Genomic DNA, 72,089 nt, shown 5'->3' on the forward strand with positions numbered 1-72,089 from the left:
TCCCCAGATCTGTCTTGACACTCTGCATTTTCTCAAAGTATCCCACCAAAGTAAATGCTCCTGGTGTCTGTAGATCTCCATCTAAAAATTATTATTAATAAAAAGAATATGAACCATTTATATGAACTTCCCTGGTGGTACAGTGGTTAAGAATCCGCCTGCCAATTCAGGAGACATGGGTTCAGTCTCTCGTCCAGGAAGATCGCATAAGCCCAGGCACCGCAACTACTGAGTCTATGAGCCCCAGAGCCCAAGCTCTTCAACAAGAGTAGCCCCCACGCACCGCAAGTAGAGAAAACCCGCGTGCAGCAAGGAAGACCCAGCGCACCCAAAAATAAATAAATCAATAAATAATCTTTAAAAACATTTATAATGTAGATAGAGGTCAAGATTTTGCCAAAACCCCCAAATTCTTAGAGAACTGAAAGCACAGCCTCCCTCTCTTTTGTGTCTCCCAAAACATTCAGGACAGAGTAGACTATAGGCCCTTTAATAAAAGCTTCCAGAATTCAAAGCTGAATGAGAGAATGCAGTGTTTGCCTACACAGATTGGGTCAATGTTAAAACCAAATTGAAAGAAAAGCAATAACAATGCTCTTGTACAGACTGAATGACTTTTGCTCTCAAATATGTTTCATGTAATGTATATAATGTATGCTTGTCTATTCTAGAGGCTGTAATACATGTGAGGGTTAATATAAATATATATAATTATATATAAATATATATAGTTTATTTTATGATCAATCTGGGAAGACCCTTACGTACAATTATTCCAGCATGGTTCAGAAAAGCAAGTTCAAAGTAATTGAGAAAATTATTAGCAATGCTTGTCTTGATTTAAATCTCTTGGATAAAATTGTGTTCAGAATATACGCCACACAATTTCATAACCCAATGAACATATATGTTAAAAGTTGTACAACCTTTGAAAAATCACTCAAGGTCACAGTGGGGACCCTTGGTTTTACTTTGTGGTGGAGGTTAACTGTTTGAACTTGGACATGCCCTCCAATGTGTTTTCTTGTCAAATACCCTCTGGTTGTTATATTTCTTGATGTTTGCCCCTTTTTTCACAAGAGGAATGCAGACTGGTGAACTCTTTGGCCTTCTGAGTAATAGATCTGGCTCACTTTCTACAAAACTAGTTACTGAATCAAAGGCTGATGTTATCTTCCCTAGCATTTTTTCTATAATGACATACAGGCGCTCCTCATTTTATCGTACTTTGCTTTACTGCACCTCAAAGATACTGCATGTTTGCAAACTGAACGTTTGTGCAACTCCACATTGAGCAGATCCAGGGGCACTGTTTGTCCACTTTTCACTTTGTGTCTCTGTCACGTTTCTCTAGTTCTCACAATATTTCAAACTTTTTCATTATTATCGTATCTGTTGTATTAATCTGTGATCAGTGATCATTGATGTGACTACTAAACTCACTAAGGGCTTAGATGATGGTTAGCACGTTTTTTAGCAATAAAGTATTTTTTAATTAAAGTGTGTACGCTGTGGTTTTAGACACAATGCTACTGCACATCTAAGAGACCATAGCATAGTGTACATAACTTTTAGATGTGCTGGGAAATTACGAAAGTCTTGTGACCTGCCTTATTGAACTATTCCACTGATGGCAGGGTCTGGAACCCAGTCCACAGTATCTCTGAGGTCTCCCTGTATAAAACGCCCTCTGACATTTGGACAGATTATTTTATCTTTAAGATATTTCGTTTGGCAGACATCAGTGACCCCTTCAGTATCCTACCCTCAAGCTCTTCCTCTTCCCAACTCAATTTGCTAATATATCTCTTAAAGCTGCTTTAAACACGAAGACAAATTAAATCTGCCCATTGTAAAGAAATTGCACCAATATATGAGATATGAAAACATACGATGAAATCACTCTATGCCATTTTTAACTGCATCTCTTTACCTGCAGATCTCACAAGCTATTTGTCAGAGGAAAAAGAGAATGAGTGAAAGAAAGAACAAACGTGACAAAGAACAAATGAATAAAAGGAACAACACAGCTATGTTCACTACATTTGTTTCTTAAAGATTATAACTAGTAATACTCTGTATCACCCACTGTATTAGTATGCAGAACTTAATAAGAGAAAAATTCCACGGGAGTAAAATTATCATCAGTGGGAATTATTTTGGTCCTCAAATTCTGAGATAGAAGTGTTTTCCATTTAGGGATTGAAGGCAAAATTGATTTCCCTAGAGGACTACTTTGGGGCATCACTACCATTAGAGTGTGATCCTCTCTCAGCAGGAGAAGAGATAGGCTGCAAGAGCATCTCCCAGTCAAAGAGTCACAGTCCAACACACAGTCTCTATAATCACCCACCTACATGAGCCCCAGAAACAGCCTCCCTGGCCCTACATTAATAGTAATAATGCTGATATAATGAAATTAAGTATGCCCTAATAAATACAATTTTTAAACATTGGTCTTAATATCTCAGGCTTAACACTTTGCATGACAATAGGCTTTAAAATAGAATTTAAAAAAAAAAAGGGAGGCTCATCCTAGTAATATTCCTTAAAGTAGTAACTTATCATCTAGTTTCCATTTGGCCATTGGATTTCTCAACAACTCCTAGCAAGGAAAAAAAAAAAGGAAAAGTGTACAAAATATAAAAATATAATATCAAGAGAAAAGTGTGGTCACAATCAAACATTAAGAGCAGTGAAGAGGCAAGTAAGTGAATCATCGTGTCCATGAGTAATGCTGTGTCCATCTTCATACCTCTTGATGGATTTCCAGCACAGCAGAAGACTTCCTGACTGTGGTTACAGTGTGCAGCCTGGACACAGGAGAAGAAAAATGCAATTTAATATATAACACACACACATATTTGTATATATACACACAGTTATATGCACATAAATATGATGATGATGTCAAACTTGAGTACCATGAAGATTACTTGTACAAAACTTGAATTTCAAAGAGATGGGAAATAGTAATCAATTTAGAATATTCAAAGTCAAGAAATTCCTTGAGCAGAGCTTTCCAAAAGCAAGCCACTTGCTTAGAGCACATTTCCTGTGCCCTAGTGAGTTTCCCGTCCTCTAGGACAAAATTCACTGCACACAACCTACCACTCAGTTGGGCCCAGGGACTCACCCAGCTAAGGTGGTCAGGGGAGGCTTGATTACAAGCAGTGCCAGAGTTTGGGGCTTTGTTCTTTATCTTTACTAAGATATTAGGGATGTAGAATGCCTGGGTCCTTCACTATGCACCCCCAGAGTCTTCTGAACATGCCTATTCCATCTACAATTGGCCTTGCATCTGAAGTTTGGGTCACCTGTTACTGGTGATGAGTGGACTCACTGGGCCTTATGTGAGGCGGAAGGCCTATGACTTCCTGAGCTGCAGTGGCAATGTCTTCCTTCCCCAGACTCTGGCTTACTGACTTTCAGTCATGGCTGTGTGTGTGAATCATCTAGTGGAAATAACCAACCTAACAACTGACACTTGGACCCAATCCAGAACAATTAAATCCAAATTTCTGCAGATGGGTCCAGGTAGCAGTATTCCTGCAAATTTCCCTGGTATCTCTAATACACAGCCAAGGTACAGAACCCCTGCTTACAAAATATGGGAGACTATTATGGATAATGTACCCCATGGACTGTAGCCTACCAGGCTCCTCCATCCATGGGATTTTCCAAGCAAGAGTACTGGAGTGGGCTGCCATTTCCTTCTAGGGGATCTTCCCAACCCAGGGATCGAACCCAGGTCTCCTGCCCTGCAGACAGATGCTTTACCATCTGAGCCACCAGGGAAGCATTATGGATAATACAGTGCAGTGAATAATGACACTTCAAAAGGGGCTCTTGGGCACATTTTCCCCTTCAGTTCATCAGCTGCTACTGAAATCTCAGGAAACCTCAATTCAGAGGGGGGAGAAATGAGTTAACATTTAATGAACCATTGCAATTACTCAAAATTTATTTCTACAATCTCATATTTAACACATTAGCTCTTTTATTTGAATTCAAAATATTTCCCAAGAGGATCTCCCAGTAGGAGTAAATACATTTTGGAGCTCAGAAAATGAAAGACCAAGGATAAAATAAATTCAGTTTAATTCAGCTGAATTATTCTGGTAGTACATGAACCACTCTGGACTGGTTTCCCATCATGACACCTTACTCTATAGTCCTCCACATTACCTATTTTCTTAGCCTCTTAATAAAAACAAAGACAAATAAAGACTCCTTTTGTGTGTCTTCTTTGGAAAGCTAAAAAGAAAATTCTAGTGGCCACTTCTCCATCTTCTAGCTCTCCCCCAAAATAGATCTTTCTAGAATCTGAAACTCATCACACCTCTTCAGCATTTCTTCCCTGATGATGCTCCAACCTCTAGAATCCAAGGCTCCACCCTGTTTTATCACCAATAACTGATTTTTCCACCAAAAGCTGAAATTCTGGAGTAAGGAAGGAATCCTTGTCTTCCTCTATATTTCATATAAATGGCTAATAGGAGCAGGTGAATGGAGTTCTCTCTTGCCTGGCTGATTTTTCCAAAGGTTTGTGGCCCTTAGTCACTTTCTTCCACATAAATTTTTTTCTCCTTTTATTTTGGGGTGTTGAATATTTATGTGCTACACTTGTGAGCAAATATACAGAACACAGAGTCAGTCTGAAGCAAAATTACGAGGCACGTGAAATTTGCCTTCAGCCATGCCTGTCAAATTCCCATCTCCTTCATAAGAAAAAGTGCCTCACTAATTTCTCCCACAACTGCTCTATTAAAACTATTCCCTCCATCTGCATTCATAATAGTATTAATAGCTGATGAGGGCAAAGTGACATTACATCCAAAGTAGATGCATTTTAGCGTTTGAATTCAGGCTTCCCTGGTGGCTCAACCGGTAAAGAATCTGCCTGCAATGTGGGAGACTTGGGTTGGGAAGATCCCCTGGAGAAGAGAGGGGCTACCCACTCCAGGATTCTGGTCCAGAGAATTTCATGGACTGTATAGTCCATGGGGTTGCAAAGAGTCAGACACAACTGAGTGACTTTCAATTCATTTCGTTCAGTTCAACAGAGACCAGCAATGTGGAAAAAAAAGAACACTAACCCCACCTAGCTCTTTTTACATGGGCATTTTCTGTAATTACTAAACTTGAAAGATGAAATCCTAGGTCCTCCCAATCCTAGACTCTGAGTAGTTCATTTTCCCAAAGATATAGTTGTTGTTTGGGATTTCCCAGGCAAGAATCCTGGAGTGAGTTGCCATTTCCTTTTCCAGGGGATCTTCCCGACCCAGGGATTGAACCTGCATCTCCTGCATTGCAGGTGGAGTCTTTACCACCGAGCCAAAAAGGAAGCCCTATAAATAGCAAAATCCTTCTTAAACCGTGGTCTCCTACCTCCAGGTTGTGTAGTCCTTCCCTTAGACCACAGCAGCACTGACAACACTGCCTTTTGTTTTGTGCCTTTTAAATCTATTTTATTTGATGTTGTACCTACGTGCTAAGGCAATTCTGGGTCAAAAGATTTGTCCCTTGTTCAAGCACAGTGAAAGATCAGGGTCAAAACCCACATCTTCTCATTAGTCCCACCTTTTTCTGCTGTTCCATACTCACTCAAGGAAAATGAAACCTATCTGGACCTCAAATGAGTAAGAATTAAGGGGCCTTCTCAACATTCCTCACCTCAGACCTTGAATTTGGGGCCTGTCCCACATTCGAAGAAGACTATCCCTGATTGAATACAGAAGATGACCAACTCACTGCTGACTCAATCTGAGCCTTTCCAGCCTTTCGGAAAAATGATGTTGGATCCCCAAACTCACTGGTCCGTTGTTTAACAGAAGATGTAAACCAGGACATCAAAATCACAAAATGTAGGAGAAGGGAGTACAAAAATGTAGATTTTTTTCTTGTTTAATTTTTTAAAAATTATACTGTGACTTAAGGATCCTTTCAGAAAGTGGGATAATTAAAAGCAACACAGTAGTCATAGCATAAAATAGTATTAATAATAAGAGTTAACATTAAAAATGTAGATCTTTCAGAACGTGTTTGAACTTGAGTGAATATCAGTTTAAAGCAAGTATCAGTAGATATACATATAACCATGTGTGTGTGTGTTAGTCACTCAGTTGACTTTTTGTGACCCCATAGACTGTTGCCCACTAGGCTCCTCTGTCCATGGGATTCTCCAGGCAAGAATACTGGAGTGGGTTGCCATTCTCTGCTGCAGGGGATCTTTTCAACCCAGAGATCAAACCTGCATCTCCTGTGTCTCCTGCATTGCAAGCAGATTCTTTACCATCTGAGCCACCAGGCAAGCCCAGGTATGACTACAGATGTAGTTTAAGCAAGAATCAACATGCTTGACTTTTGAAGCCCAATAGACCTTCGCCTTCCTAAAACCTCTGTGTCCTCATCTGACAAAGAGAAGGAATCATATGGGGTTTTTGTGAAAATAAAGAAACTGGCAGAGGTTAAAAATGTCATCTCCCCTTCCTTTGCCTGTCCAAATCATACATCTTAGTTAACAGAAGAAATATCCCAAACAAGACACTCCTTTATGTTGTGAAAAGTTAATTTGGGATCAATGACATGTGGCACAGTACTCTTGGAGTGAACTGAATCTGGTTCCACATAAGGAAGATGATGGATGCTCAAATGGGCATAGCTCCGTATCTTAGCTGCTCCACAATAAAAAACCGAATCACTGCTCTCACCCTCTACTCCTGTTGTCCAACTCCTCCATATCTGATTACTTGATTTCAGGAATTTTGGCGAACAGAAAATAAAGTCCTTCTCACATTCATCCTAAGTGATGAGCTTTAACCCTAAGAAGGCAGCATGTCCTGGTGGCTTGAACCCCATAGAATTCTGAAACAAAGAGGGTGTCATTCATTTCCAGCTTCTGAAATTTTACCTGAAGTCTTCCAAAGATTTCTTCTTGGTGGCCTTCAAACCACCAGTTTGGCAACAGGCAAATTTGTAATCAATGACCTGGTAAATGATGGGGTTGTACATTGCTGCTGATTTTGCCAGGAGGGTTGGCACCACAGAGAGTTGTATGGGGATGGAGTCTGGCCGTCCAAAAGCTGACCACACAGAGACCACTGCATAAGGAATCCAGGCAATCAGGAAGCCAGCGCAAATCAACATCGCCACCTGGTGAGGGAAAGCGACAGAGAACAAAATCGAGACACCTGGTGGAAATGATGGGGGGTGGGGAGGAGCAGGTAGTCTATTCACACCTAAGGAAGTCTGTCTATCATTTTTTCGTTTATCTTGCCAGTGGGAATCATATCATATGGATTTCTGAGATATTCAGCCAGAAAAAGTAATGACTATTCTTACCCTATTCACTGCATTCTCCACTCCAGAATTTGAACGTACCCAAAAGACCCAATGTTTGACCCTATAAAAGCTGTCAGAATGTGCCCACATGGAGCAGGAAAAGCATACTAAAAAGACATCTGTGCACCTGAAATTTCCAGACTTCTCAACCCACGTTCACTTGGAAACTAGATGAAGAATATGTTCACCTTGATGAAATTTTAAATCACCCACATTTGCCTCGGGAAACTTAGAAACTCTGCCTTTGTTTGAAATTCTAATAGGAATCTTCTTCAGAGATTTCTATGAAATGTAATTTCCTTCGGCTCAAGTTTTTCTCAAGTCTGAGGCTCAGGTAGTAGAAATCCACTTGCTACAGAGGAAAAGAGAGTCAGTGAGTTCAAACCAAAGTGACACAGTTGTATGAAGTGAGACTTTTCCAGCAAGTATTTTTCTCTTTCACCAAATTATATTTACCTTTAGGAACCTCTTAACTTTTAGATCAAAGAATAGTTAGAGATAAGGTTTAACCCACCCTGACTAGCTCCTCACTACCTCCAATTCAGTCTCTTTAAGAATGTAGTCTGACCCTATAGGTTATCCCACTTGAATCCAACAAATCTTTTTAGCAAGTATTTGTGTGAGATACTGTGTAGGTTCTATGGGGACACCAGCAGGCTTTTGCGCCTTTGCTCCATCCCTCTAGGCAGTCCCCAACCTTTTTGGCACCAGGGACCAGTTTCATGGAAGATTATCTTTCCAGGGACTGGTGAGGGGAATAGTCTCGGGACGATTCGAGCACACATACATTCATTGTGCACTTTATTTCTATTACTATTACAACAGCACCACCTCAGATCATCAGACGTTAGATCCCGGAAGTTGAGGACCCCTTCTCTAAAACACAAACAACGGCTCAACAAAGCTGAATATGGTTTAAGTGCCAGCTTGAAGGAGGACAAAATTACATGCTACAGAGAAAAGTAAGAAACAGTCTCAGGAGGAAGCTGGGATACAACCTACACATTGGCAAGTGGAAATAAAGAAACATGAGGCCAGCACAAGCAAAGGCAAAGACGGGCATGTGTGAGGTTTGTACAGGACCTAGTGAGCTATTCGCTTTGGTGTATGAGAAAACACAACGGGAGATCAGACTGGAAAGAAAGATAACATCCCCGCCCTCAGGGGTCTGTATAACCTACTACTGAGCTTGCACTGAATTCCATGCGTCTGAAAACATTAGTAGGATTTTGGGCAGGAGACATATGAGAGGCGTGTTTAGGAAGATTAACCCATAAAAGAAAATGCGGCTGGAAAACATAGGAAGCAGAAAGGTCATTGTTTATTCATTCAGCCAACAAGCATGACTGAGCATCTCCTGCATGTTTGTGTTGAGGATAAAACAATGAACAAAGCAGATACAATCCCTCCTCACCTAGAATTTCCATTCTGAGCAGGTTTGTTAAGGCAATAAGCTAAACAAGAAACAAGAGGGATCTTAATGAGAGTTCTTTAGACTTGAAAAGGAAGTCCAAGCCTTGGGTTTTATTTTAATCTAGAGCTATTTCAGGCCCTAGGTGAGAGGTGACCTAACTTCAAAGCTTCCTTAAACTGTTATCTACTAGACTATTCTTTCTGTAAAATGGATAATGAAATATACTCAAACATGCCCTCTGTGTGATGAAGATCTGGTGTTGTTCACTTGTATTTATTTTCCTGTTTCCCTTGTACTTTTGATTAGCACTGCCAACATCCCTTCTGCCTTGTACAGTCTTTTATGGAGTTAGTGTCATAGGAATTACATGAGCCTGGTCTAACCAATGGACTGCGGGCTCCTGGCTACAGTCATAGGAACAAGGTTGGACTTTTGACTATAAACAGCATAATCAGATCCACCTTGGGATTTCATAAGGCAGTTTTAGGAAAAGTCAGCCTTCCTTATATCTTTGAGCTCCCTACAGCCCTGGGAGGATGAGAGGATGGAGCTATTTGAGGTCAGGTGACTGCAGCCATGAAATTAAAAGACGCTTACTCCTTGGAAGGAAAGTTCTGACCAACCTAGATAACATATTCAAAAGCAGAGACATTACTTTGCCAACAAAGGTCCATCTAGTCGAGGCTATGGTTTTTCCAGTGGTCATGTATGGATGTGAGAGTTGGACTGTGAAGAAGGCTGAGTGCTGAAGAATTGATGCTTTTGAACTGTGGTGTTGGAGAAGACTCTTGAGAGTCCCTTGGACTGCAAGGAGATCCAACCAGTCCATTCTGAAGGAGATCAGCCCTGGGATTTCTTTGGAAGGAATGATGCTAAAGCTGAAACTCCAGTACTTTGGCCATCTCATGCGAAGAGTTGACTCATTGGAAAAGACTGATGCTGGGAGGGATTGGGGGCAGGAGGAGAAGGGGACAACAGAGGACGAGATGGCTGGATGGCATCACTGACTCGATGGACGTGAGTGTGGGTGAACTCCAGGAGTTGGTGATGGACAGGGAGGCCTGGCGTGCTGCGATTCATGGGGTTGCAAAGAGTCGGACACGACTGAGCAACTGAACTGAACTGAACTGAACCGCTTCCTCTTTCAGCCCCCAGACCCTCATTTAAGAAGTAAAATAGGGACTTCCCTGGTGGTCCAGTGGTTAAGAATCTGCCTTCCAATGCAGGGGATGTGGGTTCAATCCCTCATGAGGGAACTAAGAGCCCAGATGCCACAGGGCAACTAAGCCCTTGCACCACAACTAGAGAGACGCCTATGCACAGGAACGAAGAGACTGCAAGCCACCACGAGGACCTGATGCAGTTAAATAAATAAATACTTTTTAAAAGAAGTAAAATAACAGTTCCCATCAATAAAGTCACAACAAGCTGGTGTGGAGGATCAAGGATGAGGAATGAGATACCAAATGTTTTCTTAATGATAGTTAAAGCTGCAATATTTGTGCATGCTTTTTTGTTTTTGAAATTCAACTGGAAAAGTTTTCCTTATAACAAAGTCATCTCTGCGCGTGTGTATTTCAATATGCTTTTGTAGACCTGAGCTATTGTATGCAGGAAATGGTCTGTACCCCTCAGTCTTCTTGACCTGTGGAACAGCCTGTCAGTAGGGTGCGCTTGCCCTGGGAACCCCATATTTGTCAGGTGTCTCAAGGAGGAAGCATGAGAAATCCACCAGAAAGTCTCAGGTTCTAAAGTTCTACCCAAAAAGTTCAGGCTCATCTCTAAATATTAACAGCAGCAGAGAAAAACCTCAGCAATATCCATTTTGCTGTGACAATCGAAATCCCAAGCAGATGAATCAAATGAGAGCAGACCTCGTGGACATCCTGAAGACCAGAGTTAGGGTCCTGGACCAAAATTCTCACCTGTGCTCAGCAGTTATCAAGGAGACCTAAAGCACACGTGCAACTCTCCAGCTTGCTTGCTTTCCCGTCCTTTCTACAGAAGCTTACCCAGGAGAAATGGTATTTGGTTTGGTCTGTGTGACTTTTTTTGTAAATGGACTGGATGCCTCAAAGCTCACAGTGAGGGTTTTTTTTTTTCTCCTAAATCCCCAAATAAACAATAACAATATAAATAAAGCTTGCTTTCACAGATGTCTGGAAACTTAACATAGCTCCATCCTTTTTCCTTTGGTGAGTCATAAGATGGTTTCACAGTATCTCAAAAGCTGTTTTCTGTGTTGCTGCCAAAGGCATTGACAAAAAATAGACTAGCTCTTAGTCCATAATATTTTCTACATTTTACATATTTCCTGTTTTTATGGGCATGTGCAATGGAGAACAGTAAAGACTTAAGACATTTGCATTTTGTTATCCTTTTTAAAAGGAGAGAAGAGAATTAAAATATACCAAAGCTTTTAAATACATAGCAAATGAACCCATGTGGTTTTCCTGAGATTTGAATAAAGCTAAATACTTTAAATTGAATGACTAGAAATCAAGTTTTGAAGTAGAAAGAGGGGAAAAAACTTAGATCTTAAAGTACTGCATAATGTTACTTATGTTTTTGAAGTGAACATGCAGTGAACACGAGGCACAATCATTTTCTATAACCTTCTCATGTCAAAATATACTCCAAAAAATGTTAAACATTGAAATATTAAATGTTAAAGTTACTTTAGGAGAGACTACAAAAATTTGCAAAACTTTCACCTGACAGTTTTCCCAGAAATTTTTTTGTCTTTGTTTAATTTGTTACAATATTGCTTCTGTTTAATGTTTCGGCTTTCTGACTGTGTGGCATGTGGGATCTGAGCTCCCCAAACAGGGATCAAACCCGCACCCCATGAATTGAAAGGCGAAGTCTTAACCACTAGACTGCCAGGGGAGTTCCTCCCCAAAACTTTCTACTTAACTTGGAGCACATTTAATCTTCCCACCAGTCTGTTCTTTACTTTTCACATTTCTAAATGTGTCTTCATTTCTATTTTCCAAAATTTCTCTCCCAAATATCTGTAAACCAGTTCTAATATAGGCACCTGTACCATCAATCTCTTCTAAGTTGTTTATTTTTTAATTGCTTCATTTTTATCACTGTCTTTTGGTTCACTGAGAGAGGAGTAAAACTTCAAATTCTTAAATTAGACCGTTTTTGTGGGAGGAAATTCACAGAATATGTGTTTAGCTTCTACAAAAGAATCACACATCTGCAACCCAGTTGATTTTAAATATATCTTGCTGCAGAGGACCAAGAAATATACCGGTATGTTATAGCTATGGTTCAAGCTGGTATTAAGTGCCACACAAGCAAAACTGCCCACCATGGATCAATTCCAGTGAATTAACCAGTTAAAGCAAGAATAAAATAGGGATGAAAAAGCTTTATAAGGTTCTACCTCTGACACCAGTGTATCTGAGACATTACAGCAGAGGAGTTTTCCAAGAAGGAAAGTCCTCTGTCCGGTCTGTGTGTGGAGGCAGCGTGGAATAGTGGGAGAGTCTGACATGGAGGTGAGTTTCCCAAGTGGCGCAGGGGTAAAGAATCTGCCTGCCAATGCAGGAGACACAGGAGACTCAGGTTCAAGCCCTGGGCCAGGAAGATCCCCTAGAGGAGGAAATGGCAACCCACTCCCAGTATTTTTGCCTAGAAAATTCCATGGACAGAGGAGACTGGAGAGATACAGTGCATAGGGTTGCAAAGAGTCAGACACGACTGAGTGACTGAGCACACACACACACACACACACTCTGACATGGAAGTGCTCAGAGGTTTGGATTCCAGTCCCCATTCATCTCCACCGAGCACTGTGAGGGAATCCCTGACTCTCAAGCCCTGCCACCTTAGTTCCTTCCACCAGGCTCCTTTGCCCAGATATAAATAAGACTTCAGCCAACACTTGAAGCTGCATGCTACCTTGGATAACAAAATAGATAAGGAGATGACTTGATGTGGAAGTGTAGGCTTAGAGTCAGGGCCAACGAGATGGCATAAATTCCCCACCATGAACGAGGCTGAATCACATTCCGGAACCAGCTAGACAAAGAAATTTCAGTGGCTGGGATGAGATCAGGTCCCAAGAAGAGAAATCACCACATCTGTGCGTTGAAAGACAGGGCAGGGAAAGGGTGCCACCTGCCAACAGAAAGCCTACAGTTGGCGGGAGCACAGGCAGGATCAGATCTGGTTTTTCTCTTTTGGGTCTAGCCAGCAAATATATGGATTTGTTCCCAACCAGAGGGGAAAATGCTTTAAAAGATAGCATTGCAGTGATAAATGCCAGTTGTGAGGCTACAGTCCTCCACATGTGGGCAGCCTGCCATTGAGAGATGGCACAGAGGGAGCTGGAAAATGGTGACCTACCTTCCTTGGTGCTCTATTCCCTCATCTATACAAAAGCGGGGTAGTAATATTTCGCTTTCACATCACCTTTAAGAAATTAAGTAATTTGACCACTCCAAACACGTCTAATTTGAGTTTCCTCTTTCCTTCTATTTCATCAGCAGAATGATGACAAAGGCCAACTGTCTCAGGCCCACCTTCATACACTGATAAAAAAAATTTCTTTCTGAGAGCCCCGATACCTCTGTTATTTGTTAGCCCTGGTCGCACTCCAACTAGAAAATATTAATTCATACTTTTTTTAAAAAATGTAGAAGAAAGAGCAGGATTCTTCACTTCCCAATTGCCGTTTTCTCAAATCTTGAAATACCACTACTCCATAAACAAGCGAAAGCTGTGACCAGAAGCAGCGGATGTAAATTAGGTCATGTCACCCTGCGCATCTGTGTTTGGGGCTCTGAGTCTAAAACTGAACATAATATTCCCTGACGAGGCAGTGGCTGGCTTACAGAACAGAACATACAGATTTCTAAACACCTAGTTCAACCAAACAAGGGAGACCTCACTATTCGCTCTAGATGAACCGAGGCCTCTGAGGCGGGGTTACTGCTGTTCAGAGGGCAACGCACGCACAGTCCAAAGGCCCAGAGATATTAGCAATTGAAAGCTATTTCTGCAGACTTTTAAACCACCCAACCACGCTAGCTATTTCCATAGCAATCCTTTTTGTCTTTCTTGGCTGTCACTCAACAGAGTCCCCCAAAAGCTGCCTCTTAGAACCTCCTCGTGGGATTTCAGGGACAAAGGAGCCCAGATCCCACTAGGAGGAAACAGCTCCCTGGGCAGGTCAGGGAGGCCTGAGGACAGCCTGGAATTTCACGGAGCAGAAGCTCTGGGCTCCAGCCTCCACTGGGCCCCCATCACCCTTCTGCCTTCCTGTCTCCACAGACATTGTTCTCTCGGTCCTCTCACCCAACCCCCAGAATTGCACACCCAGAAGCTACCTTGCAACAGCCAGCCCACCCCCTCCACCCCCACCAATGCACACACGGGGCCACCAAACACAGGGGTCCCAGCAGGAATTCTGTTTACCTGGACGATGTCATCTGACCCAGCCCTGATCTGGTCACTGATACTGCGCAGCTCGTTACTGATACTGTGCGTCAGCTCTCAGGGTTCAAGCTGCACACGGCTGCCACTCTGACATCTGGGGCCAGGAGCCCGCCTCATTTGGGAGGCCACAGCACAGTGGCAGGGGGGACACACGGGGGACCTGAGGGTGGCACCAAGGTCCCCAGCTGGGCTCCATGGGCAGCATCACCCACTTGCCCAGCACTGAGCTGAGCTCCTGTACGGTATAGTAGGCTCCCAAGAGCATCTGTTTTACACATGAGAGTGTATATACGTCAATCCCAGTCTCCCAGTTCACCCCTCATTCCCTGTCCCAACCATGTCCACACATCCATTCTCTTGAGGCATGGTATTAAGTCCTAGGAACACAAAATGAACCAAAAGACATGACTGTTACCCTCATGGGCCTTATTGACTAGTAGCAAAGACAGACATTGACTGAACAGTCACAAAATAGGTATGCAATTGCAAATTAATTTTAAATTGTGGCAAATTCTAATAGGATTTGTACATTTGTACAAGCAACAATGAAACATTTATACAGGAGAACTTGAATTCAACTCAGAGACTGCTTCTATGGGAAAAAAACATTTAAGCTAAGAACAAGTAAGAAGAACCAGAGAAAAGGAATTCATTAATTAGTTTTAAAAAGAAATACAATTCAGCTTTCCCACCAACTGCCCTCAGAGTCCACATGGGGGTCCTCTGACTCTGCACCCTCAGTAATAAATAACATTCAAGGAGCAATACTGAAGAGAAGCCTTTGAAGGAAGCAGAGGTTTTTGAGTTTTAAAAAGACTTCAGGGACTCCTGAAGTGGTCCAGTGGTTAAGACTTCTTGCTCCCAATGCAGGGGGCATGGGTTCGATCCTTGGTCAGGGAACTAAGATCCCATATGCCACCTGGCACAGCCAAAAAAAAACAAAGTTATCTTAAAAAGTCTTCACAGTCAATGTGAAAAAAAAAAAAAAAAAAAAAAACAAAATACCTCCTTGGGCATAAAAGGGACAGAGGCCCTCAAGCCAGGGGTCAAGAGAACAGTTAACATTGATCAAGGTAATTATGTTAACACAGAGTATTCAATTATTTGTCATCCCAGAAATCCTGATTAAGCATCTCACAGATGCCAAGCACTGGAGAACTAGAGCAAACAGCACTTGCCCTCATCCAGCTACTGTCTTGTAAAAAAGAGCCACAAAGCTGTGTCATTCAAAAAAGGGAATGTGCGACTTCCCTCATGGTCCAGAGGTTAAGACTGAGCTCCCAGTGCAGGGGCCGTGGGTTCGATCCATGGTAGGGAAAGTTCTACAGGCCACAGAGAGTCACCAAAACAAAAGCAAACAAAAGTGGATATGCCAAGTGCTCTGATGGGCCACAGCAGAGGGACTTCAACAAGCCAGGAGGGATCAGAAAGGTTTTCTGCTAGAAATAAGAGACATTAAGAGACATCCAGGTGTCCACAGGATCTAGATATTAACTATAGGCCTGGGATATTGTGGATAATCTGTGTATTGTGTACATGCTCAGTCACTTAATTGTGTCCAACTCTTTGTGACCCTATGGACTATAGCCTGCCGGGCTCCTCTGTCCATGAGATTTTCCAGACAAGAATACTGAAGTCGGTTGCCATTTTGTCCTCCAGGGGATCTTCCCAACCCAGGGTTCGAACCCACATCTTCTGCATTGGCAAGAGGAATCTTTACCACTGAGCCACTGGGAAAGCCCTCAGTGTGTGTCAAGTGAATAAATATGAGGTACCAATATACACAGCACAATAATATACAGAAAAATTCATCAAAACTTCTCTTATTTCCTTCCTGTTACCCTACCATCCCCTTTGTTAAAGCAGCAGCAAAAGTGTTCACTACAACAGCACAAAGGTTTTTACAAGCAGAAATGCCCAAAGAAGTAAAACATTCATTTCTCAGCTTCTGAATTTCAAAATAGAAATTTGAAACTTACAAGAAAGGAAACAGTTGAGAGAAAAGGGTTTTGAGTGTGACAAAAATGACTTTGAGTATTTACTATCAGAGACGTGTAAGACTAGAGGCATTAAGCGTACGTACTGTGTGGACATGTCAAAGGGATGTACATGGATTTAGGAGCCAGTTTTCCAAGCCCACAGTGAGTCAAGGGCCTGTAGCTCTTAGCAAGGGAGAACCTCAGAGGAGCTAGTAACTGACCTTGAGAAGCTGTCCTGAAAATACTCCACTAAACTAAGCACAGGGAGGAGCAATAGACTCTCAATACATTTGCAAGAGCAGAAAGCTCGTGCCTCACTTCCTAGGGTGCCAGCCAAGCTCCCAAAATCCACTCTGTGGGTTGCCACAGAAAGATGGGGAAGTAGCTCAAATTTCTAATGCGCCCAAAGAGCCCTTAACAGTTGAAAGAGATAGGATGCAAAGTGACCTATGACAATGAATGCCTGAGGCCAGAAGGAGCCAGGGTCAATAAATTGACAACAACCAAACCAAGAGCCCCACCCACGGGTCCCACAGAGTCACAGAGACCTCTCTGGAACTTACATAGAGTCTAGGAAGAGGCGGAAAACCTGATTCAACTGAATTTATCCTGATCCTGTAATGTTGTTTGTTTTACAAGGTCAAAGGCAGGCATAAAAATGAGATGGTACTGTGTCGTAGGAATACAAAGAGGTGTTTTGTTTTGTTCGTTTCTTTGTTTTTTGTTTTTCACTTTGCACACCTTTGCAATTTTGGTAATCTGTGAAATTTCACCCTGCTATAAAAGTCTGGCAAAACCATTTTTTAATTAATCAGAAGGAAATTATAATATGGAGAAAGGTTTATAGCTAGAACATCCATATTTAAGCTGATGAGATCAGACTGGCAAAATGTAGGCCTAGATAATTACCCACCTAGAAATAATTAGAGGACATCAAAAATGAATGATTTTGATCCCATAATGCAGTGAAGTGGCCTTTAAGTAATAAGCTTTTAGACCAAGCCATTCTGGAGATCAGAAAGCACCAAGCGAACAAGCAAACCCCTGATCCCAAGAGGTAGTTGAATGAGGACAAGGTTTCTAAAATTATGAAAAGGTCCAGTGAAGGTTTTTCTACTTATTTTTACTCGGTACAAAAAAAAAAAAAAAAATAGGATAAAAATTAAATAGTATTTTAAAACAGCCTAAATTTAGTAGAGAAGGTGCCACAGTAGAAAGATGTGTTTATTTTTCAATATGGGTTCAACTGTGACAATTTTTTTGCACAAATGAGAATAATTAGTGATGTATTTTTAGATTATATTGATACAGACATTATATATACAAATGAACTATAGATGTAATACATAATATTACATGTGTTAAGTGTCAGTCGTGTCCGACTCTTTGCGACCCCATGGACTGTAGCCTGCCAAGCTCCTCTGTCCATGGAATTCTCTAGGAAAGAATACTGGAGGAGTGGGTTGCCATCCCCTTCTCCAGGGAATCTTCTCGATCCAGGGATTAAACCCAGGTCTCCCACGTTGCAGGCAGATTCTTTACCATCTGAGCCACCATGGAAGCCCAATATATAATATAGACATCATATATAATATAGTATCATTTAGAATACATGTTAGAAACTACATATAAAATAAAATCATATACATACATGCCTACAGTTTTCATTTAGCATCACTTTGGTTAATCCGGTCTTGGTGAGTCTGACTATTTGGTCTACTTAGCGCAGGTTAAGGAGAATGATAACAATATGTCAAGTTTGGGATTGACATATGCACACCACTATATTTAAAACAGATAACCAACAAGGACCTACTGTATAGAACAGGGGACTCTGCTCACAAGTCTGAAATAAACTAAATGGGAAAAAAAAATTGAAAAAGAATAGATACATATAGATGTATAGCTGAGTCATTTTGCTATACACCTGAAACTAACACAACATTGTTAATCAATTATACCCCAATATAACATTTTAAAAAATTATATAAAAATAAATACAAAAAACAATGCATTAAACAGTGTACACTGCGCTTGCATGTGTATGCATAATGAGCTTCAGAAATTCTAACGAGCTGCCTACCCTCAAGAGTACACAAAGAACCAAATTCTAGACTGTTGGTAAAAACTGACTGTTAGTAGGTTGAGCTGAGGAATTCAACTAACAGGAGAGAGGCTGATGAGTAACAGACTCAGAGAAACAGGAGAAGGACCTCATGGGTAGGTGGATCCAGACTCACTGCTCAAGAGCAGCCAAACGTCTCAAAGCCAGTAACCCTGAGAGATGGAAAGAGGAGAGGATGTCATGTGACATCTCAGTAGCTTCATGACATGCCACACCACAGGGCTGCAAGGTTAACTGAGATCAGACACCCATGTGACAGACATTATCTTGTTCCCTGGGCATACCTCCACGAACTATTGAAAACAAACACTTTATCTCTTTTGGATTCACCCAGTTTCTAGAACAATGTATGCATGCTAGTTGCTTCAAGTCAAGTCTGATGCTTTGCAACCCTATGAAGTGTAGCCTGCCAGGCTCCTCTGTCCATGGGATTCTCCAGGCAAGAATACTGGAGTAGCTTGCCATGTGGAGTAGCTTGCCATGCCCCCCTTCAGGGGTTCTTCCCAACCCAGGGATCAAACCTGTGTCTCTTATGTCTCCTGCATTGGCAGGCAGGTTCTTTACTACTACTACTCGTGCCACCTGGGAAGCCCTCCTAGAACAATACTTGGTACCAAGTAAGATTTGGATGAAATGAAATCCACATTTAACTTGGATTAATTTATTGGCATTAATTTTTTTTTTTTTTTTGGCATCACAGACAGGAGCTAAAGGAAGAATGGGAAATGAGGATCTTAATTCATGATCCTGCATTTACGGAAATATTTTTCTTACTTAACACCTGATTATAAGCTAGAAGTACATCATGATTCCTGATGCTGCATTTTTGTCCAGCATCTATTTTTAGGTTACTTTTGGCTCTATTTTAAGGTTATGAGTATAGATTTAGAATGATGAAAACTTCTCTCAGACTGCCTCCTACTCAAATGTGGAGTTTAGGGAGTAGAGATCAACTGGAACCATCAAGAATCTCTAGCTCAAGAGAATTCACTGGTGGTCCAATCCCTGGTTGGGGAACTAAGATCCCACAAGCCACGTAATGAGGCCAAAAAGAAAATAAAAGAAAAAACTCTAGCTCACACTGTGCAACAAATAGGTCCTTGCATGACACTAAGAACTCTGAAATGGGGGAAGAAAACTATTATTTAGACAAAAGTTTTGACTTAATAGGAAGCTACCTGTGGTCTGGAGGGAGCTGTGTTATTCCAGGTTCCTGAGGCTAGCAGTCTCCAGGGTAGGTTGTAAGGAAACTTGAAGATGGTTATCAATCAACATGATGGATTGGGATACCAGAAGGATTAGAACTTCAGTGATTTTTTTTTTTTGACCCCACCATGAAGAATGTGGGATCTTAGTTCCCCAACCAGGAATTCAACCCACATTCCCCACACTTGAACCTTTGGAGTCTTAACAACTGAACCCACAGGGAAGTCCTTACATCAATTTTTATCTTTCAAATATAAGATAGAAACTAGAGTGTGCCAATATTAAAAACACCGCTTGGTGAAAAGACAACCCTCAGAATGGGAGAAATAGTAGCAAATGAAACAACTGACAAAGGATTAATTTCCAAATTATACAAGCAGCTCATACAACTCCCTGGTGGCTTAGACAGTAAAGCGTCTGCCTGAAATGCAGGAGACTTGGGTTCAACCCCTGGGTCAGGAAGATCCCGTGGAGAAGGAAATGGCAACCCGCTCTAGTATTCTTGCCTGGAAAATTCCATGGATGGAAGAGCCCAGTGGGCTACAGTCCATGGGGTGGCAAAGAGTCAGACACGACTGAGCGACTTCACTTTCTTTTCATTTTCGTACAACTCAATACCAGAAAAACAAACAACCCAATCAAAAAGTGGGAAAAAGACCTAAACAGACATTTCTCCAAAGAAAACATACAGATGGCTAACAAACACATGAAAAGATGCTCAACATCGCTCATTATTCAGTTCAGTTCAGTTGCTCAGTCATGTCCGACTCTTTGTGACCCCATGAATCGCAGCACGCCAGGCCTCCCTGTCCATCACCAACTCCCAGAGTTCACTCAAACTCATGTCCATCGAGTCGGTGATGCCATCCAGCCATCTCATCTTCTGTCGTCCCCTTCTCCACCTGCCCCCAATCCCTCCCAGTATCAGGGTCTTTGCCAATGAGTCAACTCTTCGCATGAGGTGGCCAAAGTACTGGAGTTTCAGCTTTAGCATCAGTCCTTCCAAAGAACACCCAGGACTGATCTCCATTAGAATGGACTGGTTGGATCTCCTTGCAGTCCAAGGGACTCGCAAGAGTCTGCTCCAACACCACAGTTCAAAAGCATCTGTTCTTCGGTGCTCAGCTTCCTTCACAGTCCAACTCTCACATCCATACATGACAACAGGAAAAACCATAGCCTTGACTAGATGAACCTTTGTTGGCAAAGTAATGTCTCTGCTTTTCAATATGCTATCTAGGTTTGGTCATAACTTTCTTTCCAAGGAGTAAGTGTCTTTTAATTTCATGGCTGCAATCACCATCTGCAGTGATTTTGGAGCCCAAAAAAATAAAGTCTGACACTGTTTCCACTGTTTCCCCATCTATTTGCCATGAAGTGATGGGACCAGATGCCATGATCTTCGTTTTCTGAATGTCAAGTTTTAAGCCAACTTTTTCACTCTCCTCTTTCACTTTCATCAAGAGGCTTTTTAGTTCATTATTAGAGAACTAAATTTTGCTCATTATTAGAGAAATGCAAATCAAAACTACAATGAGATATCACCTCACACCAGTCAGAATGGCCATCATCAAAAAGTCTACAAACAATAAATGCTGGAGAGGGTGTGGAGAAAAGGGAACGCTCTTGCACTGTTGGTGGCAGTGTAAATTGATACAGCCACTGTGGAGGACAGTATAGAGATTCCTTTAAAAAACTAGGAATAAAACCACCATATGACCCAGCAATCCTATTCCTAGGCATAAACCCTGAGGAAACCAAAATTGAAAAAGACACATGCATCCCAATGTGCACTGCAGGACTATTTACAATAGCTAGAACATGGAAGCAAGCTAGATGTCCCTCGACAGATGAATGGATAAAGAAGGTACGGTATATATACACAACGGAATATTACTCAGCCATAAAAAAGAATGCATTTGAGTCAGTTCTGATGAGGTGAATGAACCCAGAACCCATTATACAGAGTGAAGTGAGTCAGAAAGAGAAAGATAAATATCATACTCTAATGCATATATCTAGAAGAATGGTACTGAAGAATTTATTTACAGGGCAGCAATGGAGAAACAAACATAGAGAATAGACTATGGACATGGGGAGGGTGGGGAGAGGGTGAGATATATGCAAAGAGTAACATGGAAACTTACATTACCATATGTAAAATAGATAGCCAACGGGAATTTGCTGTATGGCTCAGGAAACTCAAACAGGGGCTCTGTATCAGAGGGGTGGGATGGGGCGGGAGATGGGAGGGAGGTTCAAAAGGGAGGGGATGTATGTATACCTATGGCTGATTCATGTTGAGGTTTGACAGAAAACAACAAAATTCTGTAAAACAATTATCCTTCAATAAAAAAATAAACTAAAAAAGAAAAGAAACAGAAAAAAAAAACAACTTGATGGTGCAACATGGCATTTATATTGAGATTGCTGAAAAATACTTTTCAATATAAAGGTGAGACGTGATGAAAGTGTACAAACCACTGCATTAGGCTTTACTTGAATTCCTATAGGTCAGGAAAGAAAAGAGGAGCTACAGTTTCTTTGGTCTTCCCTGGTGGCTCAAAGTGTCTGCCAATGCAGGAAATGCAGGAGACAAGGATTCAGTTCCTGGGTCGGGAAGATGCCCTGGAGAAGGACATGGCAACCCACTCCAGTATTCTTGCCTGCAAAATCCCATGGACAGAGGAAGCTGGCAGGCTACAGTCCATGAGATCACAAGAGTCGGACACAACTTAGAGACTAAACCGACCAACCAGTGGTTTCTTTACCATCTTCTACACACCAGATGACAGGATAATAGGCTTATTTCTTTGAATTCCCACCACAACCCAGAGAGACAGATGTTACTATTCCTGTTACACAAGATTCAAAAGTATCTACCTCTGGGTCACAAGCCTTACAAAAAATCCAAACTCTTGTCTGTTTTCAAATTGTCTGCTCTTTTACAGAGCACCACAATATCTGATGGCTCAGATAGTAAAGAATCTACCTGCAATGCAGGAGACCTGGGTTAGATCTCTGGGTGGGGAAGATCCTCTGGAGAAGGGAATGGCTACCCATTCTTGCCTGGGAAATTCCATGGCCAGAGGAGCCTTGTGGGCTACATCCGTGGGGTTCCAAAGAGTTGGACACGACTGAGCAACACTAATATTTGAAGGACTGCCAACTCTGAGACTAGCATTTGCCAAGGCACTCAATGCTGCAGAAACTCCTCTTGTGCGAAGAACCCATAGGAAAGCAGACACAGTAAGCTCTTACTGTATAAATAAGGACTGTCTATAATCACACCTATCAAAGTCCATATGTGCCTGCCTGCTCAGTCACTTCAGTCATGTCCGACTCTTCGTGATCCTATGGAATATATAGCCCTCCAGGCTCCTCTGTCGGTGGATTCTCCAGGCAAGAATACCGGAGTGGGTTGCCATGCCCTCCTCCAGACCAAAGTCCATACGAAACATTAAATACTGTGAGGCATTTTATGAGTCACAAAAGTTATTATTCTTATTGGTGAAATAATGTATAAAAATCAATAATATCCTATTCAATAGAGGAAATAAGCCCCCAGTAGATCCACTGTATAAATTTGGTAGATATTAAATGTGTGTGTGTGTGTGTATGTGTAAATGAGACTGAGATAGAGACAGAAGGGATACTATAAAGGTTTAAATAAATAAAACCAAGTTCAGAAGGATATAAACAGAGGGCATTTGAAGTTCTCCCAGTCTTCAACATTCCCTAGGTTCTTCACCCTGTGAAGTTTTAATTGATTACAGAACATGTCTATAAATTATGACTGCAGTTACCTTGGTCAATTTCACTTCCAGCACATGGCTGCTATGGATCCGACTGTCAAAATGAGCTACTTCTTTGGACGAGGACTTAACCTTGGCAATGATCTTCACATAGGAGAACACGATCACAGCCGTTGGGAGCACGAGGCAGAAGAAGAGGATGTTCAGGATGAAAATCTGGCCCCCTACTGACGCCTGGGCCAGCCACCAGTCCAGGGTGCAGGAAGTTCCGAAGGGCTCAGGTGCGTAGTCCCCTAGACCTACCAAGGGCATGGTGGTCCAGAAGGCAGCATAGGCCCAGATGACCGCCAGGCAGATGTAGGCGTGCTTTCTTTTCAGCCAAATCCCTGGAGGTGGAAGAAGAGCATTATCAGGATGTAATCTGCCCTCCACCCAGACACCTCCCCTCGACAGGTCAAATTCCACATCCAAAGAGTTGATCCATTGGATTCTGGGAGACGTGGTCAGTAACCAAAGCCGGAGGGAGAGTTGGGTGGAGGGAAGGAGAGCTCCAGAGCTTGGGCTCTTTTTCCAAGAGAATAAAACAGGAAGTGTTTTCACAGGGAAGGTTTTCTCTAGGCGTCTGGGAGCCTTGGGAGGGGGATGTGACAAAAGCTGGGGAGAGGTGGCGGTAAAAAGATGAGAGGAGGCTGAAGACGGTGAAAGATCTTGGGAAAATATCCAGAATGACCTTGGCTCCTATCCGGGATAAGAGGCTAACTGGTAGAATATACAAATGGAGCCTCAAAAAGCATGTGTTAAGGGTTCATCAGAGGTAGAGTCCTTTGGGGGAGAAATGAGAAGACACTGCTTGTGTCTAAAATATCCTTCTTCCAAAAAGCTTGTGTGCCTCTCACCTAAGAACTCGAGGAGTGGGGGTGGATGCCAGAGTCATGACGGTGTGGGGTGATGTTATAAGGGTTGGGTGAGAGCAGATTTTAACTCTTCCAATGTTATTAACACAACAGTCACACTCACAGCCAAAGGTGGAGAAGTGGGGAACCTAGGTAGAACATACCATGCTCTGCAAAGTAATTCTGTGAAAATATTTTCAGAAAAACAAAAAAAAAAAAAAAACTCCGTGTTTCAGCACTGGTTTCCATTAGCCAAAAGAGAATTCCAAGAGGCAGAAACAGTGCAGTCAGTGAAGGAAAGCTGTAAAGCACTAGTGATCATTTTACAAAGTTCAATACCACCACCAAAGACAGGTCAGCCTGCTCTAGGGCTTCAGCCTCTACAGGAAGTTCCCTCCGCCCCATTTATCGCCTGGAACCCAAAGAACCAGAGAGGTGACTCCTCCCTGCCTTGGGTTTTGGTAGCAGAGAAGAAATATCGAATCATATTTAATAAAAGCCAAATGATTTCTTCAGCACAGACTCTGCTTAGCGTCACGTGAGGTCTGGGAAAATCAGAAGGGCCTAATCCTTCTCATTTCTAGTATTTGACCCGCTTCACGTAACCTTTCCAGACGTCAGTGTTCTTAGCAGTAAAATGGAGGAAATAAAAATCTACTGCTTACAGATTTCGAGAAGGGTGAAATGAACCATGCCAGGTCTCCTTTGCAAACTATGAAGGACTACATTGACATGAATATTCACTCCTGTGTTTGTTTCATTTGGCACTAACAAGAAACGTAACAGATGGTTTCCTTCGTCTCTATTTTTTTTCAAATAGACATCATCATAAAATGCAAATCTCATGGACCCACCAGATAGGAGTAACAATCAGGTAGCCACGATATCTGTCAGCTCTTGGTTATCCATTATAACGCAGAAAACATTGGCACGGATAATTATATAAATTTACAGGAACGTGCATAAGCATATGTAGAAGCGTTTACGGTGAGGGTTGCTTGGTGAGGTGTTTTATACTTACATTCGGTTATGGTGAAAGGCTGTCAAGTACAGGAGGGAGTAGATTAGTAGATTGGTTCTGTGATGCTCCAGCAGTCAGAACTAGGACCAATGGGTGGAGGTTACTGGGAAGCAGTTTTGTCTCAATATAAGGAATAACATTGTAACAACCAGAGCAGACCAATCAGAGAATGGGCTGCCTTGTGCAGTAGTAAGCTCCCCGTCACTGGTCACTGGAATTACTCAAGAAGAGGCCAGGTGGCTGTCTGTCAGGGACGCCTTAAAACACTTTATCCCATTGCATGGGGGAAAGGTCTACATGGCCCCAAGCGACTTCCTAATTCCAACATTCCAAGATACCGTGTGGAGGGTTTAATTGTGCAACAAATCAAATGATGAACCAGACTATCGAGAATCAATCTTAGAAGAAGCTGGAAAGCATATACAGTGCCCATGGGAGTTGTGCCCTGCGGTGATTCTGGGGAGTGAGCAACATTATCTCTACATTGGACCCGAAGCCTGAAGTCAAGAAAATATTTAAAAAGCAGAGACATTGAGGTTTAGTATTCCTCAAATATCTTCAGGAAATTGAACTTTTTGCTTCTTCATCTGTAAAATCTACTTGATATGATAAAAATTTACTTGATATGATCAAAAGTAAGTGTATAGAAAAAAATTGACTCTGATATCATCCAGAATAGGTATAATTGTATTTTTTGTATTTTATTGGAATTTTTGATTCAAATTATTTCTATTGCAGATTCTAAACTGTTAGAAAAAGCGATGCAAAATTTTTCTCAAAGATGAGCGCTGGATGGTGCACGCATTGGACCGTGACCCTATCCCCCACCCCAACCTCCTGTATATTTTGTTTTTAATTTAGGATTGCAAGCTTTTAAAATATAAAGAAAAATTCTACCCCATTGAGAGTGTCACATCAACTTGATCTTTCCCATTCTGGGCTCCAGGCCATGTTCTGTCTCCATGGTCACAATCACCAAGCTGATTGAGACTGATGAGCAAAGCAGTGTAGCATGAACCAGTATCATTCTCTGGCTGCACCTAGTTTTCAATATTAAATTTAAAGGGCCAAATGCATCTCTTTCGGGTTCAATAATTTTTCCAGAAGCCCAAGAAGCCAAAAGTATTACAAATTTATTTTTCACATTGTAGAACGGTCTTATCATTAAAATCTGATCACTAGCCTCTGAAAGTGTGTTTATGGCTGGCTCACCCCTAACCGATTCTCTTACCCACTGCTCTTTCTACATACCAAGACCACAAAAAGAATGTTGGCTGGTATTTCGTATGTGTGTCCTTTCCTGCAGGCTTGGTTCTCTAACCTGGAGGAGAATTCCTCATCTCTGCAGCCACAGGGAGCCTGAGTGCTAAAGGAGAATCAGAAAAATCTTTCCATATAATTATACTTACTACGCAGGGAAACAGCTAAAACATCTTGGACCCAATATCCTTTCAGTGCATTTTATTTCTTTTGCTTACATTGCATAACACAGTAAAAGCTTACACACTTTATACAAAGAGATGATACTTTCATAAAAGCATCGTAGCGAAACACCAGACATTCCTATAAAAAACAGTATTGAAAGAAACCTACATGGACACAGGTTCGAGTCTTTAAGTGTAAGTTAGAACAAGATAGGCTATGAGTAGAAATACTCCTGGTCTCTCAGTGTATTCATAATCTTTGTTTATTATCTCTGGGTAAAACATGTACCGCTCTGACAATCCACCTAGATTCGACTCTCAGGGAATAGAAACCTTCCTACTTACCATATGATAAATAGCAGATTTTCAGGTATCGGTCCAGGCTGACAGCAGTCATAGTGATAAGGCTTCCACAGCCAAAGAAAAATCCAGCCCATCCATACCAGCGGCAGCCAATCCAGCCGAACACCCAGCGGTGACAGAAGCAAGAGATGATGGTGAACGGTTTGCCTACAACTAGAACGCCAAGTGACTTGTCAAGGGACGTTCCCTCCGGTTCAACTTTACCCCGCCCACCCAACTCGCTGCGGAGTCTTATCCTAGGCAGACAAGAGGGAGCTATTTCGGGAAACGTTAGGTCCAATTTGTTTACAACCAGACCCGGATCTCTAGGATTTAAACTATTTATCCCTTCAGCCTTCATCAGCTTGTTTTGTTTGTTACTTTCTAGAAAGTAGTCTTCTATTTTAATTCACACCCTGCACCCTCCTTATCCCGTATGTAGTCAATCTTCCCCCTCCTTGAAGAGAACTGCTGAGGAAGCTTTCCAACGCCTGTATCTGATTCTGAAGACGGTTCCCCAACATTCATGCATCAGAAAACCCAAGTAACTGACATTCACAGCCTGCAAATGCTGGCCCCTCCCACCCTTCCCAGGTATACCCTCCCTTGATACACTGTTAATTCAATCAAGTAACTCATCTTTATTGGGTGCTTTTATAAGCTAGACACACATCACCTCTAGCTGTCTACACAGCCGGTGCCATACTCAACTAACTAGACTGAGCACCTTCATCTCAGAGCTTTCTAATCCTGTTGGGTCTATACTCCATTGTCAGTAGGGAAACCCAATGTAAAAGAGTTCTCGTTTTGTTCAACAAATAATTATTTAATGCTCATTATGTATATGGTGCTAGAGGACAATGTGGAGATCAAGATTAACAGATTCATTTTTAACAGAGGAGACCAAACAATAATTTGTAAGATACGATATGATGGAATGATGGCTCATGATGAGTGGAGGGAAGAAAAATGAAACAGACAAAGGAGAGAGACAGAATCTGCTGTTTTCAATCAGATCAGGGAAGACCTCTCTGTGAATGTGAGGTGTAGGTAGATGTTAATCAGTGGCCCAGAACTCGAGCAAACATTTAAAGGGAAAATATTCTAGGCAGGGACAACAGCAAACTCAGAGTTTGAGCTAAGGGTCTGCTGGGTGGTGCTAAAGGCAGCCAAAAAAGGCAATTGACAGTGACTTGATGGAGGTGCCTGGGATCCATCAGCAAAAAAGATATGTTAGGCTTCTGTCTAGAGTGGAGCCTTTAACAAACCTCTGGGATGTCATCTAGAACCTTTGGGATGTCAAACCGTTTTTTAAATTTTTATTTGTTTGTGTGTTTGTTTGTTTGTTTTTGGCTGCACTGGGTCTTTGTTACTGTGTGCGGGCTTTTTCTAATTGCAGGAAGTGGGGGCTACTCTCTAATTGTGGTGCTCAGGCTTCTCATTGCCATGGCAGGCTCTAGAGCTCAGGGGGCTCAGGAGTTGTAGCATACGGGCTTAGTTGCCCCAAGGCATGTAGAATCTTCCCAGACCAGGGAACGAACCCATGTCCCCTGTGTAAGCAGGCATATTTTCAACCACTGGATCACCAAGGAAGTCCATGCCAAAGGGATTTGATGAATGTTTTGGAAATGTCTCTCCTCAAACCCAGCTGCACATTAAAATCACTGGAGGATTTTTTTGTTTTGCTTTGCTTTGCTTAATTTTAAATATCAGTGTCCAGAGTTCCAACCCCCAAATAATCTGATTTAATTTATCTCGAGAAAGCTAAGCCATCACAGTATATTTTTTATCTCCCCAGGTGATTGTGATACATATTCATGATTGAGAGCCATTGATATTTAAACAACAAATATTAGTTGTATAGATGAAACACATCTGGTCTCTAGGATGTGTTTTTCAAGGTGCTTTATAATGTACATATTAAAGCAAGGAAAAAATTTAAAAGACATAAACATTTTTAAATTAAATTAAAAAAGAGAGAACGAGAGAGAGTGAGAGATCCAGAGGTTGGAAAAAATGGTCTGAGTTGATCAGAGAAAACTAACCCATGGAAGAAAATGCTTCCTGGTGAATTACTCTAAGAGACATGCAGAGCAGGTGGTTTATACAGCCCTAGAGCAGACCTGCTTGGCTGAAAGTATTTTCAATGGACCCAGCCAATTATGCATGCTGTATGCACTCAATCACTTCAGTCATGTCTAACTCTTTGGGACCCTGTGGACTGTTGCCAGCCAGCTTCCTCTGTCCATGGGATTCTCCAGGCAAAAGTACTGGAGTGGGTTGCCATGCCCTTCTCCAGGGGATCTTCCCTACCCAGGATTGAACCTGCATCTCCTGCATTTCAGGCAGATTCTTTACCGACTGAACTACCTGGGAAGCCCCAGACTAGTCTAATTCAAGTGTAAGCATCTGTCCGCTACAAGTGAAGGATGTGGCTGAACTGGCAGGTTTCAGTCAAGCATCACTAGGGGCAGCATGGTGAGCTGAGCGGGAGCGCGATTATTCATGTTGCGACACCGCCATCGTGTGTCCAAATGGAAAATGGCACTCATTTTGCAGTCTCGCAAATCACCCCCAGGCGCATCTTAACTTATTTTCACAGAAAGGGGCCAGTGCTGTCGTGCTCCCCTTAGTATGCATGTGTATTTCCCAAAGAGCTGACGTTATTTCAGCCTGTCCATGCTGACAAAAGTCTTCCCAAATAACCAAGATCATCCAAACTCAGTAAGAGGGCAGCACATCTGCTGCTGTGTGATAAATAGTGACTCAGTGGATCAACACTTATCACTGAGCCATGTTTTTAGAGATTGGCAGTAGCAGAAAAATCTACTTATGAAGAGAGAAACAAATACCAGGAAATATTTTTTAAAGGATGCTTAGATGGGAAACTGCTAAAATATTTCTGGTGGAAAGACAAGTTGATGTGTGCTATTCAAACTCTATTTCCCCAGTTCTAGTAACTTAAGACTACATGCTACGTAGCAGAAAATAGGGATCCAAAGACATATTTGTGTGTATCTAGGCAACACTTAGATTGTATAGATGAACCCAAAAGGAGGTGACTTACCCCCAAATCATTCATATTTGTAAAAATGAATTACAGTTAAAGACAAATTGTCTTCCAGTTCCTCCTTGCTGGGTAATCAGAGAGGCCAAAACAGCAAGAAATAAACCAGGGGTTCAAAATTTTGGCTGCACAACAAATTTACCTGGAAGCTTTAATTTTCTAATCCTAAATAACCTGATGTCAGAGTAACATTCTCAACCAATTAAATAAAAATTTCTGGGTATGAAACTCAGCCATAAGTTGTTGTTCTTGTTTTAAGTTCCCCAGGTGATATTTTTGTGCAGCCAAATTCAAGTGCTATTGAACTAAAAGTTTCCTGTTCTTGCACTCAGTCCCTAAGCCACACTTAAGTATGTCATTACAAGGGCAGCCCTCCCTCCTTCCTAGACCTAGACTCACCTCTCAGATTCATCTTTTAGCCTAAGACCGTACTCCCCTGATGCTTAACAGATTTCCATAAGAGTGGGAGGGATGTGACAGAGCTCAAAATAGTGATCTACAGCCTGTCTGTAAGTTTGTTTTTGGAATCACTTAGCCCCGTACAGTATGAGGTATCTGAAGCATCACGTATCATTTCAAATTGTATCCTCAGCATCTAACACACCTGCCACACTGAAAGGACTCAATACACACTAAATGGACAATCTCCATAGCCAGACAACACTCTGCTGACTTACCACAAATTCTGCAAAGATGACTTGTGAAAAGAGAAGCAAAAGAAGCTGAGGGTAGGCTGATCTGTGAGTCCGTGAGGACTTTATAACTGGGCATTGAAACCCTCAAAGGAGAAACGGCATGGCAGTGTTACCTGAAATCCCCAGATCACAGATTGCTAAATTGACAGTCATTATTTCCGCAGGTCTCAGCTTCTTTTTTCGTCTAGAAGACATATAAAGGACATACCCATTTCCAAACGTGGACAGAATCCCTACAAGGAAAAATAGAAATTTCCATCATTAAGACCAGGATTTAGAGCTGCCTCGGATATGAAACACTTCTCAATTTCAAAAACGGACACCATTGATTTAAGAGGGTAGTGAGAGGACTCTAAATAAAAATCTAAGTTAAGAAGATGAAATAAAAAGCATGAGGTGTAAGTGACAGGCGAGGGATGGGTTGCCTCCAAAAAGGATAGGAGTCAGGGGTTATTAAACTGCACTTACCCAGAAAAAGGAGCCACTGATTTCCCAGTGAAGCTCAGGAGGGTGAGGGAATCCCCATGGTCAGTACTTGTACTAGCCCCCAGGATGGAGCATCTCCTTAGCCATCTTTAGAGTACTGGCTTTATAGAAAAACTCCTTCCCTCTGATGAGAAGGGTGAACCCCTTGGCTATCAGTAAATTCTGAAGACGAAGTGACCCAAACAAACTGAGGTGCTTTCACTCTCCTTGTGGACTCCTGAGGGGGAACTGGCATTCAGGAGTGGCAGAGGCCAGACTAGGTTGGCATGGCCCCCTGCAAGGACAGGGTTCATCTCCTGGAGACACATCCAGGGCTTTTTGCATCCTGCGGACATGGACGTTGGGTGTCTGCCACTGCTACTGGAGTAGGCACGGAGGGGAAGTGGGTGACAATTGGTAACGCGGGCTCTCCCCCTCCCACCAAAGGGAGAGAAGGTGGCCGTCAACCCACCAACCTACCAACAATGGTATCAATGTGTTCCCACTTTTAATATCCTTTTATTAATGACTGATCAGCTTTGGCATTACAATGATAACTGTTCAAAAGCTCTTGCAAACCCAGTTTAAATCCAAAAAGACCCAATCCCTACTGACTTTAGTGAAGAAAAGAATACACCTACTTCCATAGCTTAACATGTAGAGTAGATTTCTTCAGGAATTCTTGCTTCATAGCTGTGTATAAATGAGAATCTGGTACAGCTGCCTTTAGTAGTAAGGAATAAGGAGAGTATTAACAGGAGAAACCCAGATTTTTCTATCTTAACTTCTACTTCTCCACCACAATTCATTTGAGGGGCAGCCGTGTGTTTCACAGCTGGGTGTTTCAGCTGATGGTATGAAACCAGCAGGCACTAACTGCTTCGTGCTCTTAGGAAATTGTGAATTCCAGGCGTCAGATCGGCCTTGTGGGCCATTAAAACCTCTTTAGCTTTCTTAAGACAGAAGAGGCAAAAAATAGGAGAGACTGTGGAGATTCCAGAGCAAACCAACTGCAATGAAACCCAGGTCTCATTCAAGGGAACCAGCTAGCAAGGCGCACTGGGAAATTAAAAAGTGACAACATGGCTGGAAAAATTACAAACACGTGGCTTCTACCTCGTATCCAAAAAGATTAAAAGCAGTAACTATGCATTTGATACACAAAGATCATTTAAACATCCTTTGTCTTTTTCTTCTGAGAATACTGAATTTCTTACTTTTCCTTTCTCAAATTATTTTTACTACTGATTCATTAAGGCTTCACCCAGTGCCCAAAGCTTATCAAAAAAATAGTCAACTCTCTACGAGCTACATATAAATTGTTCTCACAGGCAATCTCCCCTAGGGGAATATTAACAGAACACAAGCTTATTTTTAATGAGAGTTAAAAGGAGAAGAAGATGAAGAAGGTAAAAGCTAAAGCAAGGGGGACTTTTTTGATGATGACAATCCTGACTCTTTCTATGAATACAAAAATGTTAGATCTTGTGTATAGACCCTTGATGAACTAAGTGTTTCTAGTAAAAGAACAGAGGATGGAAATGGGTCTCTTGTTTATTTCTCCTCTATTCCCAACTCACGTTATTTTTTCATCTTCCAGTTTTCCTTAAGACTTCTAGTATTTCACAAGAATTTCACTCTACTGGTTCCTTAAAAGAATCCGGGCACATCCTTACACCTGTCCTAGAAGTGGGGGAATCAGGCACAGAACCAGGCCCAAAACTGGGTCAAGGATGAGTCCAGCCTCCCCTTCCCTCCAGCTGAATCTGGCTGCACCCTGAACAGAGACCTGGGAACATACGTTTGGTCCCACCTTCGACTCCCTGAGTCATCTGAGGCTCCCTTTGTTCCTGGATTCTTTTGGGACCTCTTTTCCTGGAGCCTCCTCAGTTCCTCCACTTGAATATTACAGTAGATTTTCCTTCAGACCCCTAAACATCCTATTTTGTGTCATCTGGAGATATCTGTCAGGTTACAGATGCTACTTTGTAATTCATTCCTCACAACTGATTGAAACAAATTCTATTTATAAGATGTCTATTTTTCTGTCTTTTCTGATCACTTAAGGTACTTACGTTTAATAAAAATGCAATGTGGATTTTACTACCAGATAGTCTCTGTGTGGGCAGAGGGCAGTTTGCCCATTATGTTCACAGCTGTGTTTCCAGCAGCATAAACAGTGGCAAAGGATGGGCCCTTTGCCCATACAGTTGTGTTTGAAAGGATGTGGAGGTCCATTTATAAGAAACAGAATTTAAGTCAGTATGATAATAACTAATAACAAAACCAAGGACTCAGGAAAACCCTTTGCAGTAGAATTTCTAATTCAATTTCATTAATTCCTTTTCCTCAAGCACTGACCATAGAGGGGTCTCCAGACTTTTCTAATGAGTTTGGCTAATTTCAGGAGGTTAAATGAAAGTCTTAGCCAGTAATAAGTAGATGAGAAAGAGAGATGGGAGGAGGAAAGAAGGGAAAAGGAGAGAAAGAAAGAAATTGAGAAAGCTTGACCCAACATGTAAAAAGATTAAAGGCAGACACATCTAAAGACGTAACCCACCTGCACGCTGGTTACCCAAATTTAAAACAATGATTTTAAATGTAAGAAAAATATTACGGTTGAATCTAATTACCTAGACTGGTGCTGTCCAATAGAAATATAATGGAAACCAGAAATATGAGTCACATACATATTTAATTTTTTTCTGGTAGTCATATCAAGCAAAATAAAAATATTACTATTTATTTTGAAAATATATTTATTTAACCTAATGGGTTAGCTGTGTGTGCTATGCTAAGTCACTTCAGTTGTGCTCAACTCTGCATGACCCTACAGATTGTGGCCCGCCAGGCTCCTCTGTCAATGGGATTTTCCAGGCAAAAATACTGGAGTGGATTGCCATGCCCTCCTCCAGGGGATCTTCCCAAACCAGGGATCGAACCGGCATTTCTTGGTCTCTTGCACTGAAAGGCAGGTTCTTTACCACTAGCACCACCTGTAGCCGATTGTTTAAAATTATTAATGAGCTATTTTACATTATTTGTTCTGGTCCTGTGTTTTCAGTATCTGATTTCTATTTACACTACACATGTCTCAATTTGGAGAAGTTAGAAGTACTGAGGAGCCACTTGCGGCCACCACGCTGGATGCCAAAGCCAGGAAGAAGATGCACCACGCTGTGGATCAGGCACAGAAACTTTAGACCCTGGACTGACTTCCACTTATTATTCAGACATTTTTTCAACTCTCACCAAAATCACTTGGTGATGCTGTCATGGCCAGACTTGACTTCAGGTGAAGCAAACTCAGTATGATCCTCCTGACGGTAGCTTGGGGACAGAGTTCCCTCCGTCGCAAAAAACAGAGGCTAAACTGGATGTATTTTAAGGTCCCTTCTGAGCCTATACTCTTAGCATCACATCAAGAACACTTTTCAAAAAGTAAAAGCACTCTATTTTAAATAAGATCTCCTTATCATTAATTTTATTACTCGGTGGACAAACCTACTACCAAAGCAATCAAAATGAAATAGTCTCCAGATAAATTATTTTGCTGTAAAGCTTCTCGGATTATCGAGGGAATATTTATTCCTAATAATAAAGATAATGGAGTCGTTTCTATGAAACATAAAGGCCGGATGCCACCCGTTTTTCCTGCTTCCTCCCACTCTTCATCTCAAAATATACACTTAAGTGTTGGCATCTTTGTGCAAAGTCAAGATAGCAGCCTATGAATTTTCTAGATGCAGCCTTTGCACAGAAAAAAAAAAAAAAAACAAGGAAACTTACCAATGATTGTTAAGTAAAAGCCAGCCACTAAATCCGCTTCCCAGGAAAGCTTGGAAGCAAAGGGATCCCCATCGCGAAGATAAGGCGGCCGGCGCTCGTCCGGGGGTGGGGCCGTGTGGTTCAAAGCCATGCTCTCCTCCAGCGCAGCGGTCTGAAAGGCAGACGCGTGCAGGTCACAAGAGCCCAGAAGAAGCCCGCCCGACCCATTTCACGGCCGTGCCCCCAGCTTTAAAATGAAAATCAAGTTCGCAGGGTCATGCTTGAGTCTCTAATAACTGGTGAACACTTGCGCGTTTTTCTTCCACTATCCACATTTGTCAATATTCAATTCGCCAGTGTGTAGGCTATCCAAGTGTCTGTTATTTCCTTCCCACTGCCACCCAGTTTGTGCCACTTCACACCCTCCTTGGGTGAATAAGAGGCTGAAGGCCAAATCTCATCCATTTTACTACTTCTGGCAATTTTTTTTTAACTTTTAAACTTTTTACTTTATATTAGAGTATAGCCGATTAATAATGTAGTGATAATTTCAGGTGGAGAGGAAAAGGGCTCAGCCAAACGTAGAGTATCCATTCTCCTTGAAATTCCCTTCCCATCCAGGCTGCCACATAAGGCTGCTTCTCACAGTTTTTGTAAAGGTCTGAGCCAAGAAAAGATGTGGTTTGGATACACACACACATACATGCACACACACATATGAGATATTTAATCAATATTTATTAAAATCCTATCAATATATAAAATATTTTAATTTGCCAGAGTATAGTGGGTTTTTATTTATCCAAACTGCCCAGAGGAGCATCTCTGTCAGTTATATGTTCAGTGAGCTTCAGAATTTTTCTAAAAGAAAAAATAGTCATTGATTATTAGAGCACTGAACACAAAGAGACATAGAATCTTCACTAAATGAGGTTAAGAACTAAAGGATTGTCAGGAAAGGAACAGAAAAAAAAAATATTTTACAATAATAAAATTTAAAGCTGAGTTACTTAAAAACAAAATATCTTTCAACATTAGACTGTTTAGAAATGAGTTCTATTTTGGTAGAACTCTGTAATTGGTGCAGTGATAAAGAATCAGCCTGCCAGTGCAGGAGACCTGGGTTCAATTCCTGGGTCGGGAAGATCCCCTGGAGAAGGAAATGGCAATGCACTTCAGTATTCTTGCCTGGAAAATCCCATGGACAGAGGAGCCTGGCGGGCTACAGTCCGTGGGGTCACAAAGAGTCAGACACGACTGAGTAATTAAACAGCAACAACACTAGGCTCATCCACAGGCAGATTTGAGTTTCAAGTTTCTTAAAGCAGAAAGCAACTCCGTTATTGCCCACCCCCACCCTTTCCAATCCATTCTCTAAATCCACTGTTTGCTGTAAAAATACCATATAACAGTGCAAATGCTTCTGTGAAAAGTCTGATATTTCAGGGAAGATGCCAAGAGTTGCAAAAGAAGCCTCCTATCTAAAAGTGAAGAATAAAATAAATGACTGCTCGAGACACCCCCCCCCCAGATTTATGATTCTATGCAAAGATTTAAAAAAAAAAAAAACTCTTGGAGTAAATTGTATGTCATTAACCACATTATTCATGTTCAGATATTCCTTTGAGCAATAAAATATACTCTGGCACCCTAACATTTGCTACTTAATGGTCTTTTGCCCATAAATAATGCTTCTGAAAACTGTTCTCATAACAGCTTATTATAGAAAAATCTAAAGACATCCCCACTCCTCATCACCTGTAAAAGTTTTCAATATTTTTTGAGTTACTAGCATTGACCTCTATGATTTCACAATAAAAATTAAGAAGTAACTTGAGATGGAGCCAGACCCAAGTTCTCCTGTCTAAACTGAAAGAATTTACAAATGACTGTTTAGCAGATACGGAAAACAGAATGGCAAATCGTCACCTACTAAGAGGAAGTAAATACTTTAAATCAGTGTCAAGGATGATGATTTAATTCTATCCAACTTTATCCAGTGTTAGAATTATCTTCAAAGAATGTTAGGCCACAGATTTCTCTCTAACCTGCTGAATTGTCACTGTTTAAGGCAGGAGGTAGCATGGACATTGTAGATAGCTACTTATACATAGGATCTGAAAGTGTTCTTCCCAAAATGGGCTTCCCTACTGGGCTGCTCTGGCTTCTGAAAAGTTTGTGGTTTTTTTGCCTGAAAGCTTTATCAACCCCACATTTATTTCTAGGTATATACCATCTGAGGGGCCTCCCAGATGGCACAATGGTAAAGAATCCACCTGCTAATGCAGGAGGCTCAAGAGACACAGGTTCAATCCTTGGGTTAGGAAGATCCTCTGGAGTAGGAAATGGCAACCCACTCCAGTATTCTTGCCTGGCAAATTCCATGGACAGAGGAGTCTGGCGGGCTACAATGCTTGGGGTCATAAAAAGTTGGACATGACTGAGCACGCATGCATGCACATGTATTATCTGAGAAAATAAGATGTGAATCTGTCAGCATCCATGAAATCTTTAACATCAAGGAGTTTCTGAAATGAGTTACTTGGTACCCAGTAGCAGCCAGTGGAGCTGAAAATAAGTGGGATACTGCTGCTGCTGCTAAGTCACTTCAGTCGTGTCCGACTCTGTGCAACCCCATAGACGGCAGCCCACCAGGCTCCCCATCCCTTGGATTCTCCAGGCAAGAACACTGGAGTGGGTTGCCATTTCCTTCTCCAATGCGTGAAAGTGACAGTGAAGTCGTGTCCGACCCTCAGCAACCCCATGGACTGCAGCCTACCAGGCTCCTCCATCCATGGGATTTTCCAGGCAAGAGTACTGGAGTGGCGTGCCATTGCCTTCTCCAAAGTGGGATACAGGTAACATCAATTATGGCATAAAGGAGGAGGATGGAAACATGGTAAAACATGGTAATGCTTGAAAGTACACGGAAGGCCATGAAATATCCAGAAAGTTAACAAAGAAGCACCCAAGAGTTAGGGAAAGGACATCAAAGCAAGAAGAGCAGCAAGAATTGACAATATTCAACTTCTAGAGGTCAAATTTCTTAGCATTAAGCCTAATATAATGTAAGCAAGGAAACACAGATTTTAAAATTCTGTAAGTCCAATGGATGGCTTATCTAGGTCATTGCCAAGTGGGTCTTGGCCCATTTTTACTACTGTCTTCAAAGGCTACCCACAATAGGCCTAGAGGACAAAAGGCCTGTGGTTAGATTCAGTTTAACCTCAATTCCAAAACTATGCTGAATCAAAGTGGTGAAAGCAGATGGACACGCTCATCTTGTCCGTGATCTTAGAGGAAATTCTTTCAGTTTTTCACTATTGAGGATAATGTTTGCCATGGGTTTTTCATATATGGCCTTTAATATGTTCAGGTAGATTCCCTCTATGCCCACTTTCTAGAGAGTTCTTATCATAAATAAGTGTCGAATTTTGTCAAAAACTTTTAAAAGAATTCCTACAGATGAAAAAAATACACACACACATTGATTCCAGAAATGTGTGCCCCTCACTAAGCTGGAGTTTTGCAGTAAGAGGCCAAAAACTTGAGACCAAACTTCCTTGTAGCTCAGCCCCAATGACCAGCCAGCCTGGGCCCCTCATCGTAAGCAGTGAGACCACTACTGAAGACCCAGGGGTGGAATTTTCTTTGCCTGCTTTGTTCTCACCTCTCTGCTGCCCTCTTCAATCTCAGGCTCTGCCTTTTCCACTGGAGAACCACAGTGCCTTATGCCATCACCCACACCCTATCCTTTCCTGTCAAATTCTTCTCTAATAAATTGGAGTTGACGCATGTGGTCGACATAGGAGAGTGTTCACAATATATTTGGTGGGGAAGAAAAAAACTATCAAAGACTTATGAATCACTTTTTTTTTTTAAGTAGAGAAAAAAATAGAAAGATATATATCCAGGGGTTATGTTTTTTTTATTATGAACTGTGGTAGTATTGTTACTATGCATAGTGATATTAGGAGGAATTTTTCCTCTACTTTTTATTTGAGATCACTTGATGATATATTCATTTTCTAATTATGTAGCAGGGGTATGTTACTTTTATAATATCTATATTTTAATATAGGAGTTGTTACAGATTATTTGTGAAATTTGTGAAAATTTTACACCCATTCATTCATATAAACATTTACAAACTACAGGTTGTATGGTAGGCCTCTACTGAGTCCATGAGTCCCTTCCCTTGGGACTTTGTCATTAAGAGGGGGCCTCGCTGGAGCTGAGTTAGATTTTTCTGCAAAAGACTACTCATAGCCCTGCAATCTCAGCACACACAGGGAGCAACTCACACCTCTGCCCCTGATCTGTGCCTAGCACTGTCCTGAATGTATGTCAGCCACAGGTCTGGGACCCAGGAGACACCTTGGGAATTTTCTCCCCATTTCTTGAGTCTCTTCTTGCTCACTGAGTGTTCTATAAATTTAATAAGCATAAACCATGCTCTTCATGGCAATTTTTTTTTCTGTGTCAGCAGCTGCAGAAGCTTGATGTTCATCAGGCAGTCATAATACTCATACTAATATATTGTAAACCACATCTGTTCCCTAGTGAAGCAATCTGGATGATTCTGGCATCCTTGTATTAAGGATATGGTATTTTTGTTTTTTATATACATGAAGAAGGACCCTGCAAGAACTTCAACAAAGTGGCAATCAAGAAAAAAAAAATAATAATGTGAGAGCTCAAATAACCCCAATCCAGTTCTCCGGAGAGGTAACCTTTATAAGTTAGTTAAGTGTTAATGAGATCCTTGCCTTCTCTACAGGAGAAATATTCACAGCCACAAAGAAAACTAGTGATCAGCTGAGGTCGGCTGTCAAACAGAACTGCACATAACACCCTTCAGATTTTCCTGTCGTGGTTCAATATGATGCTAGAGAAGAAAACAGTCTCTTTTTTTTTTTTGATCCACTTAAGACAAGAAGCATGAGAAGGAAGAGAGGGATAGAGGAAAAGAGAGGAAGTGAAGGTGGGAAAAGGAAGCAAAGAATATTTTCTGCTGCAGAACCAAACCAGCAAGAAAGCGATCAATTCAACTCAATAGCTCCTAAGCCATGTAAAAAGGGGGCTGAGTTGTCTGTTGAGAATAATAACCTTCAAGTCAATTTATTCCAAGCAGTTCAGCTTGAAGCAAATTGACAAATCTAAGGCAATGGGAGGATTGTAAGCCATAGAAGTCTGCTTTAATTCTGTCTTAAATCATTTGTCTTAATTTCTTGTGTGTCAGCTGTCACATAACTCCCAATTCAACCACCTCTCCTCTTCTGAACTTCTGAGTAATGAGTTTGAAATTAATTTATCCCACATTCTCTCCAAACCACTTTTCCCAGGCAAAAGGCACTACAAATTTCATGTAAGAATGACCATTTTAATTCCCAGTTCTCAGTACTTTTCATTCTCAGGACAAGAGTCCCCACCTACTCAATCCAAGTACCAGACAACATTGTCCAATTCTGGCAGGGGGCACATTTGCCCCTTGCTTTGCCTGGGGTACTCCTATTCTCTCTACATTAGGATCTCTTCCTAAGGAAGCAATCAAATAGCCCAGACCTCTGCAGATTATCAAGGTAGGCATTGTCTCAAGAGCATACAGGAAAATGTAAGCCCCAGAGGGGACGCCAGAACCTCAGGACCCCTACTGGCATCATGACAGAACACCAGATGGGCAAACCCTTCTCAAGTGGGGAATACTTTTGTCCGTACCCTCACAGTGAACATTTTATTTCCTCCCCCAGCCCTTAAACTCTAGGATAAAAAGAACCTTGGGCAAAATAAAATGGCTTTGAAAAAGGGATACAAAATCCCCTGCTTCCTTCCCAAATTCATGTCCTGCAGGCTCTGAGCTCATCCAACTCTCCACATCAGATCATGTAGCTGAGATTCCTAGTGACAACATTGCCCTCAGGAATAGTCATGGCCAACATGAAGCACATGCAGAATCTTCAGCAAATGAATCTATTCATATTCCTTTGAGAAGAAATCAGCCATACCACATGAGGGTTAAAGAAAAATGGGAGGAACAAACCGGCTAGACACACAGTTACTTTGACAGGAAACTCAGAGGGCTTCAGACAGATCCGAAACTGTAATTTTACTGCAATCTCTCATTGTTCTACTGTTCTTCCTTGTTGCATTCCTGATCCAATATTCTGTTTCTGCAATGCCTTTTAAACATAAGTTGATTAGCATTAGTTGATAGATTTCACCCTAAACTCAACAAGAGGGAAAAAAAAAATCCAGTTCGCTTCATCAATTACACAGTGGCATTCAGCATAAAGAGTCAGACAGAACGGCTCTAACTTGCTCCTAGTTCTTATAACCCCAAAGAGGAGGGAGAGACATCCCCTAAAAGTGAATTAAGAACCGCAGTCTCTGTGTCAGCCTCGGCCATCCTTATCATTCCCTTTAATTTTCCCGACAATCATCTTAGAATTCTTTGTTTCTTCATTTTTTTTCCCCCTTGTTAAAACTCACCAATTTAAGGGCCTGCCAAAAAGAAATGTCTTTCCCTGGGCTTCTCAAGCTGGGTTTGCTCAGATCTTGCGATGTCTTCCTATTGGTTCTTTCCAAAACACTAGTTACTCTGCCCTTCAGCTGATTTTAAACAGTATCAAGTGAAAGGTACTCATTTTCTAGACTTTCCTGCTCTCTCCACCCCTCTGTTGAAAGGACCAATCATATCTTTGGAAAAAATAATCTCATTTTATTGAATTATTGAGAAGAGATGTAATTTTTGGAAGCTTAACTTATTGGTGATTAAAACCCAGCAGCAGCTACTGGGCCCAGATATTGATCAGAAACTAGAATAATGCTATTTGCTGACTGTACTTTAAAACACCATACGCTTGCTTTTTTATTTCCAGATTTTAAAATCTCAGATTACTATTTAGGACCAAGAATTAAATCCTAGAGCTTTTTATTAATTGTCTTCTTAGCTTTTTTAAAAATATCAAAGCACACTCTCTTCAATTGCCTAACATAACTTCCTGAAGGAGAGCACAAAAATAGAAAAAGAGAAGCTCACGTATAATTTTTAAAGCATAAATCTTTGTCCTGACCTGGTTTACAGCTCTAAAGTTTTACCAAAATTAAAATCAAGGTTTTTGCTCTCTGGTATTAAGCATCTATGGGATCCTAGCATGGATCAGATATTCTTCGCATAACTGGAATGTGTTTAGAGTTCCACACGCCTTGTTCCATTACAACTCCAAGACAATAATTTTTTGTCAATAAGAATACTGAGATTGGGGCTTCCCTTGTGGCTCAGTGGTAAAGAATTTGCCTTCCAATGCAGGAGGCACTGGTTCGATCCCTGGTCCAGGAAGTTCCCACATGCCTTGCAGCAACTAAGCCCATGCGTGACAACTGTTAAGGCTGTGCTCCAGAGCCCAGGAGTCACAACTGCTGAAGTCCACATACCCTAAAGCCTGTGCTCTGCAACAAGAGATGCCACTGCAATGAGAAGCTCTCGCACTGAAACTAGAGAGGAGCCCCTGATCACCGCAACTAGAGAAAAGCCCACCCAGCAATGAAGACCCAGCAGAGCCAAAAAATAAAATAAAATGATAAATTTAAAAAAAAAAGAATACTGAGATTTAGAGAAATTCAGCAGCTCATGAGAAGTTATACTACTTAACTCCTAGTAGAATCTCATTAAAAACTTGTGGACTAAATCAATGAACAAACATTTAACCCACACAGAACACTGTTTCAAATATATTCAAATGTTTTCATGGACAAAGGGAAGAAATTATATGTATTTTAAAGGAAAAAAAAAAGGGTATGTGTCAATAAACACAGTCATTTCAGGCAAGCATCCTAAAAAATAAGACTATTTCAGAGCAGTCCCAAAAAGAAATATTCCCAGAATTTCCAGTACAATCTTAATTTTAAATATTCTATCTTGTCAACACAATAACTGTGCTTTTTCGATCATGAGATCCCATTTTTTAATTTCAGACTTATTGAGGTATAACTGACATACAAAATTATAAAAGATATTTTAAGTATACATCATGGTGATTTGACATACATTGTGAAAGGATTTCCTTCCATTGAGTTAATTAACACATTCCTTGCTTTATATATTTATCTCTGGTTTGTTTTTGTTTGTTTGTTTTTTGGTGAGAACATTTAACTTACATTCTCTTAATTTTTTTCTATTATATAATACAATGTTAAATTTCAATTACAGTTACCATGTTATATGTTAGAGGTTCAGATCTTATTCATCTTATCACTAAAAGTTTCTACCTTTTTACCAACCTCTTTCTATTTCCCCCAGCTTCCAGCTTTGGCAATCCCTTTTCTACTCTCTGTTTCTATCAGTTTGACCTTTTCTTTCTTTAATATTCTGTATATAAATGATATCATGCAATAGTTGTCTTTGTCTGGCTTATTTCACATAGCAGAATGCCCTCAGTTCAGTTCAGTCACTCAGTCGTGTCTGACTCTTTGAGACCCCATGGACTGCAGCACACCAGGCCTCCCTGTCCATCACCAACTCCTGGAGTTTACTCAAATTCATGTCTATCAAGTCAGTAATGCCATCTAACCATCTCATTCTCTGTCGTCCCCTTTTCCTTCTGCCTTTGATCTTTCCCAGCATCAGGATCTTCCAATGTGTCAGTTCTTTGCATCAGGTGGCCAAAGTATTGTAGTTTCAGCTTCAGCATCAGTCCTTCCAATGAATATTCAGGGCTGGTTTCCTTTAGAATTGACTTGTTGGATCTCCTTGCAGTCCAAGGGACTCTCAAGAGTCTTCTCCAACACCACAGTTCAAAAGCATCAATTCTTCAGCACTCAGCTTTCTTTATAGTCCAATTCTCACATCCGTACATGACTACTGGAAAAACCATAACTTTGACTAGATGGACCTTTGCTGGCAAAGTAATGTCTCTGCTTTTCAGTATGTTGTCTAGGTTGGTCATAGCTTTACTTCCAAGGAGCAAGCATCTTTTAATTTCATGGGTGCAATCACAATCTGCAGTGATTTTGGAGCCCAAAAAAATAAAGCCTGTCACTGTTTCTATTGCTTCCCCACCTATTTGCCATGAAGTGATGGGACTGGATGCCATGATCTTAGTTTTCTAAATGTTGAGTTTTAAGCCAACTTCTTTACTCTCCTCTTTCACTTCCATCAAGAGGCTTTTTAGTTCTTCTTCACTTTCTGCCATAAGGGTGGTGTCATCTGCATATCTGAGGTTATTGATATTTCTCCCAGCAATCTTGATTCCAGCTTGTGATTCTTCCAGCCCTGCATTTTACATTGTGTACTCTGCATATAAGTTAAATAAGCAGGGTGACAATATACAGCCTTGACATACTCCTTTCCCAATTTGGAACCAGTCCATTGTTCCATGTCCAGTTCTAACTGTTTCTTATTGACCTGCGTACAGATTTCTCAGGTGGTCTGGGATTCCCATCTCTTGAAGAATTTTCCACAGTTTGTTGTGATCCACACAGTCAAAGGTTTCGCATAGTCAATGAAGCAGAAGTAGACGTTTTTCTGGAACTCTCTTGCTTTTTTGATGATCCAGTGGATGTTGGCAATTTGATCTCTGGTTCCTCTGCCTTTTGTAAATCCAGCTTGAACATCTGGGATTGCACGGTTCACGTACTGTTGAAGCCTGGCTTGAAGAATTTTGAGCATTACTTTACTAGCGTGTGAGATGAGTGCAATTGTGTGGTAGTTTGAGCATTCTTTGGCATTGCCCTTCTTTGGGATTGGAATGAAAACTGACCTTTTCCAGTCCTGTGGCCACTGCTGAGTTTTCCAAATTTGCTGGCATATTGAGTGCAGCGCTATCACAGCATCATCTTTTAGGATTTGAAATAGCTCAGTTGGAATTCCATCACCTCCACTAGCTTTGTTCGTAGTGATGCTTCCTGAGGCCCACCTGACTTCACACTCCAGGATGTCTGGCTCCAGGTGGGTGATCACACCATCATGGTTATCTGGGTCATGAAGATCTTTTCTGTATAGTTCTTCTGTGTATTCTTGCCACCTCTTCTTAATATCTTCTGCTTCTGTTAGGTCCATACCATTTCTGTCCTTTATTGTGCCCATCATTGGTATGTATAATTTTCTTGAAGAGATCTCTAGTCTTTCCCATTCTGTTGTTTTCCTCTATTTCTTTGCATTGATCACTGAGGAAGGCTTTTTTATCTCTCCTTGCTATTCTTTGGAACTCTGCATTCAGATGGATATATCTTTCCTTTTCTCGTTTGCCTTTAGCTTCTTTTCTTTCCTCAGCTATTTGTAAGGCCTCCTCAGACAACCATTTTGTCTTTTTACATTTCTTTTTCTGAGGGATGGTCTTGATCACTGCATCCTATACAATGTCATGAACCTCCATCCATAGTTCTTCAGACATTCTGTCAATCAGATCTAATCCCTTGAATCTATTTCTCACTTCCACTGTATAATCATAAGGGATTTGATTTAGGTCATACCTGAATGGCCTAGTAGTTTTCCCTGCTTTCTTCAATTTAAGTCTGAATATGGCAATAAGAAGTTCATGATCTGAGCCACAGTCAGTGCCCAGTCTTGTTTCTGCTGACTGTATAGAGCTTCTCCATCTTTGGCTGCACAGAATGCAATCAATCTGATTTCAATATTGACAATCTGGTGATGTCCATGTGTAAAGTCTTCTCTTATGTTGTTGGAAGAGGGTGTTTGCTATGACCAGTTCATTCTCTTGGCAAAACTTTGTTAGCCTTTGCCCTGCTTCATTTTGTACTCCAAGGCCAAACTTGCCTGTTACCCCAGGTATCTCTTGACTTCTTACTTTTGCATTCCAGTCCCCTATAATGAAAAAGACATCTTATTGGGATGTTGGTTATAGAAGGTCTTGTAGGTCTTCATAGAACTGTTCAACTTCAGCTTCTTCAGCATTACTGGTTGGGGCATAGACTTGGATTACTGTGATATTGAATGGTTTGCCTTGGAAACGAACAGAGATCATTCTGTCATTTTTGAGATGGCACCCAAGAACTGTATTTCAGACTCTTTCATTGGCTATGAGGGCTACTCCATTTCTTCTAAGGGATTCTTACCCACAGTGGTAGATATAATGGTCATCTGAGTTAAATTCACCCATTCCAGTCCATTTTAGTTCACTGATTCCTAAACCTTCAGTATTCACTCTTGCCATCTCCTGTTTGACCACTTCCAATTTACCTTGATTCATGGACCTAACATTCCAGGTTCCTATGCAATATTGTTCTTTATAGCATCAGACTACTTCCATCACCAGTCACATCCACAACAGGGTGATGTTTTTGCTTTTGCTCCATCTTTTCATTCTTTCTGGAGTTATTTCTCCACTCTTCTCCAGTAGCATTTTGGGCACCTACCAACCTGAGGAGTTCATTTTTCAGTGTCCTATCTTTTTGCTTTTTCATGGGGTTCTCAAGGCAAGAATACTGAAGTGGTTTACCATTCCCTTCTCCAGTGGACCACATTTTGTCAGAACTCTCCACCATGGCCCTCCCGTCTTGGGTGGCCCTACACAGCATGGCTCATAGTTTCATTGAGTTAAACAGGCTGTGGTCCATGTCATCAGTTTAACTAGTTTTCTGTGACTGTGGTTTTCATTCTGTCTGCCCTCTGAGGGATAAGGATAAGAGGCTTATGGGAGCTTCCTGATGGGAGAGACTGACAGTGGGGGAAACTGGGTCTTGTTCTGATGGGCAGGGCCATGCTCACTAAATCTTTAATCCAATTTTCTGTTGATGGGTGGAGCTGTGTTCCCCTCCCTGTTGTTTACCCAGGCCAAACTATGGTGGCGGTAATGAAGTTAATGGCGACCTCCTTCAGAAGGTCCCATGCACGCACTGCTGCACTCAGTGCCCCTGACCTGCAGCAGGCCACCAGCAACCCACACCACTGGTGGAGACTCCTGGACACTCATAGGCAAGTTTGGGTCAGTCTCTTGTGGGGTCACTGCTCCTTTGTCCGGGGTCCTGGTGCACACAAGGTTTTGTTTGTGTCCTCCAAGAGTCTGTTTCCCAGTCCTGTGTAAGTTTTGGCAGCTCTATAGTGGGGTTAATGACAACATCCTCCAAGAGCTCTTATGCCACATGCAGAACTGCTTCACCCAGAGCTCCTGCCCTGAGTCAGGCCACTGTTGACCTGGATCTCCACAGGAGACACTCAAACACTCAAAGGCAGGTCTGACTCAGTCTCTGTGGGGTCTCCTGGTGCACACAAGGTTTTGTTTGAGCCCTCCAAGCATCTCTGTGGGTATGGGGTTTGATTCTAGACAGGATTTCTCCCTCCTACCATTTTGCTGGGGCTTCTCCTTTGCTTGGATGTGGGATATCTTTTTGGTGGGATCCAACATTCTCCTGTCAGTGGGTGTTCAGTGGCAAGTTGTAATTTTGGAGTTCTCACGGGAGAAGATGAGCTCACATGCTTCTGCTCTGCCACCTTGTCTACTCATGTCCCTCCATGTTAGCACAAAAGGATTTTGTTCTTTCTCACAGCTCAATAATATTCTGTTGTGCACATTTACACATCTTTTTTATCCATTAGACTTTTGATGGATACTTAGATTGCTACCATCTCTTGACTACTGTTGTGCCCTCACTTTTGAAAATGTTCTCACCATAAACGTGCTTCATTTCCCATCACCCACTCACCCTCCTTCTGAAGGTCAGATATCTTGTTTTTCAAAACCTGGACCTGAAGGACAAATCTGTCTTTATTGAAGTATGTGATTTATTTTATTTTTGAAAATTTGATTGCACTGCACAGCTTGCAGGATCTGGTGCTGGGCAGTGAATACACAGATTCCCATCTGCTGACCAACCAGAGAATTCCCAGTTATTTACTTTTTGAAATTTACAAATCATCATGTCTCTCCAAAGAAAGATGTTGGAATGAGAAAAATAATGAAAAGACGGCTTAAATGGAGGGAGGGGAGAAACAATACAAAGAACACTGACTTTTTAAACTTGTGTGTGGATTCTCTACCAATGCCAGGCCATGTCTTTTGTGTAGATTCATTCTTGCCACAAAATGAAATCTTTGTGTAGATTCAAGAGACCCAAGATCCAGGATTAGTTATACTTGGATGTGTGCTAAATCACTTCAGTCACATCTGGCTCTTTGTGACCCTATGGACTGCGGCCTGCCAGGCTCCTCTGTCCCTGGGATTCTCCAGGCAAGAACACTAGAGTAGGTTTCCATATCCTCCTCCAGAGGATCTTCTTGACCCAGGGATAGAACCTGCATCTCTACCATCTCCTGCATTGGCGGGTAGGTTCTTTACCACTAGTGCCATCTGGGAAGCTCTTTAGTTATGCTTATTGTTGATATAAAAAGGTAACTAATGACCACAGAGAACCAGAGTTAAGTGGCCAAGGAGAATCCCAAATGCTGGATTCCAAGAAGGAAGATATGAATGGTTTAGAAGAGCGGGACACCTTCTGTGCAATATAATAGTGTCCATGAAACTATTTGGGTGGTATTATCTATTTCTAAAATTAAAGAATATCTTTTCTTCTACCATGCAAATCTAACTGGTTCTGGGAATAAACAGTAAAACAACAAAGTTTGTTCCTTCTTTCATGGAGTTTCCACTTTAACAGAGGTGCAAGATCACTACAAAATGTATTTAATTACTGTTGAAATAAGCACTTATTCAGTAAGCATTAATAGGAATTACAAGTGTCTCCAAAGTCATGTGGTGGGAAGTCCCTATTTTAGAGGTGGGCCAGAGGGGAGTGAGAGGATGGAACAGCAGGACCCTGTGGTCTTCCTGCTATGTCCTCTGCCTCCTTTTGTCTGTGGAAAGCTTTAGTCAAAGAAAAGCTTAATCAGAGAAATAAGAACATGCAGAAACAAAGGAAAACTGTCCAAGGAGACTAAATGATGATAATGTAGTCATCAAACATAGTTAAGGGCTTTTAGTTCCTTCACAAGAGCTATGGATGATATTCTGAACCAATTCCTGTGAGCTGTCTTACAGATACTGAAATCCCCTACCAGGTGGAAGAAGTCATTAATAATTACATGATGACCAGACTATAACTGTGACATAAGCTGCCACAGTTCCAAAAACTGGCCTCAAAGAAATGGAAACAAACAAACCCTGGAACTGAAGATTAGCTGCACTTAAAACAACCAAGATGATACTGGTCTGACCACTGATGATCAGTTTCAAAATATCTACCAGAGATAACTATGCTGTTTCTGCATGTAGCCCCCTCCTTCTGTCTATAAATTTCTTCCCCTCTGACTGTCAGTTGGGGAGTTGGCCTTTGGACAGAGGTCTGCTCTCCACTCCAGTTGCCAGCATCTGAAATAAAGCGAAATTTGCTTTCCACCAATCTGGCTGGTTTATTGGCATTTGAGTGGCAAGCAGCCGGATCCAACACCTTTCAGTAACAGATGTGCCTTGATAAGGTACTGGGGTAGTTAAAAGCCTCAGATGCAAGAAAAGCTGTCATTTATCAGATCCAGCACTTAGCCCCTGCCGGGGGTCCTCCTGATATCCAACCCAAGACAAGAACCTGTGAGGTGCATATCTCACTCTTTTCTGGGTCTCAGCCAAAAAGATCACAATACCACCCCCAGGACAACAGTATCCAGCATCTAGTCCACTGAATTGTGTTCTCTGGTGTGTGTCTGTGTGTGTATACTTACTGCTTCAGTTGTGTCCAACTCTTTGTGACCCTGTGAACTGTAGCCTGTCAGGCTCTTCTGTCCATGGGAATCTCCAGGCAAGAATACTGAAGTGGGCTACCATTTCCTCCTCCAGGGATCAAAACTTTGTCTCTTGCTTCTCCTGCATTGGCAGCATGAATATTGACAGTATTCTTTACCACTGGGCCACCTGGGAAGCCTGTGTTCTCCATTATACATCCCAAGTAATCTTGAATTTCTTTCATAGAGCTCCCTTCTTAATGTATGTCTCTTCTGCCTGAAAATTCATGGCTACAGGAACTGTGACTCTTGGTGACCAGTGGTGCCCCAGGACCAAGCACACCATCAGAAGCATATTTAGTAGGCACTCAGTAAATATTTTTTGAGTGAATCAATCAATGAGGAGGAGGGCCGTTCCATGTTAGAACTGAAACCAAGAGGCAAGGAGTCAGGGTGACACAGCAGAGGTCTTGCACAGCAAGACTGGCCCACGTTGACTGTTCCCTGCTCCCTCAAGAAAAAATAGAGTAGGAATTTGAATTGACCTTTATCCCTTCTCTCTCGCTTCTGAATTCTTCTGATTATTAGTCATGGTGCTATTTTTCAGATCCTCTAATGCAACTTTTCAGTTATAAGCTCTTGGGCCCCAGATATTGATAAAGGAAGATTTTCTCATCCGTTTATTTGTCCTTAATCTTCTTTGTCTGTCATTTTGACTTAACACCAATAATACTCAAACAGATGGTTGTAAGTTAATGCTGCTTCCCTGGGATTTAACATATAAACTTGGGCATTAGGAGAAATGCAGATTTATGTCTCCTTTTATATCAGGAAAGCAATCACCATAAAAGAATCCATCTCAATGAATGTTTTTCCCACACAGGAAGCAAAACCTATGTATCTCAACTGAAATAATCCGAGTTGTCAACTGAGCTACTATGAATAATGTATCTAGTAGCATTTTTTCCAGAATAGTAGCCTGAATCCAGCTCCCTGGGTCTACACTTTTGAAGGACTACTTCCATCTTAGCTGAGAACAAACTCAAATCTAAGTCATCTTAAGGGATGTGCAATTATTATTTTGAGCATCCCTGCCCTGTAAGAAATACACTAGTGCAGTATTTAAGTTTTACTATAGCTGACTATTTTTTTTTAATTTTCTTTATTCCCTCTTTAGGGCTTTTCTCCTTTCTTTGGCTATATGGCTCCATTCTAGGTATTCTAGATATCTACTCTCTCACTTCCTTCATATCCTCCTCCAATGACCTCTTTACACTGTGGTTCTTCCCTGGTCAACCTATATAAAAATGCCCAGCTTTCTATCTTGGGAGAAAGGTAGATATACCTTCCAGATATAATTCAGGGAGGAAGAATCCAAACACTCTGAGTTGAAGAGACTGAATAGGGAGTTTTAAAAGGTAGGAAAATATCATCTCTAATGGAGCCATATGTCATCCAATCAAAACTGACCCAGACTTGACACAGATGTTCAAATTAGCAAAGACATGAAAACAATTATTATTATAACTCTATTATATATGAATATTATATATTCAAAACTTAACTAGAGACATGGAAAGTATAAAAACGTCCCTAATCAAACTTCCAAGATGAAAACTGCAAAGCCTGAGATTAAAAAAAAAAAATCTGGATGGTAGTATTAGGTCAGAGAAGATGGTGAATTTGAAGAAAAAGCAATATAAACTCATAAATGAAACAAACAGAAAAATATAATTTTATATATGTAAGTTTTCTCTTATTATTTAAATGTAGTGTGGGATATATAGTATATATAAAAGTAAAGTGAATGAAAACATTACAAAGATTAGAAGTGAAGAATTAATACTATGTGGTTCTTATGTTATATGCAGAGTGCCTATCCTTTAAAGGTAGACTGTGATCAGTTATGTGTGTAATAATTCCTAAGGCAACCATGAAAATAACAAAACAAAGAGTTGTAGCTAATAAGCCAACCAAGGAAATAAGATGATATCATAAAAGTAAAAAAAGGAAGGAAGAACAAAGATTAGATGATGTCTTTGTCAGGGTTCTCCAGAGAAACAAAATCAACAAGGCTGTGTGTGTGTGTGTATGAAGAGGGAGAGATTTATTAGAAGAAATTGACTTACATGCCTATGGAGGTTAATAAGTCCAGCAATCTCACTCACTTCTGGGTATTTTTCCAAAGAAAACAAAAGCACTAATTTGAAAAGATACATGTACTTCTGTGGGCGTGTTTACCATATCCAACATAGGGAAGTAAACTCAGTGTCCATTGATAGATGTATGGATCCAGAAGATAAATGCTGTTGTTCAGTAGCTAAGTCATGTCCAACTCTTTGCAACTCCATAGACTGCAGCAAGCCAGGCTATCTTGTTCTTCACTGTCCCTGGAGATTGCTCAAATTCATGTCCTTGAGTCAGTGAGACTACTAACCACCTCATCCTCTGCCACCCTCTTCTCTTTTGCCTTCATCTTTCCCAACATTAGGGTCTATCCTAATGACAAAATTGTTCATAATTTTCTGTCTAACTAAAGGAAGAAAAGGGCTTTCCTGATGGCTCAGTGATAAAGAATCCACCTGCAATGCAGGAGACAAAGGAGACAAGGGTTTGCTCCTGGGTCAGGATGATCCCTGGAGGAGGAAATGGCAACCCACTCCAATATTCTTGCCAAGAAAATCCTGTCAACAGAGAAGCCTGGCAGGGTACAGACTATAGGGTCACAAAGAGTTGACCACGAATGAGCAACTGAGCTTGTCAAGAAGAAAACCTCTTTGATTGCAACTGCATTATTAAAAGGCTTTAAACCATACTTTTACCGTGCCAAGTCACTTCAGTCACATCTGACTCTTTGCACTTTATGCCCACCAGGCTTCTCTGTCAGTGGGATTCTCCAGGCAAGAATACTGGAGTGGGTTACCATGCCCTTCTCCAGGGATCTTCTTGACCCAGGAATCGAATCCACATCCCTTTATGCATCCTGCATTCCCAGACAGGTTCTTTACCACTAGCGCTGCCTGGGAAGCCCAAATCGTATTTCTACCTGTTTTCAACTCTGAATAGAATAACAAGCCCTCATGGCTTTTTGTCTAGCTAGAAGATGACTTTTGTCAAAGAGATGATCTTTCTCTGCCTCTTACTCTGCTTTCTGAACACTTTTCCTCGTGCCTCCAAGATCAGCTAAATGTCACTATAGGTACCATTCCATTCTCACCATCACATTCCAATGCAGAGAACCACTAATTCCTCCTGGCTATACTGACCACTATTACACTGACTATGATGGCATACATCCCATTGTACCTTTAGTTAATCCCCTGTGTCCTTGACTATTCCCTCTGTATAATTCTTAAATACACAGACTGTGTTTTGCTCATTATCTTTGTATACGTCATACCTTCACCTTGTCTGCTTCATAGTAAACATTCCAAAAAAGCATACTGAGTAAACATTCGTTGTCACCGATCATTTCACACTATGAAAACACCAGGGTCTTTGTTTCCCTTCCACCCCATCTGTGAACCTTCATCATTGACATCTACGTCTATACATCTAATATGTATATTAGAAATTCATGGTCAGAATGAGAATGTTAAAGACTGGATTGATCAGTCTTTAAAGAATTTTACTCTGATTGCACTTTTCTGATTCATCAAATGTGCAAAATTGAAAGAGCATTTGTTGTCCAACAGCGTTTTTAATTTAGAACCCTTAGCCCCCTGAGATAACTATGAGCATGATGTCCTAGGGCATGACATTCCTGGAAAGTACTATTACTCATTCTCATCACCAATCTGCATTTAAAGGTCAAAATCTGAAGCTCCTTGTTATATATGTGGGCAATGACCTTGGAAAGGATTGACTTTTCACTGCTCTCATTCATCCTCAAATAATTACTTTTTCCTAAATAAACTTATCAAAGATTAGAGGGAACTTTACATTAAAAGGGCTTCCCTGATGGCTCAGGCTGTAAAGAATCAGCCTGAAATGCAGGAGATCTGGATTCGATCCTTGGGTCCAGAAGATTCCCTGAAGAAGGGAATGGCTTCTAAGATCACATAACCTATTTAGTCTCTTTTGGTTCTGAGACCAATTCCAATGTGCACGTGCATGCACACACACACACACACACACACACACACACACACACAGCAAGTAATTCTCCAGGCAGCAACAGGATGTCCTGCAATTGACTCAGTTCTGACACTATCAATCTGAAGAGAGCTTCAGATCCCACAGGTCAAGGAAAGACAAGGTCATTTATCCTCCACCCTCCTTCAAACACCAGCCAGTTGCAAGCCCAGGTCGTTATCTGTTTCTGATCAATTGACTACAAACTGTAGGCTCCAGACCCACCCTAGCTCAGAACACCAGCTGCAAGTCCAGATGGTTACCTGTACTTCTGACCAACTGCCTATAAATTGGAGGTTCTAACGACCCTTTTTCAGGCTGGATTAATTTTCTAGATCAGCACTCAGAACTCAGAGAAATATTTTAGTTACTAAATCCCTGATTTATTGTAAAAGGATGTAACTCGGGAACAGCCAAATGGGAGAGATGCATAGGGCAAGCTTGCCTCTTCCCAAATTTCACATGTTCACCAGACTGAAGCTCTCCGCACCTATCCTGTTGGGGATTTTATGGAGGCTTCATTACATGGGGTTCCCCTTGTGGGTCAGACAGTAAAGAATCTTCCTGCAATGCAGCAGACCCGGTTCAATTCCTAGGTCAGGAAGATCCCTGGAGGGAAAATGGCAATCCACCCAGTATTCTTGCCTGGAGAATTCCATTGACAGAGGAGTCTGGGGTTGCAAAGAATCTGACACAACTGAGCAACTAACACTTTCACTTTCTTTCATTACACAGGCATGATTGATTGAATCATTAGTTCAGTTCAGTCTCTCAGTCGTGTCTGACTCTGTGAGCCCATGAACTGCAGCATGCCAGGCTTCCTGTCCATCACCAGCTCCCGGAGATTGCTCAAACTCATGCCATCCAACATCTCCTCCTCTGTCGCCCACTTCTAATAAGCAGGTGACAATATACAGCCTTGACATACTCCTTTCCCAATTTGGAACCAGTCCATTGTTCCATGTCCAGTTCTAACTGTTTCTTATTGACCTGCGTACAGATTTCTCCAGGTGGTCTGGGATTCCCATCTCTTGAAGAATTTTCCACAGTTTGTTGTGATCCACACAGTCAAAGGTTTCGCATAGTCAATGAAGCAGAAGTAGACGTTTTTCTGGAACTCTCTTGCTTTTTTGATGATCCAGTGGATGTTGGCAATTTGATCTCTGGTTCCTCTGCCTTTTGTAAATCCAGCTTGAACATCTGGGATTGCACGGTTCACGTACTGTTGAAGCCTGGCTTGAAGAATTTTGAGCATTACTTTACTAGCGTGTGAGATGAGTGCAATTGTGTGGTAGTTTGAGCATTCTTTGGCATTGCCCTTCTTTGGGATTGGAATGAAAACTGACCTTTTCCAGTCCTGTGGCCACTGCTGAGTTTTCCAAATTTGCTGGCATATTGAGTGCAGCGCTATCACAGCATCATCTTTAGGATTTGAAATAGCTCAGTTGGAATTCCATCACCTCCACTAGCTTTGTTCGTAGTGATGCTTCCTGAGGCCCACCTGACTTCACACTCCAGGATGTCTGGCTCCAGGTGGGTGATCACACCATCATGGTTATCTGGGTCATGAAGATCTTTTTGTATAGTTCTTCTGTGTATTCTTGCCACCTCTTCTTAATATCTTCTGCTTCTGTTAGGTCCATACCATTTCTGTCCTTTATTGTGCCCATCATTGGTATGTATAATTTTCTTGAAGAGATCTCTAGTCTTTCCCATTCTGTTGTTTTCCTCTATTTCTTTGCATTGATCACTGAGGAAGGCTTTTTTATCTCTCCTTGCTATTCTTTGGAACTCTGCATTCAGATGGATATATCTTTCCTTTTTCGTTTGCCTTTAGCTTCTTTTCTTTCCTCAGCTATTTGTAAGGCCTCCTCAGACAACCATTTTGTCTTTTTACATTTCTTTTTCTGAGGGATGGTCTTGATCACTGCATCCTATACAATGTCATGAACCTCCATCCATAGTTCTTCAGACATTCTGTCAATCAGATCTAATCCCTTGAATCTATTTCTCACTTCCACTGTATAATCATAAGGGATTTGATTTAGGTCATACCTGAATGGCCTAGTAGTTTTCCCTGCTTTCTTCAATTTAAGTCTGAATATGGCAATAAGAAGTTCATGATCTGAGCCACAGTCAGTGCCCAGTCTTGTTTCTGCTGACTGTATAGAGCTTCTCCATCTTTGGCTGCACAGAATGCAATCAATCTGATTTCAATATTGACAATCTGGTGATGTCCATGTGTAAAGTCTTCTCTTATGTTGTTGGAAGAGGGTGTTTGCTATGACCAGTTCATTCTCTTGGCAAAACTTTGTTAGCCTTTGCCCTGCTTCATTTTGTACTCCAAGGCCAAACTTGCCTGTTACCCCAGGTATCTCTTGACTTCTTACTTTTGCATTCCAGTCCCCTATAATGAAAAAGACATCTTATTGGGATGTTGGTTATAGAAGGTCTTGTAGGTCTTCATAGAACTGTTCAACTTCAGCTTCTTCAGCATTACTGGTTGGGGCATAGACTTGGATTACTGTGATATTGAATGGTTTGCCTTGGAAACGAACAGAGATCATTCTGTCATTTTTGAGATGGCACCCAAGAACTGTATTTCAGACTCTTTCATTGGCTATGAGGGCTACTCCATTTCTTCTAAGGATTCTTACCCACAGTGGTAGATATAATGGTCATCTGAGTTAAATTCACCCATTCCAGTCCATTTTAGTTCACTGATTCCTAAACCTTCAGTATTCACTCTTGCCATCTCCTGTTTGACCACTTCCAATTTACCTTGATTCATGGACCTAACATTCCAGGTTCCTATGCAATATTGTTCTTTATAGCATCAGACTACTTCCATCACCAGTCACATCCACAACAGGGTGATGTTTTTGCTTTGCTCCATCTTTTCATTCTTTCTGGAGTTATTTCTCCACTCTTCTCCAGTAGCATTTTGGGCACCTACCAACCTGAGGAGTTCATTTTTCAGTGTCCTATCTTTTTGCTTTTTCATGGGGTTCTCAAGGCAAGAATACTGAAGTGGTTTACCATTCCCTTCTCCAGTGGACCACATTTTGTCAGAACTCTCCACCATGGCCCTCCCGTCTTGGGTGGCCCTACACAGCATGGCTCATAGTTTCATTGAGTTAAACAGGCTGTGGTCCATGTCATCAGTTTAACTAGTTTTCTGTGACTGTGGTTTTCATTCTGTCTGCCCTCTGAGGGATAAGGATAAGAGGCTTATGGGAGCTTCCTGATGGGAGAGACTGACAGTGGGGGAAACTGGGTCTTGTTCTGATGGGCAGGGCCATGCTCACTAAATCTTTAATCCAATTTTCTGTTGATGGGTGGAGCTGTGTTCCCTCCCTGTTGTTTACCCAGGCCAAACTATGGTGGCGGTAATGAAGTTAATGGCGACCTCCTTCAGAAGGTCCCATGCACGCACTGCTGCACTCAGTGCCCCTGACCTGCAGCAGGCCACCAGCAACCCACACCACTGGTGGAGACTCCTGGACACTCATAGGCAAGTTTGGGTCAGTCTCTTGTGGGGTCACTGCTCCTTTGTCCGGGGTCCTGGTGCACACAAGGTTTTGTTTGTGTCCTCCAAGAGTCTGTTTCCCCAGTCCTGTGTAAGTTTTGGCAGCTCTATAGTGGGGTTAATGACAACATCCTCCAAGAGCTCTTATGCCACATGCAGAACTGCTTCACCCAGAGCTCCTGCCCCTGAGTCAGGCCACTGTTGACCTGGATCTCCACAGGAGACACTCAAACACTCAAAGGCAGGTCTGACTCAGTCTCTGTGGGGTCTCCTGGTGCACACAAGGTTTTGTTTGAGCCCTCCAAGCATCTCTGTGGGTATGGGGTTTGATTCTAGACAGGATTTCTCCCCTCCTACCATTTTGCTGGGGCTTCTCCTTTGTGCTTGGATGTGGGATATCTTTTTTTGGTGGGATCCAACATTCTCCTGTCAGTGGGTGTTCAGTGGCAAGTTGTAATTTTGGAGTTCTCACGGGAGAAGATGAGCTCACATGCTTCTGCTCTGCCACCTTGTCTACTCATGTCCCTCCATGTTAGCACAAAAGGATTTTGTTCTTTCTCACAGCTCAATAATATTCTGTTGTGCACATTTACACATCTTTTTTATCCATTAGACTTTTGATGGATACTTAGATTGCTACCATCTCTTGACTACTGTTGTGCCCTCACTTTTGAAAATGTTCTCACCATAAACGTGCTTCATTTCCCATCACCCACTCACCCTCCTTCTGAAGGTCAGATATCTTGTTTTTCAAAACCTGGACCTGAAGGACAAATCTGTCTTTATTGAAGTATGTGATTTATTTTATTTTTGAAAATTTGATTGCACTGCACAGCTTGCAGGATCTGGTGCTGGGCAGTGAATACACAGATTCCCATCTGCTGACCAACCAGAGAATTCCCAGTTATTTACTTTTTGAAATTTACAAATCATCATGTCTCTCCAAAGAAAGATGTTGGAATGAGAAAAATAATGAAAAGACGGCTTAAATGGAGGGAGGGGAGAAACAATACAAAGAACACTGACTTTTTAAACTTGTGTGTGGATTCTCTACCAATGCCAGGCCATGTCTTTTGTGTAGATTCATTCTTGCCACAAAATGAAATCTTTGTGTAGATTCAAGAGACCCAAGATCCAGGATTAGTTATACTTGGATGTGTGCTAAATCACTTCAGTCACATCTGGCTCTTTGTGACCCTATGGACTCATGCCTGCCAGGCTCCTCTGTCCCTGGGATTCTCCAGGCAAGAACACTAGAGTAGGTTTCCATATCCTCCTCCAGAGGATCTTCTTGACCCAGGGATAGAACCTGCATCTCTACCATCTCCTGCATTGGCGGGTAGGTTCTTTACCACTAGTGCCATCTGGGAAGCTCTTTAGTTATGCTTATTGTTGATATAAAAAGGTAACTAATGACCACAGAGAACCAGAGTTAAGTGGCCAAGGAGAATCCCAAATGCTGGATTCCAAGAAGGAAGATATGAATGGTTTAGAAGAGCGGGACACCTTCTGTGCAATATAATAGTGTCCATGAAACTATTTGGGTGGTATTATCTATTTCTAAAATTAAAGAATATCTTTTCTTCTACCATGCAAATCTAACTGGTTCTGGGAATAAACAGTAAAACAACAAAGTTTGTTCCTTCTTTCATGGAGTTTCCACTTTAACAGAGGTGCAAGATCACTACAAAAATGTATTTAATTACTGTTGAAATAAGCACTTATTCAGTAAGCATTAATAGGAATTACAAGTGTCTCCAAAGTCATGTGGTGGGAAGTCCCTATTTTAGAGGTGGGCCAGAGGGAGTGAGAGGATGGAACAGCAGGACCCTGTGGTCTTCCTGCTATGTCCTCTGCCTCCTTTTGTCTGTGGAAAGCTTTGGTCAAAGAAAAAGCTTAATCAGAGAAATAAGAACATGCAGAAACAAAGGAAAACTGTCCAAGGAGACTAAATGATGATAATGTAGTCATCAAACATAGTTAAGGGCTTTTAGTTCCTTCACAAGAGCTATGGATGATATTCTGAACCAATTCCTGTGAGCTGTCTTACAGATACTGAAATCCCCTACCAGGTGGAAGAAGTCATTAATAATTACATGATGACCAGACTATAACTGTGACATAAGCTGCCACAGTTCCAAAAACTGGCCTCAAAGAAATGGAAACAAACAAACCCTGGAACTGAAGATTAGCTGCACTTAAAACAACCAAGATGATACTGGTCTGACCACTGATGATCAGTTTCAAAATATCTACCAGAGATAACTATGCTGTTTCTGCATGTAGCCCCCTCCTTCTGTCTATAAATTTCTTCCCCTCTGACTGTCAGTTGGGGGAGTTGGCCTTTGGACAGAGGTCTGCTCTCCACTCCAGTTGCCAGCATCTGAAATAAAGCGAAATTTGCTTTCCACCAATCTGGCTGGTTTATTGGCATTTGAGTGGCAAGCAGCCGGATCCAACACCTTTCAGTAACAGATGTGCCTTGATAAGGTACTGGGGTAGTTAAAAGCCTCAGATGCAAGAAAAGCTGTCATTTATCAGATCCAGCACTTAGCCCCTGCCGGGGTCCTCCTGATATCCAACCCAAGACAAGAACCTGTGAGGTGCATATCTCACTCTTTTCTGGGTCTCAGCCAAAAAGATCACAATACCACCCCCAGGACAACAGTATCCAGCATCTAGTCCACTGAATTGTGTTCTCTGGTGTGTGTCTGTGTGTGTATACTTACTGCTTCAGTTGTGTCCAACTCTTTGTGACCCTGTGAACTGTAGCCTGTCAGGCTCTTCTGTCCATGGGAATCTCCAGGCAAGAATACTGAAGTGGGCTACCATTTCCTCCTCCAGGGATCAAAACTTTGTCTCTTGCTTCTCCTGCATTGGCAGCATGAATATTGACAGTATTCTTTACCACTGGGCCACCTGGGAAGCCTGTGTTCTCCATTATACATCCCCAAGTAATCTTGAATTTCTCTTTCATAGAGCTCCCTTCTTAATGTATGTCTCTTCTGCCTGAAAAATTCATGGCTACAGGAACTGTGACTCTTGGTGACCAGTGGTGCCCCCAGGACCAAGCACACCATCAGAAGCATATTTAGTAGGCACTCAGTAAATATTTTTTGAGTGAATCAATCAATGAGGAGGAGGGCCGTTCCATGTTAGAACTGAAACCAAGAGGCAAGGAGTCAGGGTGACACAGCAGAGGTCTTGCACAGCAAGACTGGCCCACGTTGACTGTTCCCCTGCTCCCTCATGAAGAAAATAGAGTAGGAATTTGAATTGACCTTTATCCCTTCTCTCTCGCTTCTGAATTCTTCTGATTATTAGTCATGGTGCTATTTTTCAGATCCTCTAATGCAACTTTTCAGTTATAAGCTCTTGGGCCCCAGATATTGATAAAGGAAGATTTTCTCATCCATTTATTTGTCCTTAATCTTCTTTGTCTGTCATTTTGACTTAACACCAATAATACTCAAACAGATGGTTGTAAGTTAATGCTGCTTCCCTGGGATTTAACATATAAACTTGGGCATTAGGAGAAATGCAGATTTATGTCTCCTTTTATATCAGGAAAGCAATCACCATAAAAGAATCCATCTCAATGAATGTTTTTCCCACACAGGAAGCAAAAAACCTATGTATCTCAACTGAAATAATCCGAGTTGTCAACTGAGCTACTATGAATAATGTATCTAGTAGCATTTTTTCCAGAATAGTAGCCTGAATCCAGCTCCCTGGGTCTACACTTTTGAAGGACTACTTCCATCTTAGCTGAGAACAAACTCAAATCTAAGTCATCTTAAGGGATGTGCAATTATTATTTTGAGCATCCCTGCCCTGTAAGAAATACACTAGTGCAGTATTTAAGTTTTACTATAGCTGACTATTTTTTTTTAATTTTCTTTATTCCCTCTTTAGGGCTTTTCTCCTTTCTTTGGCTATATGGCTCCATTCTAGGTATTCTAGATATCTACTCTCTCACTTCCTTCCTTCATATCCTCCTCCAATGACCTCTTTACACTGTGGTTCTTCCTGGTCAACCTATATAAAAATGCCCAGCTTTCTATCTTGGGAGAAAGGTAGATATACCTTCCAGATATAATTCAGGGAGGAAGAATCCAAACACTCTGAGTTGAAGAGACTGAATAGGGAGTTTTAAAAGGTAGGAAAATATCATCTCTAATGGAGCCATATGTCATCCAATCAAAACTGACCCAGACTTGACACAGATGTTCAAATTAGCAAAGACATGAAAACAATTATTATTATAACTCTATTATATATGAATATTATATATTCAAAACTTAACTAGAGACATGGAAAGTATAAAACGTCCCTAATCAAACTTCCAAGATGAAAACTGCAAAGCCTGAGATTAAAAAAAATACTCTGGATGGTAGTATTAGGTCAGAGAAGATGGTGAATTTGAAGAAAAGCAATATAAACTCATAAATGAAACAAACAGAAAAATATAATTTTATATATGTAAGTTTTCTCTTATTATTTAAATGTAGTGTGGGATATATAGTATATATAAAAGTAAAGTGAATGAAAACATTACAAAGATTAGAAGTGAAGAATTAATACTATGTGGTTCTTATGTTATATGCAGAGTGCCTATCCTTTAAAGGTAGACTGTGATCAGTTATGTGTGTAATAATTCCTAAGGCAACCATGAAAATAACAAAACAAAGAGTTGTAGCTAATAAGCCAACCAAGGAAATAAGATGATATCATAAAAGTAAAAAAAGGAAGGAAGAACAAAGATTAGATGATGTCTTTGTCAGGGTTCTCCAGAGAAACAAAATCAACAAGGCTGTGTGTGTGTGTGTATGAAGAGGGAGAGATTTATTAGAAGAAATTGACTTACATGCCTATGGAGGTTAATAAGTCCAGCAATCTCACTCACTTCTGGGTATTTTTCCAAAGAAAACAAAAGCACTAATTTGAAAAGATACATGTACTTCTATGTGGGCGTATTTACCATATCCAACATAGGGAAGTAAACTCAGTGTCCATTGATAGATGTATGGATCCAGAAGATAAATGCTGTTGTTCAGTAGCTAAGTCATGTCCAACTCTTTGCAACTCCATAGACTGCAGCAAGCCAGGCTATCTTGTTCTTCACTGTTCCCTGGAGATTGCTCAAATTCATGTCCTTTGAGTCAATGAGACTACCTAACCACCTCATCCTCTGCCACCCTCTTCTCTTTTTGCCTTCATCTTTCCCAACATTAGGGTCTATCCTAATGACAAAATTGTTCATAATTTTCTGTCTAACTAAAGGAAGAAAAGGGCTTTCCTGATGGCTCAGTGATAAAGAATCCACCTGCAATGCAGGAGACAAAGGAGACAAGGGTTTGCTCCCTGGGTCAGGATGATCCCCTGGAGGAGGAAATGGCAACCCACTCCAATATTCTTGCCAAGAAAATCCTGTCAACAGAGAAGCCTGGCAGGGTACAGACTATAGGGTCACAAAGAGTTGACCACGAATGAGCAACTGAGCTTGTCAAGGAAGAAAACCTCTTTGATTGCAACTGCATTATTAAAAGGCTTTTAAACCATACTTTTACCGTGCCAAGTCACTTCAGTCACATCTGACTCTTTGCGACTCTATGCCCACCAGGCTTCTCTGTCAGTGGGATTCTCCAGGCAAGAATACTGGAGTGGGTTACCATGCCCTTCTCCAGGGGATCTTCTTGACCCAGGAATCGAATCCACATCCCTTATGCATCCTGCATTCCCAGACAGGTTCTTTACCACTAGCGCTGCCTGGGAAGCCCAAATCGTACTTACCTGTTTTCAACTCTGAATAGAATAACAAGCCTCATGGCTTTTTGTCTAGCTAGAAGATGACTTTTGTCAAAGAGATGATCTTTCTCTGCCTCTTACTCTGCTTTCTGGAACACTTTTCCTCGTGCCTCCAAGATCAGCTAAATGTCACTATAGGTACCATTCCATTCTCACCATCACATTCCAATGCAGAGAACCACTAATTCCTCCCTGGCTATACTGACCACTATTACACTGACTATGATGGCATACATCCCATTGTACCTTAGTTAATCCCCTGTGTCCTTGACTATTCCCTCTGTATAATTCTTAAATACACAGACTGTGTTTTGCTCATTATCTTTGTATACGTCATACCTTCACCTTGTCTGCTTCATAGTAAACATTCCAAAAAAGCATACTGAGTAAACATTCGTTGTCACCGATCATTTCACACTATGAAAACACCAGGGTCTTTGTTTCCCTTCCACCCCATCTGTGAACCTTCATCATTGACATCTACATCTATACATCTAATATGTATATTAGAAATTCATGGTCAGAATGAGAATGTTAAAGACTGGATTGATCAGTCTTTAAAGAATTTTACTCTGATTGCACTTTTCTGATTCATCAAATGTGCAAAACTGAAAGAGCATTTGTTGTCCAACAGCGTTTTTAATTTAGAACCCTTAGCCCCCTGAGATAACTATGAGCATGATGTCCTAGGGCATGACATTCCTGGAAAGTACTATTACTCATTCTCGTCACCAATCTGCATTTAAAGGTCAAAATCTGAAGCTCCTTGTTATATATGTGGGCAATGACCTTGGAAAGGATTGACTTTTCACTGCTCTCATTCATCCTCAAATAATTACTTTTTCCTAAATAAACTTATCAAAGATTAGAGGGAACTTTACATTAAAAGGGCTTCCCTGATGGCTCAGGCTGTAAAGAATCAGCCTGAAATGCAGGAGATCTGGATTCGATCCTTGGGTCCAGAAGATTCCCTGAAGAAGGGAATGGCTTCTAAGATCACATAACCTATTTAGTCTCTTTTGGTTCTGAGACCAATTCCAATGTGCACGTGCATGCACACACACACACACACACACACACACACACACACACACACCAGCAAGTAATTCTCCAGGCAGCAACAGGATGTCCTGCAATTCGACTCAGTTCTGACACTATCAATCTGAAGAGAGCTTCAGATCCCACAGGTCAAGGAAAGACAAGGTCATTTATCCTCCACCCCCTCCTTCAAACACCAGCCAGTTGCAAGCCCAGGTCGTTATCTGTTTCTGATCAATTGACTACAAACTGTAGGCTCCAGACCCACCCTAGCTCAGAACACCAGCTGCAAGTCCAGATGGTTACCTGTACTTCTGACCAACTGCCTATAAATTGGAGGTTCTAACGACCCTTTTTTCAGGCTGGATTAATTTTCTAGATCAGCACTCAGAACTCAGAGAAATATTTTAGTTACTAAATCCCTGATTTATTGTAAAAGGATGTAACTCGGGAACAGCCAAATGGGAGAGATGCATAGGGCAAGCTTGCCCCTCTTCCCAAATTTCCACATGTTCACCAGACTGAAGCTCTCCGTACCCTATCCTGTTGGGGGATTTTTATGGAGGCTTCATTACATGGGGGTTCCCCTTGTGGGTCAGACAGTAAAGAATCTTCCTGCAATGCAGCAGACCCGGGTTCAATTCCTAGGTCAGGAAGATCCCCTGGAGGGGAAAATGGCAATCCACTCCAGTATTCTTGCCTGGAGAATTCCATTGACAGAGGAGTCTGGGGTTGCAAAGAATCTGACACAACTGAGCAACTAACACTTTCACTTTCTTTCATTACACAGGCATGATTGATTGAATCATTAGTTCAGTTCAGTCTCTCAGTCGTGTCTGACTCTGTGAGCCCATGAACTGCAGCATGCCAGGCTTCCTTGTCCATCACCAGCTCCCGGAGATTGCTCAAACTCATGCCATCCAACATCTCCTCCTCTGTCGTCCACTTCTCTTCCTGCCTTCAATCTTTCCCAGCATCAGGGTCTTTGCCAGTGAGTCAGTTCTTTGCATCAGGTGGCCAAAGTATTGGAACTTCAGCTTCAGCATCAGTCCTTACAAGGAATATTCAGGACTGATTTCCTTTAAGATTGACTGGTTTGATCTCCTTGCAGGCCAAGGGACTCTCAAGAGTCTTTTCCAATACCACAATTTGAAAACATCAATTCTATGGTGCTGGCTTTCTTTATAGTCCAACTCTCACATCCATGCATGACTGCTGGAAAACCCACAGCTTTGACTATAAAGACCTTTGTTGGTAAAGTAATAACTCTGCTTTTTAATATGCTGTCTAGGTTTGTCATAGCTTTTCTTCCAAGGAGTAAGCGTCTTTTAATATCATGGCTACATCTGCAATGATTTTGGAGCCCAAGAAAACAAAGTGTCACTGTTTCCACTGTTACCCCATCTATTTGCCATGAAGTGGATGAAACTGAATGCCATGATCTTTGTTTTTTGAATGTTGAGTTTTAAGCCAGCTTTTTTACTCTCCTCTTTTACTTTCCTCAAGAGACTCTTTAGTTCCTCTTCGCTTTCTGCCATAAGTGTGGTGTCACCTGCATATCTGAGGTTATTGATATTTCTCCTGGGAACCTTGATGCCAGCTTGTCCTTCATCCAGCCCAGCATTGCACATGATGTAGTCTACATATAAGTTAAATAAGCAAGGTGACAATGTACAGCCTTGATGTACTCCTTTCCAAATTTTGAGTCCGTTGTTCCGTGTCTGGTTCTAACTGTTGCTTCTTGACCTGCATACAGATTGCTCAGGAAGCAGGTCAGCTGGTCTGATATTCCCATCTCTTGAAGAATTTTCCACAGTTTGCTGTTATCCACATAGTCAAAGGCTTTGGCGTACTGTTGGGGGCCAGAGTGAGGTACTCTGCCCGTGACAAAGGTCATGAGGAAGGAGGCTCGACATACGCAAAGGCGGGATCAAGCCTCAGGAGTCCCCCTGGAACTCCTCGAGCATCTACCCCCATAACCAGAGCCTGCCTACTTTACTACTTTGTGCTCTCACCTACATCTCTGACTTAACGGGGGGCTGTCCCCCACCACCTCTTTCGGAGAAGGAGTTAACTTAGAGCTCCAGTTAATAAAAACTCCTGGGCGTGACAAGAGTGTTTTAACCTACAAACTCCTCTGAAGGTTCTCTGGCCTGCCTGACAGGCTTGTCCGGCCACATGTGATTGCTCACAGCCTCCCAACCGTGAGAGGCACGAGATGCTTTAAACCTTCTAAAAACAGGTTCCTTAGAAAAGTTAGAAAACTATAGTATAAGTATAATGGGCTGATTAAAAATTGTATTGGTGAAGGGTTTTTCATTTGTTGAGCCAATGTTTGTTGCTAAGTCTCCATATCCCCTGCCCTTACACACATTAATGAATATATAGAAGAAATAAGTATTAACTTTTGATATTAATCACGTTAGACCTTAGGCTAAGTAAATTCTTTCCTTAACTAAAACCCACTACACCCTCACCCTATAGGAATGTAACTTTATTTGGGTGGCGTCTGTTTTAAGAATAATCACCCCTGGAGAAATAAGTGTCCTGGTTGACTGACCGCTGTCACAAGGAGAGGGTCATAAATTGTCAGCAGGCCCCCCTGGCCAGAAGATGATGTAACACCCCTAAGACCTCTGTGTACATTTGTATGAAGCACCTGACTTTGATAAAACTCAGGACTGCTGACCCCGCGTGACTTTTGCATAACATCTCAGTGTATAAAAGTAGACCATGGAAAATAAAGAATTGGGATCAGTTTCTCGAAATCCTGGTCTCCCCATGTCGCTCTCTCTCTCACTCTGGCTGAGTCTCCATCTGGAGCGTGGAACCCGCCATGCTTACTAATTATGCCTGGGCTTCTAAGATCTGAACGGGGAGGCCTCAGTGTCTCCTCTCCTTCCAGAGAACGGAAGGATGCCTGCAGCCTACGTAAGTGGTGCAAACTTCTTGTCTTGAAGTTTTATTGGTTTCCTGCGTACACCAAGCTACTCAGTCTCTTTTCTCCACTGAATTTTCCTACTGAGCTATCCTCATTCTATTACTCTTTACATCTCTAATTAATATCTAATTGAAGTTATTGTATCCTGATCCTCACTGACGCTGTCCCTGCTTCAAATACCCTGGATCAGCCAGGGCTGGACCCCGGCAGGTGGCACCCGAACAGGGATGATTCGAAGGTAGGTCCCCAACCCTTTCCCCCAGTGTTGAATTTTAGGGATGGATAGGACCCCGGCAGTGTACTCATTGAAGCAGAAGTAGATGCTTTTCTGGAATTCTCTTGCTTTTTCTATGATCCAATGAATGTTGGCAATTTGATCCCTGGTTTCTCTGCCTTTTATAAATCCATCTTGAACATCTGGAAGTTCTCGGTTCACGTACTGTTGAAGCTTAGCTTGGGGAATTTTGAGCATTACTTTGTTAGCGTGTGACATGAGTGCAATTGGATCACTGGCCACTGGAAACTGATTCAACCTCTAGCCCATCTGCTCTCCCCAGAGGTTGAAGGGTGGGACTGAATGGACTGACCATCTAATCACAGGTTGGTTCCACAGGCAACCAGCGCCCATCCTTAGGTGTTTTCCCAAAATCGATCATTAACATACCAAAAGTCACCTTTCTTGCTCTTATCACTTAGGAAATTCTAAGTGTCTTAGGAGTTTTATGCCAGAAATGAGGGGAAAAACCAAATATCTATTTCTTAGTATAAATCACAATATCACAAGTCAAAATTATCATTTTCATGAGAGTCCAATTAAATTAAGTGCCTGAGTCTTTTTCATGTCTGCTCTCCTGGTATCTTACTGGCATTTTTTTATTCTTTTGAAACTAAAATAAATATTGTGGAGCCTCAAGGATGAAAGCTTCCTTGGTGGCTCATATGGTAAAGAATCTGCCTGCAAAGCAGGAGACCTGGGTTTGATCCCTGGGTCCAGAAGATCCCTCGGAGAAGGGAACCCACTCCAGAATTCCATGGACAGAGGAGCCTGGTGGATTGCAAAGAGTCGGACACAACTAAGTGATTAACACACAAAGACCAAAGACCAGATGAGAAAGAAGAGTCTTGAAATGCAGAAACAGAAGAAAAACAGACCCTTATTGTCCTTCCCGCCATGTTGTAACCATTGCAGAATTTTTGAGTCTTCCTGAGTAGCATGGCCTGTCTCTGCTCCTACCCCATTTGAGGAAAACGTGTTTGCCTTACTCTTCTCCCAGGGAAGAGTATAGGGAATGTATATGTACCTCATCCAATCAGGAAATGACTTGCAAGACCTCTATCCTGCTCCTTGTCCCCTGGCTATAAAAATAGACCAAAGACCCACATTTGAGGGGTCAGCTCTCCTTGGCTATCAGGAACTTTCCTTGCTGTACTGGCAGCTACCCCCTTTCCTCCACTGCTCTAATAAACTTTATTCTCCTTTTATTCTGCTTCATGTCTGGAAATTCTTTTCCAACTCATGCACAGATCATGACATTTACATTATTAAAAAAACTGTAATATATCCTTACTGAACCTTCTTTGTTTCTAGTTGCTATTCTGAACTGTAAAGATTTGGGCGGGGGGCGGCGGTGGGTGGTTCTATTGTGTCTTTGCGGCACACAGGATCCCTGTTGCAGCATGCAGGATCTTTCCTTGCAGCTCGGGGGCTCCAGAGCGTGTGGGCTCAGTTGTTGCAGTGTGCAGGCTTCAGAGTGCTTGGCCTCAGTTGCCCCTCAGCAGGTGGGATCTTAGTTCCCCAGCCATGGATGAAACCCACATCCCTTTCATTGGAAGATGGATTCTTCACCACTGGACCTCCAGGGAAGTCCCATGTAAAGTTCTTTTTAAAATCATTGTTTTGTAAGCTCAGTATCCTACCAAAACAAGAGGGTAACACATAAATCCAACAGGAGGTGAAGGATTTGTTAAACAAGGATTTGTATGGCAATATCATGGAAATGCAATACATCTCTTTAGCTTTAGATGAGTCATACAGTTTAACAGACTCTGCCCAATGAATATTTTGGGTATGCATTGTCTCAAAAGATTTAACCAATTTATCAAAAGAGCATTGGAAATCCACAGCTTAAAAAATTTGAGCTGGTGGCACAGGTATTCTCAAATCTTTCACATGTGTCAAAGAAAAATTTCTGCCAGATATGAAAAATTGGTTTCCGCCACAACAGACAGTGCTCTGGATGTTTTAGATCAAAATCTATGTTTATTAGAATTAAACATAAGCATAAAATCCACGTTTATTGAAATTAAACCAGGTGCTCATGCTTTCCTCACTGCTTCATTCCAATGTGTGATAAATACTGAAAATATTTTTCCTCACTTTTTGGAAATAGTCTCTATAAAAAGTCATAGACACAGTTATTATATATATTCCAATGCCAGAATTCATCACCGATTTGTGGACTTAGTGAAAGACATAAAAATCAATGAGTTTAATTCTCTTGTATTGTTTGCTAATGTCCATTGGTTGAATTTGTGAAGATGCTTATGAGTATTTATTGTATTGCTAACTCCAATTCAAAATTTTCTTGAAACAAAAGAAATGCCTTTCAAATATCCCATAATCAAAGACAAAAAATCAGGAATTTGATTTATGTTTCCTAACTGGTATCACACTGCATATAAATGAGCTAAATTTTCAAGTTCCAAGGAAAAAAAGAGCTTATTGCAACCTGACTAGAAAGGTAAGAAAACTTATGTTAGCATCAAAACTTGCAAATTTCTTGATACTTACTGTCACATTTTTCTAACATAAATTGACATAAAGAAGATTTTTTATTATAATCGACAATGTTATAGAAACTGGCTACAAACACTAACAAACAATATGCCTGCAATGCATTGTTAACTAACAAACATTAGAAATATGCCTTTAAAATCGGTGATAATAGTACTGAGTTGGCACAAAAGTTAATCAATTTATGAAACTTGAAGAGACATATTTTTGAAAAGTATATGCTTTTGCTTCAAAAGTTTGATCAAGTATTCTAAAACAGATAAACCAGTTTTGTCAATGTGAATATAAATATTAAATAATAATATAAATTAATTTGTTGGCACTTGATTCAGGAATTGAAAACTTTCAAATTTGGTTGGAACAATCCGGATACGTGAGTCTATGTTTACCTTTTCAAATGTAAATTTGATAAAATTTAAATAGGGATCAAAGAGAGCACTTGCATTGAGATGGGCTGTATTCAAAAAAATTTCATTAATAATTTTCTGCTAATTACACATTGAAATAAAATATGACTAAAATAAATGTTACCTGCTCTTCTACTTTGTAATACAGCTGCCAGAAAATTTAAAATAAGAACTACATATAAGAATAGCATTTCTATTGGGCTATGCTGATACAGAAGACAATTTGAACAGCAAGAATGAGCAACACGCTAATTAACATGTATAGAATACTGCATTCAACAACTGTGGAACACACATTTTCATGTGTACGTGTAACATTTACTGAAATTGATCACATGCTGAGCCCTACAGCTAGTGTCGATAAATTATCAAAAGTATGTTCTAAAGCTTATGAGTACACTTGCTGTACATTTATAATAATAAAAAGAAACAAGAAATAAAAATATCCAAGGCTATTATAATACTCAAGGAAACAAAAATATCCCAGATGTACATATTATTGTGATCATTAAAATGGAAAGCATAAAGAACAAAAACTACATGTGGGAAATAAAGGTTGCATAAAAACAAAGAACTCAAAACAATATACATACCTATACACATGTAAACAGCATGCATTTTAAAAATCAATATTATACAAAAGGGCCTTAGAGGGTATTTTAGATACTATTTTCAGTAAAATTGTTAAAGATTATATTTTAATATTTCTTAAACATACTTATTATTAGCTTGGAAAAGTGAGATCTTACATAATGGTATTTCTGAATTACAAAAAAAAGAAAGTAAAAAATTGAAAGACATTGTACCATGATGAGTAGCACTATAACTTGAACTTTACAGTTAGATTTTTTTAAAGGCTCAACTTGGTTGACTCAGCAGTAAAGAATATGCCTGTAATGCAGGAGACCAGGGTTCGATCCCTGGGTTGGGAAGATCCCCTGGAGGAGGGGAGGGTAACCCACTCCAGTATTCTTGCCTAGAGAATCACACGGACAGTCTACAGGGTACAGTCCGTAGGGTCCCAGCCAGTCGGACATAACTGAAGCGACGAGCACGCGTGCACACAAGGCTCAACTTAATTTCTAACTCACACAGGTGGGGTTTCTGAAATGATCATTCAGTATTCACCTTCAAAAAAGCCAGAAATCTTTACCACTGGAATCTAATGATAGGATTTAATTTGTAAGAAATCCATTAACAAAATAACTATTATGATTTGTAAATAGAAAAAATATATTTTCTTTAATTAATTTCTGGGCCAATTGGTAGAGTTGAAAGAGGTTTTCTTTTTTTCTTCTTTTTTTATTTCTTTTTTAGAAAATAAAATAGGAGCCACTTTTAGAAGAAAAAATAAATGAACCATTCAGTTTCCTTTGGGTTCAATATAGGCAGAAATAGGATAGGAAACAAGCCATTTTAGAAACTGACACTTTCCTTTATATTTTCACATTTAGCACTTGTTTCATAGAGACCAAGAATGTGTGAATATCATCCACCAGTTGGCTGATTTAGAAGAGCTGTGCTCCACAAACTCCAGAGTAGCCTAAACTTTTAATTGGGCGCTAAAAAAAAAAAAAAATAGCCCTTGCAGCAATCAGGAAATTCAATATCATAAGTAAAAACAATAATAGGCAAGGAGCCATCCAAAAGCTATATTTATTTAAAGAGCAAAGATTAAATTGGCTTACTAGGGAGAGTAAAGTGAGTTACAGTAAGCTTCCACAGACCACCTGGCTCCCATTAACACGCTGGAACAGTCTTGGTAGCAAGAACCAAAGCACACTTTTCTTTTCTCCCTGTAGGTTCAGGATGATGAAG

General features: G+C 41.2%; 1 protein-coding gene across 1 annotated transcript; it reads right to left on the minus strand.

Annotated features, from left to right (window-relative positions):
• Window positions 1-2,749: 2,749 nt before the first annotated feature.
• On the minus strand, window positions 2,750-35,103 carry OPN5 (opsin 5). The gene is made up of 6 exons (XM_005904414.2): window positions 34,974-35,103; window positions 30,833-30,952; window positions 26,961-27,131; window positions 23,329-23,663; window positions 6,914-7,155; window positions 2,750-2,813 (listed from the first exon to the last, which is right to left on the minus strand). The coding sequence occupies exons 1-6, from the start codon at window positions 35,101-35,103 to the stop codon at window positions 2,750-2,752; spliced, it is 1,062 nt and encodes a 353-aa protein (XP_005904476.2).
• Window positions 35,104-72,089: the final 36,986 nt, after the last annotated feature.

Source organism: Bos mutus, chromosome 23 (assembly GCF_027580195.1).
Source record: "Bos mutus isolate GX-2022 chromosome 23, NWIPB_WYAK_1.1, whole genome shotgun sequence".
NCBI classification, from domain to species: domain Eukaryota; kingdom Metazoa; phylum Chordata; class Mammalia; order Artiodactyla; family Bovidae; genus Bos; species Bos mutus.

Bases quoted from the DNA above. Each gene is read 5' to 3' on its own strand.
- OPN5 (XM_005904414.2), bottom strand. From the start codon at position 35,103: ATGGCTTTGAACCACACGGCCCCACCCCCGGACGAGCGCCGGCCGCCT. The intron at 27,132-30,832 runs GTAACACTGCCA...TTGGCGTTCTAG, and splicing joins CTGTGATCTGGGGATTTCAG to TTGTAGGCAAACCGTTCACC. The intron at 7,156-23,328 runs GTAACTGCAGTC...TTCCCTCACCAG, and splicing joins TGGAAGTGAAATTGACCAAG to GTGGCGATGTTGATTTGCGC.